The 72,089-nt window shown below is 37.1% G+C and overlaps 3 protein-coding genes and 1 long non-coding RNA gene across 4 annotated transcripts; 2 read left to right on the top strand and 2 right to left on the bottom strand.

The window, feature by feature from the left end:
* Positions 1–12,206: 12,206 nt before the first annotated feature.
* LOC113328419 (omega-amidase, chloroplastic-like) lies at positions 12,207–15,784 on the bottom strand. Its single transcript, XM_026575529.1, has 10 exons — positions 15,379–15,784; positions 14,721–14,837; positions 14,053–14,277; positions 13,842–13,935; positions 13,489–13,563; positions 13,275–13,353; positions 12,920–12,935; positions 12,747–12,827; positions 12,513–12,595; positions 12,207–12,433 (listed from the first exon to the last, which is right to left on the bottom strand). The coding sequence occupies exons 1-10, from the start codon at positions 15,667–15,669 to the stop codon at positions 12,349–12,351; spliced, it is 1,146 nt and encodes a 381-aa protein (XP_026431314.1). The 5' UTR covers positions 15,670–15,784; the 3' UTR covers positions 12,207–12,348.
* An 18,384-nt stretch (positions 15,785–34,168) lies between these two features.
* On the bottom strand, positions 34,169–35,828 carry LOC113327724. The gene is made up of 2 exons (XM_026574861.1): positions 35,648–35,828; positions 34,169–35,077 (listed from the first exon to the last, which is right to left on the bottom strand). The coding sequence occupies exon 2, from the start codon at positions 35,075–35,077 to the stop codon at positions 34,589–34,591; it is 489 nt and encodes a 162-aa protein (XP_026430646.1). The 5' UTR covers positions 35,648–35,828; the 3' UTR covers positions 34,169–34,588.
* Positions 35,829–52,249: 16,421 nt separating this feature from the next.
* LOC113328049 (7-deoxyloganetic acid glucosyltransferase-like) lies at positions 52,250–52,882 on the top strand. Its single transcript, XM_026575143.1, has one exon. It carries the CDS (start codon positions 52,250–52,252, stop codon positions 52,880–52,882), a length of 633 nt encoding a protein of 210 aa, XP_026430928.1.
* Positions 52,883–55,893: 3,011 nt separating this feature from the next.
* On the top strand, positions 55,894–57,569 carry LOC113327810. Its single transcript, XR_003349227.1, has 3 exons — positions 55,894–56,067; positions 57,246–57,340; positions 57,423–57,569. It is a non-coding gene; the product is annotated as an uncharacterized LOC113327810 (long non-coding RNA).
* The last annotated feature ends 14,520 nt before the right edge of the window (positions 57,570–72,089 follow it).

Below are 72,089 nucleotides of genomic sequence, written 5' to 3'. Positions count from 1 at the left end.
CGAGCTTATATTTATAAACCGAGTTTTAAAATTTGTTTTAGTTATCAAGGAAAAATAGGAGAAATTGTTTTAAAAGAAATCCAATTCCTTTTAAATCCTAAGCTCCTTAGGCTCCACGTTGAACGGTGACCGTCACCCTCTCACAGAATTGCTCCATTTCACTTTTCCTCAAAAAAGAGAAAAACAAGGTTTTTTTTTGCTAAAAAAATAAATTTTTATATTTTTCATACCGGTGACAAAAAAAAACCTAATCTAATCTCTTCTCTCTTACGAAACCTTACACGGCCTAGGGAATTCTTCTTCTTCATATTTCCTACGGGCTACGACAAGAAAACCCTAATCACTAATTAATGGCAGTTTTTTTTTGTTCCTTTCACTATTTCTCTCTGTTTACTTTTCTAAGTGATGTATAATCAATAAACTTTAATCCATGTTTTATTTTACAGGTACAATCTTGGTAAACCGTAACCCTTTTCTTTCCGTCTTTTCGTTTCTCTTAATCAACATGTTTTGTTTTGTATGTATAATCAATAAACCCTAACCCATGTTTTATTTTGCAGGTACGATCTTTGCTCATAAGGGTTTTTGCTAAATCCAGGTTTATATCCTTCTTGGTAACCCGTTTTTTTGCATTACCAGTTCGTGAGCATCTGTTTTCCATTAGGTACAGATATATTTAGAAAATACTGAACTCTATGAATAGTTATCTTTCATGAAATTTCTTGAGATGTACTCTTTGAATTGTTATCTACGGGAAATCCTCTTCCTTCGTTGGTCGGTTCCGGGACACTTTCAAACTCGCTTTAAAAGAATTAGTGAGGTAAGTTAAAAGAATTGAACTCCACCCAGGATTGTTTATAAAAATGCTATAAAGAACAATGCGCCCTCTAGGATGAGCATCAGATTTTCTGAATTAGATGTAAATATCTTATTTGCTTAAAAAATTTGAGTACCTACAAATTGTGTTGCAGTTGTGGTTCCTAATGCTTGTGAGGACGATAAGGTCATGCCTGTTTGCTCATTTCCAAAGGTTTACACTATGTGTCATCAATACCAATTCCCCTGTACTCTTTCTTCTCTGGTTTTCTTACGGTGATTGCTCTTTGTGCTTTAGGTTTCTTTATGTAATTAAATTGTATTGTTTGCTGCAGGAAATTTAAGAGGCATGGTTGAGTTGGGAGGAAGTGAAAAAGAAGGTAAAACATGTAAAAACCTAGAATTTTTTACCTGCAATTCTTTTTTTTTAATGATTGTTGTAGGTTGATCTTTTTAGTACATTAAAAATCAATTTTGATAGGTTGCATTAGTTGAACATAAAGAATAAAGAAGATAGGTTGCATTAATTTTTTTTTTCTTCAGGCTTTAATTATACATGCGGTTTGCGTTTGGTTTGTTTTGATGGTTCAATTATAAGGCTTGCTGACGATGGATTTGGAGTTAAGTTGTCAATAATGCTACCGAATTCCTCATAGACGTAAAGATACTGCATTCTTTTAGTGGTTCATCCACTAGATGTTTACAAGAGTTTAGTTTTGAAGAGAACATGGACAGGGAAGAAAAAGATGATGATACCATCCATTGTGGCTGGTTACAGCATTCTATGTTGAGAGTTGTCTTTTTGGACCCTAGATGGATTTGGAGTTTAAGTTGTCAATAATGCTACCAAATTCCTCATAGACGTAAAGACACTGCATTCTTTTAGTGGTTCATCCACTGGATTTTTACAAGAGTTTAGTTTTGAAGAGAATATGGACAGGGAAGAAAAAGATGATGATGCCATCCATTATGGCTTGATTTGAGTGGTCTAGACGAATTCCGTTAAGACTAGGAGATTAAAGAAGTGGGAACCTTGGGTTTGAGTCGAATCTGAAGTTGGCAGTAAGATGGTGCTGTTTTGGAGATTTAAGTCGTATTTCATCACAAGAAAACGTGGAATGATGAAGATTTTGTGCCATTGAGTGTGTTGCTGAAGGAGAAGATTGACGGTGATTACGAGCTTTAAGAAGATGGAGTTAAAGGTTATTATTATTCTCAAAAAAAATAATTAATAAGGTTATTATCATTCTCGAATTTGCAGGAATTGGTGTGCTACGAAAAGGGTTTCTCATCAACAGCAACACCTTCAGGTTGCAAATAAAAAGGGATAAGAGAGAATAGGTTGCTCTCCGCTTGGTTTTGGTGTCGGACACTGGGTCTAATGGTTTGGTCACTTCTTATTATTTGTAATTCTAATTTTGAATTTAGAGCAATAAAAGCAATGGAAGATAGAGTATAGTCAGCCATATATATTTTTCGTTGTAGTTTAATATGGATACTCTTCGTTGCTAATATGCTAGAGACATCTCCATGAGCTTTTCGTTGCCAGACAATGAAGGCGTGGATAAAAATAAAAATAATTTATGCTAATGATAGTATTGAGAAACTAAAGGAGTGGCCCGTACATGTTGCTGCCTCGGATTCCAAGTTTGTCACTAGATTCCCGTGCAGCTTTGCAATGTGTAGCTTGAGCAGTATTAGGATATGCTACTTTTTAGTTCAGCATTACTTCGTTCATGCTAAAAAAATAAAATTGCGGAGGAAGGTGAGACCTTCTGTAGATGCAAGTGATTGTATTTAGATGAAAATTTTAGTTGCATATCTAATACTTAACCAATTAGTTGAGTGTTTTTCCTTTTTACTTTGGTATTTTCTTAGTATGTATTATCAGGAACAACATGAGTGAGATCTTATGTGGGATATATTTTTGCAGTGTTGCGACTATTTGCATTTTATGGATTCTTCTTTTGCAGAAAGTGCTCACGAATGGTCTGGCAGAAGCTAAGTATTTGAATGTTGGAATGAAATAAAGCGGCCAGCTACAGATACATTATAAGATCCTTTCGGAGACAAAAAAATCAAGTCTTAAGAGTAGTAATCATTTGTCAAGTACATGATTTACGAAAAATAATTATTAAGAGTAGCGAATTATTAATTTTCCCTTCGTGCTACCATTATTCTTATGTCCACTGCATTTCAGTAATAACTACACTACTTATTAACCTGGCGCAGATTGTGTAATTTTGTTATTTATCTACCCAAAATCCAGATGGTTGGTTGCTGAGCACACATTTTGCATTCCATATTGTCATCGCAATTGTACGACTGAATTCATCATGGGTCTAATATCGAACCTTCTTTCCCTCATTGTTAAGAAAGACCAAACTGTATTTTAGCTTTACAGCTACTTAAAATTATTTTTTTCATTCAATGGATTTTGTGTTTTTGCTTAGGGAAAATATCCAGTTATCACTGTTTGTTATCATGCTGATTTGGGTCAAAAAAAGCTATAAAGAACAAATTCAATTATGATACATAAGCTACCCTATATATTTAACTTTCTCGACTCAATCATGCTGCTCTTATTTGTGTCTTTGGATTTCAATAAAGAGCTTAAGGGATTTGGATTTGGGTATACTGTCCGAATTCCAGGACTGTTTTGGTGAAAGCAATTTCCATCTCCTTTCCTTTCATAGTCACAGCTTTATGTTATACATATACGTTAGGTAGTTCTGTACCGACAACAAATGTACAAGCCAATCTTGAATAAGCAAAAATTCCCCAATGTCTTTCGTGATTTTCTTGATAACAGGAAGCAAATTAAGAACTGTTTTGTCACTAGATATTCTTTTTATATTTTCTATGCCTTTCGAATTTTTCGGTTGAATATGTTTAAGACGTTGTTTCAAAATCACCGTGTGTAACAAATGACTGTCATAAGGTGACATGAAAGACCTTTGACCTTTTATAACACTAAAGGACCAATAGCCTACAAGTTGCAGTCAAGTAGCGTACTAAGCAATGATTTCACAGCCATTTAATAAGTTACAACCAATAAATTGGGCATTTTTCAGCTGTTGACATCCATTACTACTAAGCAGTAAAACTATCATATTTCCAAGTAAGAATAGGCGAATACGGCAAAAGAAAAACTATATTGTTCATGATAAGACATGACTGAATTTCTTCTTTTATTCCCCTATGGGGGCACGAGATTAAGTTTGTATTTTTGTTGAGATTGCAATGGAAATGCAAAGTCTTAACAATTGTAATTTTTTCTAAGTTATGTGTGCTTTGCAGATAAGGAAGTAAAACTTGAAGCTTTAGGCTTGCTCGGTTGCTTGCTAAGACGTTTTATGTCCTGTTGAGATCTAAAAATCTTCAACACAACAAACAAACTTTGCGACCTTTAGTTCACGGAAAAGAGAAAACTGAAAAACAAACTTTGGAACAAAGATGCAGAACCAACAGGAAAAGGTTGCTAAGAAGATTGCGGAGTACAAACAAGCGAAAAGGTTCTCAAAACAAGCGAAAAGGTACAAAAACATCCATAAATCATGTTTTTTTTACTGAAAATTTTGCATATTCTGAAAGAAAGTTTACATGTACTTTTTGCTTACATATACGGTTTCTTATCAGCAGCACCCCAAGACATATCTGAAAGAGCTATGAAACAAGCAAAAACATTCGCTGCCAGTTACATGAATGGTGACAATCTTAATTGCATAGGGAAAGCACATCTCTAATGTGAAGCGAAAATATTCTCTAATTTCCATGTTTTGTTCATGAAGCACTTATTTCACATAGGTAGATTTACCTGCTCTTACTTAGGTTGCAATGGGTGATTTGAGCAACTTCTGATAAGGTGAGATTTATCCATCTCTTGAGAACTATATATAACTATCTATCCTTTCATATTTTTTATTTCGAAACAGAGGCCAATTCACTTGCACTACTGGATTACAGGTTGGGGAAATCAAGGAGAAGGTAGCATATATCGAACATGTTTAACAATGGTCGACCACACTGAGTTAGAGTTGAAGGTGAGTTTTTAGTGATACGTATTATGAAATTTAATTTCATCCAATGTAATAAACGTATAACTAAGTAATCAAAGTCATTTCAGGTGATACGTCTTTGAGTAATGAAGTCGTCTCTTACACTAAAGGTATGTTTCGATTGCTTAGAACTCTTGGGTCTCCACAATAATAAATGATCATTGTTTACTTTGGCAAGTTCCGTATTTCATTTTTATATATTGCTTTGTAGTGTTTGGATTGTTTAGCACAGTTATATGAAAAAGGACTCCTGGAGATAATCAGAAACTCGATAATTTATTCATAGAGAGGTAAATATTTTCAAAATTTTATGTAAGCGTATATTAGGTTGTGAAAGGCATCAGATGCTCGCTCAAGTAAAGAGTCAGAAGATTCCTAGGGCTATTACCTGTTAAAGTAATTGGCATGTTGTAAGTCATAATTTTGAAAGCGTAAACCACGAAAGGCCTTATATGTTGTCTTCGGGTAGAAGAAATGCGGGTTTTTATTTACTTATTAGTCTGCGAAGGAAGCAACATGGAATGCAAGATTTGGAGCAGTTGAGAGATGGATTGTTTGATATTGTCTTGGTAATTCAGTTTTCTTTTTTTTTAATTGTTGCATATCTGTAATTTACAACATTTAACTTTAATTCAGTTGCTAAGCTTTCAGGAAGAACTGTTGTGATAAAAAAGTTGTGCAGTGGACATAATATGTAACTAATCATTGCTTTACAATATCCTAGCAATTTATCAAGTTTTGCTAATCAGTTATTGGGTGCGTGCACAATATAATAACTACATCGTCTACCACATTGCATATGAAGATGATGGTGCCGCTCTAAATCGCAATCAAATCAGGACTGGGCCGAAGCGAAGCCGTTCTTTACCAAATCAAATCGGGACTAGGGCGAGGCGAAGCCGAGCTTTACCAAATGGAGCGAGGCGAATCCGAGCTTAACCAAATCAAATGGGGACTTGGGCGGAGCCGAGCTTTACCAAATCATATCGGGACCGGAGAGGTGAAGCCGAGCTTTACCAAATCAAATGGGGACTTGGGCGAAGCCGAGCTTTACCAAATCATAGTGGGACTGGGGCGAGGCGAAGCCGAGCTTTACCAAATTAAATCGGGACTAGGGCGTGGCGAATCCGAGCTTTACCAAATTAAATGTGGACTTGGAAGAAGCCAAACTTCATCAAATGAAAAATATGGTTCAAAGAAAGAGACATTGATGTATTGTATTTGTACTTTGTAGTTATAGATTGAATTGGGGAACCAAGTTTTACGCCCGGACACAAAATCTAGTATCATTTAAATTCCCTAACCAGATTCTTAAACAAAAAAGCTTGTTTTTTGAATGTAGATTTTAACTAATGAATACAAAAAGGAAAATAGTATATGTATTTTTTAAATATTTTCAAGTCTAATTGAGAATACACATGGGAATACACGTCCACAATCCAAACAAGCTAGGGTATAGAAACCTTATCAAAAGAGTGGAAAAGAAAAAACATTCTTCAATAATCAAATTCTAGGCAGCCAGCCCGCCACCTCTCTATAGTCTATACTGCAAGCAAGGGGGTATGCTCTGCAGCAGTTGTAATGTGTTCTGATCAAAAAGGGATAAAAACAGAAGATAAAGAGTGACTTTTGCTTTATAAAATGTCAGTCTTTGTTCATCAAATAGTTTTCTGACTGAGCTTGTGTTTTGAGCAACACCTTCATTAATTCATTCAACTGCTCCTCCTATTGGGATCACCAAAACATAAACACACATCTCTTTTCTTTTTCTTTCTTTATGTGAGAATTAGGACCAGAGACACGATCACCTATGAATATTGTTGCATAAACAGACAGATCTATGGTCTTTCTTGTTGTGATTATATGATAAAGCTGCTATGCTGTTGTTATTGTTGTTGGTTTCTCTATACTTGATATATTTCTTTGTCTGTCGACATTAGTTTTCAAGAAATATTGTGTAATCACTTTTTAAACAATATCTATCTTGTAATTAACCAACTGCTTTTGCTGTTAATTTTGTTCCTTTTTAGCATTTCTTTTGCATTATTTATACATGTTCAATTACAAAAATACACAGATTATCATGTCTTCACGGATTATTATTTTTCTTTACACGGATTACTTGTAGACAGTAGATATTATGATTTGAACACTCTCAACATTTTTTTTTTTGTGGAGTAGAGTTTTGATTATTATGACAAAACTTAAATATCACTAAAATCATTAGCATGATATTTTTCTTTGTATTTGCCAGATAATACAAATTAATTTTTGATTCCATCTTCTTTTCTTGAAATTTAGATTTTTCCTTGACCAAATAGATGGGCATATTTTACTTTTCAAGGAAAATACCAAAAGAATCCGATATTAGATATCCTGGCACCGATTTTATCTGTTTTATAAGTGAGTAACTCACATAAAATGCTTAAACCACAACCAAGATACTTAAACCAAAACCAAGACCCATTAAAGATCTAAAGCTAATTAACTAATAAGTAAAAGCTAATCAAATGTTTGATCAACAAGTGTCAAGCAGGGGTCAAATCCAGTCCATATCAGAAATGGAAAAACAAAGGTGTGACAGGCACGTGCCAGTACTCCTAGTGATATCATGAGAAAAACATAGGGTATAGGACCCTACATTAAGGACCTACAGTACGACACAATTAGTCAGAATTTATGGACATAAAAGGACAAACAAACATTACTGGGCCTGGATTTTTCTTATCAAAATAATTATTTTGTTCGTCTGCCCCCACTGTCCCTTCACTCATCTAATTGCGCCTGCCCCTAAGACCCTACCCTGCGTGTGCATAGAGTAATAAGATCTTTTTTTATGAGAAGAAGAAGATATTCTCATGTTTGTCTCTCTCTTCTTGTCTTAGGGCCCTTGTCTATTTTTATTTTGGCAACCTAGTTGGTATTTTGGATGGATGGATTTCACTTACTGTCAGGTGTTTAGGGGTTTTGAGATTGGACACTAGTTTATCTTGTTTGTCTATTTGAAGACCATTTTGAAGAACCCTGATTTTGGGCGTACCAAAATCTTTTTAGGCATACAAAGCATTAGTCCTAACTTGGATGATCTTATAAGGGGTATTCTATGGGATGGTTCAATTACCTATATGCCCTTAAATTCTTTAAATTACTAATAATCTATCCCTAATCCTAATACAAAACCTATAATCAACTACACCTAAAATCAGTTTCATTCACCTTCTTCTTCTTCCTCTCCACAGCCGAACTCATTCACCCTTCCCTTTCTTTTTTTTTCATCGCGGAAATTTAATCGTCGATTCGTGAAAATTTAGTTGACGATTAAACTCATCTATATAATGGATCGTCGTAAGCCAGTATCTCGTTCAAATCGATCGACTCAACAACCCATTGAAGAAGAAGAAGATTTAGAGAGTGAAGAACAAACTCAAAATCAACCACGAAATCAACCGGAAGAAGAGATTGAAGAAGAACCAACTTCAGAAATGAGAATAAGAAGGTTAGTTCTACAAACCCATCTCGTATTTGATGTTTTAGATTGGTTTGGTCGATTTAATTCGTCAAAATCATGTTTTTGCGGCGGTTACAGGGTATGGTTCGGCGCAAAACAAATCTTAGATGTGCGCCGAGCTGTTCTTGAAACTGAACCCTGAAAGTGCATATGAACCGCTCGGCGTATATCTGAAATCCGTTTTGAGCCGAACTTAGTGACACAGAGACTTATATTTAGGATCGGCTTATTCGATGGTGTTAGTTTTGTGCCGAATATGTTTTGTGAATTTCAGAAATTTTGCATGTGCGTAGGATCGGCTTGTATGGTAGTATTAGTTTTGTGCCGAATAAATGTTGTTTGAATTTCAGAATTTTTGCATGTGCTTAGGATCGGCTTGTATGGTTGTATTCGTTTTGTGCCGAATAAATGTTGTTTGAATTTCAGAATTTTTGCATGTGCTTAGGATCGGCTTGTATGGTTGTATTAGTTTTGCGCCGAATAAATGTTTCAATTCATAAGTCTAGATTCGGCTTATTTGATAGTATTAGGGTTGCGCCGAATATCATTGTTAAATTTCATAAATTTTACAAGTGTATAGGATCGGCTTATTTATATGATATCATGTTGCGCCGAATACATGTTTGAGTTCATAATCATAGATTCGGCTTATTCGACGGTATCGGTTGTGAGCCGAATATATAGAATCGGCTTATAATTGTTTCGAATGCAACGTACTCCACTGCCACCCCTGCATCTTTTCTTGGACCTGTTCTCATCATTGTCTTATAGAATTCTTTGTTTTTACGTAGGGTTTGTAACAATCGTTGCCGAATATAGTTCACTTCATTTTCAGGGGGCACCGGATTATTCCCTTCCACAAAAGGACCAAGTTGTTCCGCGGTGACGTAATAACCACAATTTCCATCGCCTTGCACGTCGTCCATTGCTATAATATTCTTATGAATTATTGGCGATAGATCTTCCAAGTAGTTATCGTATATAAAATTGATAGGCCTCATATACCTACCGGACTTATCTCTTTTGGGTCCTCTCATCCTACCAATTTCATGTACGGTCCTTTTCTCCTTTATCTTAGTTTGTGAAGGATACATATTAGCCTTCCCCTTGACATCATCTTTACTATCCTTAGCTTGTGACGGACAATCATTATCATTCACCCCTTTGTTACTTGTTTCCGATTTTTGAATACTCGGGCGACCTCGTTTTTTTGGAACTTTGACTTCTTCTTCCTTCATCAACTTCTCAATTTCTTTCTTTGCCTTTTCAAACCTTGCATCATGGTACTCAACGCCGGATGGATTCCTTTTATTAGCCAATAGTTCCTTGTTGGCTTGTCTAGTTTGAAAATTATTCATTTTCTTACTCTTCCTACCTTTCGGGTCACTCTTCTCCGGTTCCAAAATATTTTCTTGGGTGAAAGGATACATGACCGGCATCATGTTGTCCCATAGGAATTTCTTTTGAGGTCGGGACATATTCCTATACATTTCCGCCAATTTTTTCCCATTTGTCGTGTCCCATATCTCTAGATCATCCTCATCGTCTTCGGCTGGGAGAGGATCGAAGCTTAATTGTTTCCAAAAATGATCAATATCCTCAAATGGTATGATACCATCCTTGTACCGAAGTAGGTCATGGTGGCATGGAAGTCCCATAGATTTCTTCATTGTACAAACACACTCTTCCTCCAAGGTGGCGCCTAATGTCTTAATCAAATCCACTTCTTTCATCAACAAGTCGATGCATAGATGGGAGACTCTATAAGTTAATTCCCGTAGCCAATTAGTACCATAATTCTTGTGTCTAAACATAAGGTCATGCTCGAACGCGGTTTTAATTCTCACAACATCATTTTTGAAATATTCATCAATTGCATCAAAAACCGTGACAAAAGTGTCAACACAACCAAAAAGGTTCTTCTTCAACCGATAATGAGCCGACTCTACCATACTTGTGGCTTGGTTTCCGAAGTGTTTGTGCCGATTTGTGAAACAACTCACGAACCTTTCTTTATTAGGTTCCAACACATCTTTGACCAAGTAAGTAATGACATCGGGGTAGGCAGTCTTCCAATGCTTAATAAGCATTTTAAAATTTTCTTCATAGACATCCTCGGTGATCGACCATATCAAAGCTTCCCATTCGCCTTGGAAAGCTGCCCACAACATCTCATTATGTTCATATGCTTTCAAGAATTCCTTTTTAAAACTAAACAAAATATTTAATCACTAATCAAGGTTATTAACACTAATACGTAAAGGGCAGATTTGCCATTAAAAAAAATTTGGGTTAAGGGGTTATCTGATTTTGCTATTTCACAACCTTTTTTGTTTTCATTCAGTATGCCTTGGAAGATTTTGGTATGCCCAAAATTATAGTTCATTTTGAATGGCAAGAAAATTTGAGAGTTGGAAATTTGGATCATGGGTCCGTTCATGTAAGAGGGTGTTCTGGCTTCCCAGGAGCAGAAATTGATCCAAAAATTCTAAAGCGAAAACATTTGGATTCATGAAAAGTAAACTTTTATGTTTTTAAAAGTCATTCTAAAATGGTATCCAAACAGAATATAAATGTCTAACAACTTAGTTGAGCAGGTACTTATGGTTGCTTCGAGAGATTCGGGGTTGAATTTGTGCACCTAAATGAATTATTCGGATAGTCCTATTGTGACGTCTGATGTCAAAATGTTGTGATCTAGCTGTTCATATATCATTTTTAATGAAATATTCGCCTTTTTATATGTAAATATTTTGCGAACGTAATTAGCAGCATGAATCTATTTGTGTGTGCAATATATAAACAAGTGGGCAAAGTGACCATGAAAATGGTGGAGACTGGAGTTGAAATATTTTGTGGTTATAGTTCCTTGATGTAAGCTTACAACTAAAAAAAAACATCAAACAATAGAAGAGACATTTAGCACTAGGAAGACCGGATTTGATTTGGCACCTTATAAGCCACTGAGAATTGCTAAACATCACATATTGATATGCACTCAAAATCCAACTACAATCAGCACTTGCATAGTTGCATGTGTGAATGGGATCCTTATGGTGGGTGGGGGAGAACCACTTACAATAGCCATTAGAGTCGAAATGGGTCCAGTAGTGATGGGAAATTGTACAAAAGATTTGACATTGAGCTTACTGTTTTGTTATCATTTGGCATTATTGTTATACGAGTTAAGAATCTATGTGAGCATGCTTCCAAAGTCTTGTGGGTTAGAGATAAGAAGAAGAATCATAACACATTATGGTTTCTACTTAACTACCACACACAACTATCAATCCTATTTGCTGTCTAGCATGTAAATTGGTAGGTTGGTAAGATCATTGGTGTGTTTGCTTACCGATTTCGTATACGCCTTACCTGTGGCGGAACCAGGATTTGGCAGAAAAAAGAAAGAAAGATATTGATCCCACTTGTCCTTACCTGGCTATGAAATATATGGCCAACTCGACAACTAAACACTTGATGGCTTGCTACACCTTGGGTATTCTTAGATTGGTAGATTCCTTGCAAGACAGTCATAGTACTTGATGGCACATCACTGCATTGGAGGACAGTGTACTTGGTCCATGTGCTAACCTGTTTCTGGATCTAAAATGGCTCAAGGTTATGGGCCTGGTCTGCCGGGTTTGTGGATCTAAACGGAATTTCTCTCTTCATTCCCTCTAGATATGCAGATCGCTGCACCTTTTCCTTTAAAGAGCTCTCCCATTGCTTTGTCATGAATGGGATGGAGGATTCTAATGTTAGTCTCAAATAGAGGGTTTTAAACTAATGGCAGTTGAGCATAATTCATGCGGTTGAAACAGATGAAAAACATAAAGAAGATAAATTTTCGATTTTTTGATTACTTCAGTTCTTATTCAACGAATAGTTCTAACCACGCTGCATTTTGCAACTCAGACGAATAGAACAACCAGAAATTTCACAGCTCTCTCTCTCTCTCTCTGCTCTCTATGCTGTTGGTGAATTCAGCCTCTGGACGTCTACCAACTGGTATAGATCCCCACGTCTTTGCTTCTCTAAAGGAAGGTTTGTTCTGCATTGAAAATGGATAGAAGTTGAAGTGAGAAACAATGAATTAATGAAAACCCTATTAAAGTGCCCTGCTTTGTTACCTCCTGAGGTCCATTACTGAATAGTCGATCTCTGATATAACTATTGCCTCATCATGTTCAGTAGTCGCGAGTACTTCTCCGAACTGCAAAAGTTCCAGTTTCATTCAGAACTTCCTTATACTAGTTTTGCATTAAAGACTTAACAGAAGTCGACAGTGTAGAACGTTAAATATTCATTATACAAACTTGTAAGAGACTGGTTTTTTCATAAGTTTGGGTTTTGGTTTCACTTACAGGACCAACAAGGGTAGAGTGGCCCCAAGCGGTATAACCAGCACCAGCATCTCTAGCAGGTGAACATGTTGCTACATATAACTGTTGATCACGTGGCAAATATAAGTTCACAACTAAAATTTGGATTTACTTATATCTAAACTTGGTGAGAATAGATGATTATTTGTTAATACCTGATTATCCACTGCCCTGGCATACAGAAAAAGGGAAAAAGCATCAGAACAGAAAGCATATCGAAAGAATAATGACGCAAAATCCTAAGGAGATTGCTAAGATGGCACGGGTCAGCTCTGATTGCAACTTTGGTTTATTTAAGTCTTGGAGATAATGCGATAAGCAAGATGTGGCCATCTTTGTTTCCTCAATAAAGATAGTATGGCATGGTACTAATGTTCGACTTTCAACAATAGTTTGATATTGCAAACTTTAACCTAATCATGACGGCATCTATGTGCAAGTACACAAACATGATAACAAGAAAATACTCCATAAGAATGATAACCAGAAACGATGCCAAAATATCATTACCTAGCTCTCTGCAGCAATTCCCAGTGTAAAGGACCAGTAGTCATGTTAAAGGCCCCAGGGTAGCACAATAGGTGGGCACCTGATGATCACATAATCTTCATGGTCATTTCATTGCGTATAGAAGACAAAAAAAAACTTAGTGGAACATACACATAAATTTATCTGCGAAGCTAACAACTTCATGTGAACAAATGAGTGTAAGAAAGAAAAGGACCTCTTGATGCATAAATAGTTGCTAGCTCTTGAAACCGAATGTCATAACAAATACCAATACCGATACGGCCAACATCTGCAAACACAAACTAGTGATCAATTTGCAATACATTGTATAGGAATTTAGGGACCAACACAGCCAACATCTGCAACATCTATACAGTCATTGAAGGGTAGTCAAATCAAAATTTCAAATGATTTATCACTACAAAAGGATAGATAATTCTTTCTATTTTAGTGTAACCAATCCCATAGTGCAAAGAAAACAGAATTATCAATATGAACTTCCAAAGAATCCAATAAATAAGTAAAAATACTGTTGAATCAACAACAAAGAAACTATTACCACAATACCTGTATCTACTATGGTAGGGGTCTCCCCAGGAGTGAGAGTCTTTGATTCCATAAAGGTGATTTTTCCAGGAATGTCAATATCGAAAAGATGAATCTGTTATCCCATTAGATCATTAATTCAACCAACACCAGAAGATCATCATGACAAGATATAAACTTTCGCAAAACTAGCTAGAGATTATGAATGACTATACTAAATTCAAAACTACACCTTTCTGTGTTTCGCCTTCAGTATTCCATCTTTGCCATAGACACAACATGCATTGTACAGACGGTCACCACAACGTTCAGGGATAGACCCACCAACTATGGTAATCTTGAGACTACGAGCAACTTCAGAAAGCATAGCAGTTGATGGAGATGCATCACCACCAGCATCAATATCTTCTGCGTACACTGGGAAGCTGTCATTTGAATATGGACTGTTCCATATTTCCTGAGAAAAAAGAGGGTAACAAAACATAAGAAACATAAATTCCAGCACCATTTAAATTACTACTCTTGCTATATGAAACCCAAAGAAAAATGTCTTTTCCTGGTGGAGTCTCATTTTGCAGCAGCTAATGTTTGTAAATAACCTGGATTTATAGCGTAATCAATTGTGCGCAAGACTCCGGTGCTAGAAGAGTGTACCAGCTAGATTTAGGTACTAGAGATGTCTGCTAAGGTGACCCTAAGTTTAAACTGGTTATTACGGAGTCTCTTAGATAATACTACGGATTTTGTAATGGCTAATACAGATCTAGTTACTCACTGATGTCCCTATGCGGATTTAAACACCGATAAATTTTTCACCTGGTGTACTAATGCAATAAGTTTTCTAACAGCTTAAGCGAAACCACTCTGCAATGCCACGGGGGTTTTGTTGTAAGAACCTACCGGCAAAAGAACAAGCTCAGCACCCTTTTCCGCAGCTTCTTGAATAGCTTTACGAGCATGAGCAATATTCCTTTTCTTGTCCTCAGTTACAGACAATTGACAAAGAGCAATCTTGAACTGTAATTTAAAGACATAATCAGAAATTGGCAAGCACAGGTATAAATTGACAACATAATAAGATTATAGTATTATACTTATAAATGAAATACATTCAAAAGCCTAAATTTCAATGCTGGTGGGTGTTGTTAGCTGGGCATGCTTTGACCACCACCATCTAGACCACCACCCAACACCCAAAACTCAAACAACATAAGAGATATAAAACACATTCAAAAGCCTAAATTTCAATGGTGTTTGTGATAGCTGGGGTTGCCTGGATCACAACCGTCTAGATTCAAGATCGCCACCCACCACCACCACCACTCAAACACCCACCATCACAGACCACTCACCAACACCCACCAGTTACCACCATCGCCCCCGCCCCCAAATACAAATTTGGCCTCCAATTACGATTTCTTAATAACTTTTACCACTCAAAAATACTCTAAAAACCTAAACGTTGATAATAAAAGTCTAATCTTCACAAGTAAAACTCATTAAAATAGAATCAAAAAATTGAAAATTGGGGCAAATTTGAGGGAGAGGTGGATTTTACCTTGGTGATGGGAGGAGAAGGTACAGGAATAGCCGGAGGAACTCTAGCTTGTTCAGGTTTATAACTAGAAGAACCCATTGCTGAAACAACAGTGTGAATTTGATTGGATCTGATATTAATTCCTCTTTTGCGCAAAATTGAAGAAGAAGAGGGAGTAAAGAAAAGGGTTTTAGAAGAAAGGGTTTTTGATGAATTGAAGAAATTGGGGTTTGGATTTGAATACCAAGTAGAAGAAAAAGATGCGTTGAGGATTTTTTGGAATCCAGCTTTCATTTTCCTACAGTGGTTCATTTCATGACCAACATTTTATTTTGACACTATGATGCCATATCCATCACAGATTTGGCTTTGAGGTAACAAAATGTGCCCGGATGTTGCCACATTCATTCTAAATAGAAAACCGGAATTAGACTCGAAATAAGCATGAATACCAGTTTTACTAGGTGTTGATACCATTTCATATAAAACAAAAAGATATTTTTATAGCTACTAGGGCTGATACCATTTCATAGGTCAGGATCGTTTAATATTTTTTTGTTTTATATGAAATGGTATCAGCCCCTAATAGGACTGGTACTCCCCTTTATACGTCGTTTTATTCGAGATTTGAAACGACCCAGATATCTGGGTCGGAGGTAATTAAAGGCAAGTATTATATCATTTTTCGGATTCAAAAGTATGTTACAGGCTTATTATTCAATAATTTTTGAGTTAGACGTAATGTGCGCGATTCAGACGAGTGAAAATTACCATGTGGTCCATAAAAATAAATTCCAAACCTCTTGGCACAATCACCAAGTGACCGACAATTCATCCTTTATTTTTTACTCAGTCAATAAATTAAGTAAAAAAGCGGAAACTGTACAGGGACTAGGACAGACTAGTGGCTAGCCATGAGGTCATCCACCATTCTAGCCTATTTGCAACGAAAATAAACCTCTCCAGGCCATTCTACAGATGGAATAAAACCTGACCTACCCTCATAAAACTCAAACATATATTCGACCAACAAACATGCTTGCTTGGCCAAAGCATCAGCTGAAAAATTAACTCCCGTATAGCTATGAACATAGCGGATATTGTTGTAGAAATTCTTCGCAAGTCTCCACTTTTGCATTAGCTTCGACGGCAGTTCACCTTTTTGAAAAGCTTGAATGCAAATCATCGAATCTGAACAAATGCATATATTTTTAACATTCCACCTCTTGGCTAGCATCACACCATAAATAACAGCACACACTTCCGCATAATAATTGGTTTGCCAGCCTAAGCCAATACTAAGAACTCTAAGTACCGCCGAATTTGCATTACGAAAAGTAACACCAGCACCAGCCTGGCCTGGATTACCACGTGAAGCGCCATCACATCAAATTAAGATTTCATCAGGGTTGGGAGGAGACCAACTAACCTCTTTTGGAGTAGAAATTCTGCACGATCTATGATGTACCTTGAAATAATTCAAAATATGTAACTCTTCAACATTGTTATACATATGACCCTTCATTCTAAATAAGTTATCGCGTATAACCTGATAAACTCTAACTTTAAACCCAAGCCATTGCACCTTCATATCTTCAAAATAGGATTTATTACGCATCCTTCATAATTTTGTGACTATTGCAAGATTAGCAACCAACCACAAATCTTTGATCATCCTACTTCGCCCTTTAGCAGCCTTGTATGAGGCCACCAAGTCCTCATTAGGATGCAGATTAAAAATATTGGACGCCCAAGCCCAAATTCTCCTAGCAACTCTGCAATGCCAGGTGATATGGCTAATAGTATCGCAACTCTTTCTACACAGGCGACACATAGTAGGCAATGCTCCTACCAGTCTTCTTAATAATATTATCTTCACTTGCACAACATTGTTTGTCCCAAATCTTCCAATATTGTACACTCAATGTACGATGCACAACTGACCTAGTAAACAAAGCGGCACTAGGCTGAACTTCAGAGGGAGTTCTTATAGCAGCCTTTGCAGACTTAACTGAGAAAACACCTTTACTATCAAGGTCCCAAAATTTATAATCTTTATCACCAGCAATAAGAGGCAAGTTATCAACATCAATGTCACACCGTAACATCAGATTTCTCGTTCTTTGAGGAATGGCCCAAGCGCTATCAACAATATATCACTAATCTTAGCCAAGAAATCATAAGGGCCTTTGGAAGTAATTCCAAGTCTCTTCGCAATCGAAAAATCACCACAACAATTATCAAAGAATAAGGAAGTATTAGTGCCATTACCTATAATTGATCGAGTATGTTTTTGCACAAAATTGTAAACCAATCTGATTACCGGAAAAAACTGAAGAACCCAGTTTATGATCAATCAAATTGCCATTAATTTTGAAGTATTTCACCCTCAAAAACCTGGACCAAGTCTTGTCCGAGTCTCGAATAGAAACCCACAATTTCATAAGCATGGCCCTGTTAACATCCAACAATTTCTTAATTCCTAGGACACCTTCACGTTTCGAGCAACACAGGTCATCATAAAGAACCGTAAAATATTTACGTTTCTCAGCATCACCATACCATAGAAAATTTCTAATGGCCCTCTCCACCTTCTTAATAACCATACATAGCTACTTGTACACAGCCATGGAATGAATAACATAGATAGAAATCACCGATCTAATCAACACAAGTCTAGCCTGAAAAGATAGAAGCTTACCCTTCCAGCCAGCCAACTTGTCCATAATCTTTTCCACCACTTGAAGAACATGAATGTGGCGAAAAATACCAGGCTTCAATTGAATTACCAAATATCTATCCGGAAATAAGGATCTTCCCATGCCCAAATAATTTGAGATAGAAATAGCTCGAGGCCTGTATAACCTCCATAATAAAATTTTCTCTTGGCACGATTTACGCACTGGCCAGAGGCCCTCTAGTACATACCCAGCATATTAACAAAATTTTGCAGACTATGAAGATTACCTTTGCAGAAAATTAGAATATCATGCGCAAAAAGAAGATGCATAGGCGCAACACCTTTCTTACTAACCATAGTATGCATGCTTCGTCTTGCAAACAGCTTGGAGAGATTTCGGCTTAAAACATCTTCAATAAGAACACTAATCAAAGGTGAAAGAGGATCACCTTGACGCAAACCTCTCGTAATACTAAGAAACCTTCATGGTTACCATTAACCATAATAGAAATACGAGCTGAATTAAGAATAATAAGTATCCATGAACATCAGTTCTCAGAAAAACCACCTTGACGAAAAACTTCAACAATGAACTCCCAACTAATCGTATCAAAAGCTTGGGCAATATCCAGCTTTAGGCCAACATTTCCATGCTTCCTTTCCGTGTTGATCTCATTGATTCATTCAGACGCCAAAGCTATATTCTCATGAATGTTCTTTCCCTTCATAAACGCCACTTGCTTTTCAGAATTCAACTTGTTAAACACCGTACCAAGCCTGGTAGCCATAATTTTTGTAATGATTTTGAAGAAAAAATTACTCAATCCAATTGGCCTATAATCCTTGATAACATCAGATTTGTTATTCTCAGGAATGAGTACAATAAAACTAAAGTTAATGTCATTTGGAACTTTTCGCACAGCCCAATAGTTTGCAACGGAATTAAAAATATCACCAGAAATAATATTCCAGCATTGTCTATAAAAAGAACCTGTAAAGCCATCTGGGCCAGGCGCAGAATCGGCTCCCAAGTCAAAAACAACTTTTTTAATCTCCTCCAAAGATGACATAGAATCCATAAAAGCACTTTCAGTGTCTGTTATGCTTTCATGCTCAATTTCGAACAACCTTGGATCAATATCATCACCACCATTGAATTTGTCTCGATAATGATTAACAATGTAATCCTTAATTTCATCCTGCAAAAACAAAGTAGTGTTAGTAGAAATCTTAATCTGAAATTGTATTCTGGTTCCTCCTCATACAAATGCTATTGTAAAAAAATCGAGTGTTTTTATCACCATCCTTCAACCATGTTACTCTCGACTTCATCTTAAGCATAATTGCTAACTCTGTACTCACATCATCAACAACTTTCTTAGCATCCGCCACCTTCAAGAATTGAAACTCATCCGCCGGATCATAATCAAGAAGATCATTCTCAGTTTCAAGTTCTAATTTAGCTTGCTTCTAACGAAATTTCACATCACCATAAACAGTTCTATTCCATATTTTCAACACCTCCTTCAACCTTTTTAGCTTAAAAAGAAAAACAAAAGGAGGCGCGCTATCAAGCCTCAGTTTCCAATTGTCTTCCACCAGCTGCATAAAACTTGGATGGGACAACCATATCTTTTGAATTCTAAAAAGCGCTCTAGCCGGCCTAGGATTCTCAAATGCAACCAAAAAAGAGGGGAATGATCCGAGCAATTCCTAGGCAAAGCCTTACACCTCCAATTCAAATATTTATAGAGCCATGCATCATTTACAACCGCACTATCATGTTTTGAAACAATTCTTCGAATTCCACTCTGCCAATTAGACCAACTATATTTTTTCCCAATAGCATCAGCTTCCACCAGCCCATTGTCCGAGATCCGGCTTCTAAACTCATTCATATAGACTTCTTTAATTGGCCTACCACCCTTATTTTCCTCCAATCGTAAAACGCAATTAAAATCACTCAACACCAACCAAGGAATAAATATAAAACCTAGCCCCAACTGATGCCAAAGCCTTTTCCTTGCAACCGGATCAAAAGAAGCACGAACAACCGTAACAAAATCACCATCAAAATTCAAAGTAATTGCTTGCTTAGAAGAAGAAAAAACAACCGGCCTTGCCAAAGAATTTCTCCACAAAACCAAAATATTACCCTTTTCACCACCGGACTCATCTGTAATAACATCTTCACAAAAGTCTTCCAATCTCAAATTCCTAACAAAACGTGCAGTGCAAAAGACTTTCGGCTATGCAATACAAATTATGTCCGGATTGTGCAACTGATATAGCTCCTTCAACTTTGCCCTTGCACCATCTTTAGCCAAGCCTTGAGCATTCTAGTAAAAGACACGCATTAATTAACCCTTTCTTTTGGAGGGCTTGCCGAACCCCGTCTATAACTACTTTTACCTCTAGTTGTCACTTGGCTAACCTCAGGTAGCTTAACCGTTGTGTCGGGCTTCTTTTTATGAACTTTTGGATTTGTCTTATTTGCCAAAGCCTCTTGCTTCTTGAGCTCAGCCTTCTCCTTATTCTCACACTCTTCTTGATCTTTCATAGCACTCCATTCCAGATTTTTAGTTTCATCTTATTAGAAGTATTAACTGATTGCGTCTGATCCTGAGGTAAATCAACCTCAAAAATTTTATCCTCAATTAATCACTTCAGTCTTGGTTTCAAACCTATTAGAAAGTGTTACTTCTTCCACATATTTAATCGGATATGATCTTCTTGACGTTTTGGTGGTCGAACTAAAACCCGCCTCATCTATAGGCTCCATAATATTGGTTTTTGGAGAACCTAAATCTATCACTTATTCAGTCTCAGTTCTAGTAACTTGAACTGTTTGAATTTCATCTTGTTTCTTCTTTTCCATAACTCTTTTCCTCAAATTCTCAAGCTTTGTTTTAGCCATATCTTGTTCAATCTTAGCCACATCAGCACCTACTTCCAACTCTCTAGCTCTCTTTTTCTTTGCCTCAGGCTGCATAAAAGCTTCCATCTCCTCAACATCCTCTTCTGTTGCACCATCATTGTGTGTATCATCTGCACCCACATTGCGCAGAACAAACATAACTTTATTAGGATAGCCAGGTGAAACGCAATCATTGCGTTGAGTAGGATCGCAATCATTGCGCTGTGTAGAGGAATCATTACGCTGTAACGGTATCTCACCATCATTGCGCAAAGATTCCACTTCAATAATCGCAGCACTACTCTCAGGGCTCTCCAAATATTTTTGCGTACCAACAAAAATCTCAGTAATTGGTGGCTTCTCTTTAGGTAGTGGATCAATAGTTGGCTGAACAAAAACCACACGACGTGATTTTGTTACTCTCACACTATCTTGAAAGAGGAGGGATCCCCTCACATTATTACTCTCACACTATCTTACATGTTAGACGTGATTTTTGCGAATACAAAATCATCGGATTTGAAGCTAGTATTTTGAAATATGTTTTCTCTTATAAAGCTCGACCTTCCTACCGAAAGTGAGCATATTCAGAGACATATAACACCATCGTCTACTACTTTGAAAATGAGTCGTTGATAATCAACTGATTTTTATCTATTGAAATTAAGATCTGTAGATTGTGAGGTTTTATATTTCGGAATGTGCTCATATTTGATAGGTATGTATAACTTGGTAAGAAGGACATGAGCCCATGAAATTAACTTCAAATATGTTACGGTGTGGTTTTTATTCACAAAAATTACGTCCAACGTGTGGGATAGTGTGAGCATAAAAGTGAGAAGAGATCCTTCCTCTTTTAGAAAAGGTTTCCAGCAAATGTACTTGGTCCTCCTTACATATCTCATGACTCATGAAATTGTAGTTCGCCTTCCCGCTGCCTTATATAAATCAGATAACAAAAATACATCTTTTCATTTGTACCAACCTACAAAGTTCCTCGATTTCTTACCAAATACTCAATTTTGTTTACACCAATCCTGTTTACAACAGCTCCAGTTTGACACGACCATTTTTTTCAAAGAAAAAAAATAATGGAAAAACAAATAGCGGTAATATTTTGAGAGATTGGAGAAAACTAAGCTTGAGTTGTATATTAAAGGTTGCATTTCTGCCTACGGGTAACAAACTAAATAATGCAACTTAGTGGGAGTTACTGAATTCTATACGAATTAAACAGAAAAATCACAAAAAATGGCTCTGCAAATCGGTCGTTCGACTCAGTTATGCGTAAAAATTTCTTGAGAAAAATCTGATCATCTCTAAAGTTTAGTTTTGCTGCAAAGTCTGTGTTCTTGCTCTTTGAGCAATACATTTTTGTTACCATACTCATTCAGTGAGTTCTCTCTTCTAGAGTCTGTAAGTTAGTGTTCTCTTCTATAGAATTCATAAGTTAGTGTTTTCAAAGTTTAAGCCCCTTTTGTTCTAACCTTTTCTCTCTTTCTCTGGGTTTTAATTTTTCCTTTTTTCTTCATTCTTATCTGTTTTCTTTTCTTAGTCTCTTATCCTCTTTTTTCTTTTATATTTTCTTGCTCTTCTCTGGTATTTGCTCACTCGGTTTGTAACACATTGTTATCTGGTTTCCTCCCTGATTTGTTTTTCTCGCCTGTCTCTTGTTTAGTTTTTCTACGATTCGCTTTAAAGTTCAGTAACTTAAAATGATCAACTAAGTACACTAGTGGAAAACAGCCGATTTAAGATAGTCAGGTAGTGTCGTTTTAACGAGTTAAACGACACTTTCTGAGTGCTGCTGAAAGTGCCGTAGATTCAGTGTCTTTTTTTGGAATGACACTTTCTGAGTGCCATGAATTACGATGCTTTCTGAGTGCCGCTACGCACGACACCTGGATTTCGTCGTAGATTTGATTTTTTTAATATAAAAAAATTAGTCAATCTGGCTAGCTGACTCCAGCTATTCTTACTGGGCTGAAATGAATCTGATTCAAATTTAAATTGTATTAAAATGGAACTCAAATTAAACTAAAATTAAATGATAATTCAAATTCAAATGACAATTCACATGACAATTCAAATTCAAATTCAAATGACAATTACTCAAGTTCTCAAATTCAAGTGAAATTCAAATTCTCAAATTCAAGTGAAATTCAAATTCTAAAATTCAAATTCAAGTTCTATATAGAATCTCATTCTTCTAATGCCAAATGACAGCTCGATTACATTGAACTGTACTCATAAATTTAGTCCAAAATCATTATAAAAAACTTCAAATTATTAAGGTTTCTTAAGTGATACAAATCCTGAGAACTTCAACAACAATTTCAGTCATTAGGATCTTGGCACTAGCTTGCGTGAGAGCAGAACTGTAGAGACACAAATCTTTCAACCATTTCTACATCCAGCAGGAGCAACGATCTTATCAACCATGACATCAGTTAGCCTCACGAGACCACCGGGAACAGAGTGCTGGCATCCATGAAGGTATCAAACTACATTCAGAAGAAGAGTAAGTCAGTCCTTATATGCTAGGTTTACATGACTTCAAACATAATATACAAGGAGGTGGTCTAATATACTCATCATCAAGACAACAACAACAAATTGTTACTCCTACAATAAAATAATTTCAATTGAAAAACATAATCACGTATATTCATGGAGATGTTTTCTCCAAATATGACATTCATGGAGATGGACCAAACCAAACATAGAGAGTAGAAGTTTTGCCAAAGTTTATAGAATATAACTGGACAATCTAACTATATCTTTAAACAGTAGATGTGTTTATTTTCTGATATGCAGGATTCACTGATCAATCATGCATAAGCGAAAACAATATATTCATATTTATGGCTTGACCTTGTAGATCCATAAACGACAAAGAGAATTATACAAGGATTGAACGAGCGTTATTACCTAAGCATCCCCATCTGAATATTCATCATCTGTGCATTTAGCTAGTGCTAGTTCCTGAAAGTATCAAGAAGGGAATGAATATACATGTACATAAAGAAGATAAAAATAATTTAAAACCACTTCCTCATCAACCAACTCATGGTTTTGTTCCGAATCAGTGTACACTGTAATGTGAATTCTATTCTAAATACATTTTATCTGCACAAGGTGCAGAAACATGAGAAAATTATACTGATTGATGAATCGGTGCCACAGCCATAACCATAAACATGTGCAACATATAAACTACTGTTGTGCTGAACTATTCTAGTGCATACTCGCTCAAATGACCGTAATCTGTAAAGTTAAGGAAAAGTCTCAGCTGGTTTACGAGTAGAATCTCACCCATCAGCTTCATCAAGTAAAAGAGGCATATAATTGACATGGATAATGAGGGCTTCACTAGCTAAAAATGTCTAAAACATCAATTTCTTCTTTGCTAATAACTACATTCTCGAGCACAGAAATTATGATCAACACGAACATTTTAGCATACCTAGAAAATTGAACTGTAAAAAAGAAGCAGACGGCAACACTAGTTGAGATAAATATACAGGACAACATAGTGTGATTATCTAACCCCAGAGAGTATCTTAATTGCAAAGTCTTTATAAAGTTTTCATTACTGTTCAGTAATTTACGCATGTATGGTAAGAAGAAAATAAACTTTCATTGAAAGGGACAAACATTCTATTGAAACGAGCATTATTACCTGATCATCTATATCCGAATACTCATCATCTCCCTGAAAGCATCAAGAAGTGAATGAATATTCAAATCTATTTTCACATAAAGAAGATTAAAAAATAAACAAATAAATAAACAAGTTCTGAAACAACGCATTATTACCTGAGCAATTCCACTCCAATAATCATCATCTCCAACCGTTTCTGAAATCAATGGAGCATCACTAGAGGTTGCAGTGAAGACATATGGATCTTCAAAAGCATTCATATGGGGGTCTGATCTTATAGGAGATTCTAAAACCAGATTCCAATGCTTTCTTGTCAAATCGCTGCAGTAAAAAACTTGGCTAGCTTGAGAAGCATGGATGAACGACTCGTCTTCTTCTTTTGAGCTTCTCGCAAACTTTTCAAAATCGACAAACCTCAACTTTGTCTCTCGATCCACATATGATCCATGTACTTTGTCTTAGACTCGCGCCCAATCACAATAAAAGACAACTTCTGTGAAAACTCCGTAGTCTAGTTCAAGTATCTTTTTCAGAATGCCGTAGTATGTAGTATCGTCATCGACAAGGTTAGTATCCCTGGAACTTTCTCTAAAGTTGGTGCAAGCATTCATTTTGACTCCACTATTTTGTGTAGTCAAATGCTTTTCTGCATCTGATGTGTAGAAAAGATAGCCATTAATACAATATGAATTATACGAAACTGTACGGAACATCGTCCCAACGAAAATATGTCATTGGAGTGCCTTCAAGTTGTCCTCTTAACCATGGAATGTACTCCATAGTTTCCGTCCTTCCCCTACGAGTTTGCTTAAGATTAGAAACATACGCATTATATTTTCTGTCAAATGACAAAGACATTGGTAAGTGTATTGTATTTCCTATCAACTGACAAGTGAATGTTTCTTTTTATAGTGCAATTGATTCAAACAGAAACCAACTTATTATTTACTTACGCTTCCCATTCAGTATTTTCATCCGAATGTCTCAATATCCATAGACGAACTTGATCATACTCCAATGTGGTTAGCTCATATGGTTTTCCCTGTGAATCACATGGGTATGGACCTTCGTAAACATCATCGGGCATTAATATCTTTCCACGACACTTATAAGACTTTTTCTTTCCCTTATGAACGAACTCCATGCATTGGCGTGCTCCTTCAATGACCTCATACTGTTTTTGAATAGACGCTTCTATATAATTTTTGTTGTGGCCATAAACCTTGTAGGTTCTCATCATCCTGCACATGTGATAGTAACCAAGTATATGTAAGTTTTCTGATTTCATAAAATACAAAAAGGGTATTAGTAACTAAACGATTGTACCTCTCAAAAGGTTACATCCACCTAAACTGAACATGCCCCAATAAATGTGCCTCTTCTGCTAAGTGTACGACAACATGAGTCATACTAACAAAAAAAAGCAGGCGGAAAGTATATTTCAAACACACATAATGACTCCACTACACGTTCATGCATTAGACGAAGCTCAGCACGATCAATAACCTTAGAAAAAAGGACTTTGAAAAACAATGATAAGTGTCGAACTGCCTCACGTAAAGGCTTATGTTTTTTAAAACCATGCATTAGAAAAATAGGCATCAGACCCTGCATAAGAATGTGATAGTCGTGGGATTTGAGACCCTTCAATTGAAACTCTTTCAAACATACTTTCTTTCTCCAGTTCCCACTGTAACCAATTGGTACTTTCAAGTGCTAAGAGTTTTGCAGATAACTTTCCTTTCAGAATCAGACAAGCGATAAGGTGCATGGGGGGCCACTAATTTTCCATTATTTTCCTTCAACCACAATCTAGGCTTCAACTTCAGCAGTTTTAAATCTTTGCACGCGGGAACCCCATCCTTCAACTTATCCTTATGTTTCATAAAAGTTCCAAACAAATTCTCTGCAAAGTTCTTTTCCACATGCATGACATCCACATTGTGTCGAACATGCAGAAACTAATGAATACATTAAGTTAGAAAATATTAGAAACAGTAATAACATATTTTCAACTAACTACAAGATACATACAATAGGTCAGGATAACAATACCTTCCAATATGGGAGACAAAATAAGATCGATATTGGAAGGTAGTTGTCTTCTCGAACAAATCGACGCCACCCAAACGGCTTGGTGCACGCCCGTAATCCTGCTTTCCGTTGAACTGAGACTTCTGTCGTCTATAAGGGTGATTCCTATCTCTTAGAAACCTTATATGACCCATATAAGCTTACTTTTTGCCCCATTTTAACCTTAATGCCTTTGTATTTTCTCCACGCACAGGACAACCAAATTTTCCATAAGTTCGAAGACCCGAAACATGGGCATATCCCGGAAAATCATGTATGTACCACAATAAGATTGCTTTCATTGTGAAGTAAGTATTTGTATGCCCATCATATCTTACCTTTCCGTCTGACCATAACTCAAGAAACTCGTGAATCAAGGGTTGTAAATAAACATCTATGTTATGGTTAGGACCAGTTGAAGCAGGAATCAGCATTGTTAACATGGTAAAATCTTTGGACGTGCATAATTCAGGTGAAAGATTATAAGGAACAATCATGACGGCCCAGGTACTGTGCGTGCTCATCAACCCGAAAGGGTTAAAACCATCAGTTGCTAGTCCCAGACGCATGTTTCGCTTCTCTTCAAAAAACTCAGGCCACTTTCGATCTATGGCCTTCCACTGAGAAGAATATACAAGATGCCTGATGAGTGCCAAATATTGTATATATTTGCACCCTTTTTATTGGCATTTAACTCATCTTTTGTGCATTAATTCTACATTTTATCCCATATTCTGTATTTTCATTGTTTTCAAGAATAAATATTTTTATTAATTAATTTTGTATTTTTAGGTATTAAATAAATATTGGATGAGTTGCGGAGCAAAAAGAACAAAGGAACGACAAAGAATCCGGCAGAAAGATAGCGCAGATTGTGGTATGAAAGACTCAAAGGCAAGCAATGGGCTTAACAAGGAAAAAATTGTTCTTAAAGAAGAAATGGGCTCAGAATTATCCCAAGCCCAACTTATATCCCAAGCCAAATCTCAAACCCAAAGCCCATTCTCATGTAGCAGTCAGATTGGATCCACAGCTGAATCCAACGGTCGCTTCATCGCCGATACATCAAATTTGCTACAACCGCTTCACACCACAACACCTAACTCTAATCTGAGCCGTCAGTTTTGATGTATCACACATCCAACGGTCGCTCCACGCCTGTTTCCCTCGTGCCGTTCGATTCAATCCAGATGTGATAATCCAACACTCATCCTCGCTGTTCATCAAACCCTGCTGCTCCGCCCAACACCATAGCACCTAAACCTATTTCACCCAAAACAGAACCTAATCCCTAATTCCCATCGACTTCATCTCCTTCTTCTCTCCCTCTCCTCTTCAACTGCTCTCTGCAGAGAGCTCCATCATCACCACCACTCCCTGTCGCCACCAAATCATCTTACAAACGCAACCCATCTTTACCACCAACTATCCATGATATATGTCAACTAATTTCAGCAACGTCACATCTCATCAGTGACGTGTGAGTTGAAGAAATTGGTTGGAAGATATCAATGATGGAAGAGATAAAAGCTAGGGCATGGAGATGGACCAGGAGAGGCAGACGAAACATGGGTCGAAGAGCAATTGTCCCATCTAATTAGGTACATTCGAAACCCTAGTTTACTGTTGAATTTGGGGAAGAACACAAAACCCTAATTTTGTAAATTAGGTATTTTGGGGAAAGTACTTGTAACTATAAATATGGGTTGTGGGTGTTGTGTTGAGGGTATGCCTTGGCTAACCAGAGCTTCACCCAAAAGGACTGGACTAGCCAGTTCCTCAACTGTGTTATTTTCAATTGTTTTGCACTGTCAATTATGTTCATGATGTTTTAACTCCATCTGCTAGGTTTTAGATGAAGCTCTAGTTTGTTACTTATTATTCATGCTAATGGCATTAATCTTGTTGTGCTTAAATGTTTAAATTGAAACTCAGTCTTAGGGCTTCAACACTAACCTTTCACAGTGAATGTCATGCATCCATTGTAGTTAGAACACTCCAGTGTTGTAGAACTGCAACTCATGATTCATTACACATCTTGACCCTTTGATCAGCTGTGCCTTAAACATACAGTTGATGCTTTGGAGAAGATACCTTAGCTGTTGTGATTGATTTATTCATATAGGAGTTACCTTAGATACACAGAAGACTTGCATCTCCCCTGTTATCAACTATAAGGACAAGGTTAGGATCACTAGTAGAATAACTAGTATAAGCTAGTGGTGGATTCACTTCCCTAGTACCTTCATTCTTAGTGTTTACACTCTGTGTTCTTTGGCTCACTGCCTTTGTTTCTTTATCACTTCCTTTGGCTCACTGCCACTGAAGTTCACATTCTTGTTTACTGTCACTGCTTAGTTTAGAATAGTTTAGGAAACTTCAACTTACACACACAAGTCTCTGAGGATCGACTCGCACTTGCACACACTACATCACGACACCGTGCACTTGCGGTTATAACATGTAGGCTTCTTATTCTCTTATTTTACACACATTCCAAAGCCTACCAAGTTTTTGGCGCCGCTGCCGGAGACTTGCTGCTGTGTAGTGAAGTTGTTCCTTTTACTTTGCTATTTTATGTTTTAGTGTAACTTAGTGTAGATTAGCTGTAACTTTAGCTGCAATATCTTAGTACCACCTGTAACTTAGTGTAGATATAGTAGTATAACTGTTTTAACGTAACTTAGCAGTTTTAGCTGTAATTTAGTTTAGTTTAGTATAACTTTTTGTAGCTTAGTGTAACTGTTTTAGTTGTAACTTAACTTAGCTATATTAGTGTAACTGTCTTTACCTGTAACTTAGATGTAACTTTAGCATGTAACTATAGTTCTGCATCTCCTGCATCTGCATACCTGCATCATCTGCATCTTAGCTGTAACTTAGTTCTGCATTCATCTTGCATTTGCATCTGTGTCTGCCATCATAACTTGCATTCCTGCATCCTTGCTCTGCAGCCTTGCTGCATCTGTAGCATTGCCCTGTGTCTTTGCTCATAGCACCTATAGCCTAGCACATGTAGCTTCATAAACCATGCATCTACAGCTGCAAACTGCACTGCTTTATGCAGTTTTCCATTTTTCCCTTCCTTTTCTGTGTACTGATCACACACAATGAGTTTCAGGTAGTTGGTTCTCCTGCTGCCTGTCTGCTGTGTTGATGTGCTAAGCTGAGTTTGTGCTGCTGTGGTAGTTGGTGCTTCTGCTGTTGCCTGTTGCTGTTGTTGCTCTCTGCTACTGCTGCTGCTGCCTGTCTGCTCGGGTACTGCTGCTGTTGTGTTACTGTTACCTGCTGAACTTTTGCTACAGCCAGCCTCTGGTGCTGCTGCTGGTGCTGCTATGCTGCTGCTGCTCTGTGCTGCTGGAAAAGAACCAAGCCCAACGGGGCTGTGCAACTAAAAGCCATCTGGGCTTCCCTTTAGAGTGTAAGCCTAAACCCAATTTGTGGGCTTGTTCCAATTATTTTTATGCTTGCTTTAGACTGTTTTTAGGCTTGTAAATTTTAAACATCTGAACTGTGGGCTTAAACCCAGTTCACTAGGTTTGTGTTTCTTCTCCCACTAAAACTCTCTGGCCTTTGAAAACTTGTTTTGAAAACTTTGTAACCCAACTGCAAATTTAAAATTTTGGAATTGTGGGATTGAAACCCAAGATAAGACTTGTTTTTAAACTGAGGGATTAAGCCCATTTGAAAGTTAAATCTGCATTGTGGGCTTAACCCAAAGTCAATTTTTAAGCCCAAGTGGGCCTAGTCTTTTCGGCTAACTGAGAGCCCAAAAATCAAAAAAAAACTCGCAGTGGGCCTCGTCTCACTGATTTTAACTCGTTAGCTGGGCTTCGTCCAAACTTCTCGGCTGGGCCGTGCATCCTCCACCAATGTGGGCTTTGCTCCCTTTAAAGTTTCTTTCTCCCTAAAAACCAAAAAGTTTCTTTCTCCCATAAAAACCAAAGTTTTCCAAATGTTTCCCTAAAAGCCAAAAATTTTCTTTTTCCCATAAAAACCAAATATTTTTCATTCCCGACAAAACCAAATATTTTTCATTCCCGACAAAACCAAATGTTTCCCATCAAAACCAAATGTACGGTAGAATTTTCTTGTATATACTCCAGTAGATAAAATTTTTAAATCCTATGCTTCTTTTGTACATATTTCGCTAATCCAATATGATCTCGGCTGAAATATGTTGGATTTTTGCCTTGAATAACGGAGTACGGTTCTTTCTTTCGTCAAATCGGGTATTCTCTTTCCTTTTTCTCTACTCAGCATAATCCTCTTCGTATGTTGTATTATAATTCTTTTCATCTTTTGAAACATTGAGGACAATGTTTAGTTTAGGTTTGGGGGTGAAAAGTAGATACTTTGATAACATGCTATAATTGAAAACTGAACTCTTTCTTTTTGAAAAAAAAATGAAAAATGAAAATAAAAAAATAGAAAATGATAAAAACATAAAAATGGAGCTCATTTACCTTGAAATGTTGACTCTTGTGCAAATATGTAATTTTTAGGATTCTTAGTCTAGATATGTAGGCACCCTGATTCTAGCACAATTCACATAGTGATAAGAAACTTGCACGCGCACGATCTACCAATACATGTATAGCCTCATCCTTGAGGTGTTCTATCGGAAGTCACGATTGCCAATCACTTTAGAATACTGAACGAAACTTGACTAGCTTGTTCTTTGGTTGGTTTGGATAGAAGGTGGAGGTTACATTAAGAAAGACAACCATCAAATTTAACTGGGTGCATCAAAAAGGGCTACCTCTTGCAAAGTGTCATGTAATTTTTTTGTTTCTTTTTGCCTATGTATCAAAAACGTTACCATGTTGTAAATTTAAAAAAAAATAAAAAAAAATGATGTATATATTCAGAAAAATTTCAGAAAAAAAATCAAAAAAATAATAAAAAAAAATCAAGTATTTATCAATTCCATCCTCTCTTGTTCCAAAAATAAAAGAGAGTAGTCAATGTAAATAAGAGTCATGTAAAGAGTCATCTTTTGTGTTTTTGTGTTATAAGCAAGGAAGGGTGTATGCCATTGATGTACAACGCGAGTAATTGTGAAATACCTCCAACTCATTCACAATTATCGTAAAGTCCGGACAGCTAGCTAGATTTCGACCTCGGTTCTTAGCCTGAGAAACTATCTCTTGGTGGTTAGTAGTCATAACATCCGATCTTTCTTTACAGATGTGTAGATACACTTTACACTCTTATCACATGTCTTTATTTGTTATCAGTGCTAGGATTGTGCCTTTGATAGCTAGATTGACATCTCCATTTTGATGTGAGCTTCTACTGTCTTGCACATGTCACATTTGATGGAATCTGAGCTTATATTTTGTCCTAGAACTTTGTAGGTACGTTCTAAGCAAACCTTCACGAGACTTCAACTCGTCCACTAGGGACACTTAGTGGTTTAAAAGGCTTATTGCATCCGCTAAATGCAATCGAGAGACCAGCGACAGTGGTATAGTTAGGATTTCCTTAGTTTTGTTTTACTTGAGGACAACTAAAATTCAGATTTGGGGGTATTTAATGAGTGCCAAATATTGTATATATTTGCACCCTTTTTATCGGCATTTAACTCATCTTTTGTGCATTAATTCTACATTTTATCCCATATTCTGTATTTTCATTGTTTTCAAGAATAAATATTTTTATTAATTAATTTTGTATTTTTAGTTACTAAATAAAGATTGGATGAGTTGCGGAGCAAAAAGAACAAAGGAACGACAAAGAATCCGACAGAAAGATAGCGCAGATTGTGGTATGGAAGACTCAAAGGCAAGCAACGGGCTTAACAAGGAAGAAATTGTTCTTAAAGAAGAAATGGGCTCAGAATTATCCCAAGCCCAACTTATATCCCAAGCCAAATCTCAAACCCAAAGCCCATTCTCATGTAGCCGTCAGATTGGATCCACAGCTGAATCCAACGGTCGCTTCATCGCCGATACATCAAATTTGCTACAACCGCTTCACACCACAGCACCTAACTCTAATCTGAGCCGTCAGTTTTGATGTAGCACACATCCAACGGTCGCTCCATGCCTGTTTCCCTCGTGCCGTTCGATTCAATCCAGATGTGATAATCCAACACTCATCCTCGCTGTTCATCAAACCCTGCTGCTCCGCCCAACACCATAGCACCTAAACCTATTTCACCCAAAACAGAACCTAATCCCTAATTCCGATCGACTTCTTCACCTTCTTCTCTCCCTCTCCTCTTCAACTGCTCTCTGCAGAGATCTCCATCATCACCACCACTCCCTGTCGCCACCAAATCATCTTACAAACGCAACCCATCTTTACCACCAACTATCCATGATATATGTCAACTAATTTCAGCAACGTCACATCTCATCAGTGACGTGTGAGTTGAAGAAATTAGTTGGAAGATATCAATGATGGAAGAGATAAAAGCTAGGGCATGGAGATGGACCAGGAGAGGCAGACGAAACATGGGTCGAAGAGCAATTGTCCCATCTAATTAGGTACATTCGGAACACTAGTTTACTGTTGAATTTGGGGAAGAACACAAAACCCTAATTTTGTAAATTAGGTATTTTGGGGAAAGTACTTGTAACTATAAATATGGGTTGTGGGTGTTGTGTTGAGGGTATGCCTGGGCTAGCCAGAGCTTCACCCAAGAGGACTGGACTAGCCAGTTCCTCAACTGTGTTATTTTCAATTGTTTTGCACTGTCAATTATGTTCATGATGTTTTAATTCCATCTGCTAGGGATAAGATGAAGCTCTAGTTTGTTACTTATTATTCATGCTAATGGCATTAATCTTGTTGTGCTTAAATGTTTAAATTGAAACTCAGTCTTAGGGATTCAACACTAACCTTTCACAGTGAATGTCATGCATCCATTGTAGTTAGAACACTCCAGTGTTGTAGAACTGCAGCCCATGATTCATTACACATCTTGACCCTTTGATCAGCTGTGCCTTAAACAGACAGTTGATGCTTTGGAGAAGATACCTTAGCTGTTGTGATTGATTTATTCATATAGGAGTTACCTTAGATACACAGAAGACTTGCATCTCCCCTGTTATCAACTATAAGGACAAGGTTAGGATCACTAGTAGAATAACTAGTATAAGTTAGTGGTGGATTCACTGCCCTAGTACCTTCATTCTTCGTGTTTACACTCTGTGTTCTTTGGCTCACTGCCTTTGTTTCTTTATCACTGGCTTTGGCTCACTGCCACTGAAGTTCACATTCTTGTTTACTGTCACTGCTTAGTTTAGAATAGTTTAGGAAACTTCAACTTACACACACAAGTCTCTGAGGATCGATTCGCACTTGCACACACTACATCACGACACCGTGCACTTGCGGTTATAACATGTAGGCTTCTTATTCTCTTATTTTACACACATTCCCAAGACTACCAATGCCGCATGTGTGCAACACTTTTCACAACCTTGGAATACCAAATCATCAGCTCAGCTATCCAAGATACACTATACATTCGTTGTAACCTCTCTGTAACTGGAAAATATCTAAGTATCTTTATTGCACCTTTCTTGTAGTTGGAATACTCTCTTCTGGCGGCTTTTTCCATCTACTTTCCTTACATTTAGGACACTCCTCTAAATCAGCATAATCCTTCCGATATAGAATGCAATCATTAATGCAAGCATGGATAATTAATTTGGACCGGAAACTGAAACGGTTTAATCATATCCTTAACTTTCCTTCAATTATGAGGCAACGTATTCTCAGCCGGTAAAATGGTTTTCAAATATCCCAATAACTCAGTCATGAAAACATCAGAACATAGATATCTTGCTTTCATACTAAGCAACTCCACTGTTGCCGACAATTTTGTATGTTCAGGACTACAACCTGGATATAAGGGTTGTGCAGCATCTTGTACCCTTTTGCTTTAATTGACACCATCTCTATCTTGGTTATTACCACTATTATCATCTTCAACATCAGCACCTGGGGGACAATCAGAATTATTATGCCAATTTTCAAAGTTATTGAAACCAACTGCACGTCCTAATGTCTCATTGAACAAGTTCTGAATTCTCGAAACAGGAACATCTTCATTCACAACATAATTAGCGGGTAAAGGAGGATCTTCAACATCGAAGACATGATCACTAGGTTTCTCTCCGTGATGGATCCATGTTTGGTATGTCATATCGAATCCATTCTCAAGAATATCCCCATGTACATCTTCTAGAGATTTTGGTAAACTATTGTAGTTCTTACATTTCATGCAAAGACATCGAACTTTATTGCTAGCTTCACCAAGACCGTCTCTTGTAAATTTGATGAAAGATTGAACACCGGCAACCCATGGAGGTGAATACTTAGGTGCATAAATCCATTCTTTTCTTGGGGGAACAACACGACATTGATACATCTTCATAACAAAAGAAATACATAAATCAGAAGCGACATTTTGCGAGATACAACAACAATTTGTGAGAAACACATGAATTAAAAAAAAAGTATTTGAAAGTGGGTACAAAGTAAATTAGGACATCTGTGATTCTATTTGGGTTGTATATGAATGAATGATTTATGTAATACTGATAAGTGAAGAGTTCGCCTAGATGTGGTTGTGTATTATTAGGTCAAGCAAACAAAATCACAATACTAAACTGAATCCAAATCTAGACTCACCATACTAAAAAAGTAACTCAATGAACAACTAATGCTTATACTTGCTGCAATAATACACTACTGTGCGAAAATCATCACCTAAGAAAACTAGCAGTTTCACTTTATTTACAATATTCTAAATATCTACCAAAATGATAGACCCTAATTCGAAAATTCTAGTCAGATTGTATCACTAGATTACTTATTTTCACCTAATTTAACAGAACCCCTAAAAAAATTACAAATTTATTTACCCTAATAAATTGAAAATCAGAATTTAAATCAAGAGTTGAAACTCAGAAATTGAAACTCAAAATAAAGTACATACCCTAATAAGTTGGTGAGTTGAAGGTCTAATGAAACCAGAAATCAAAGGTGAGATAGCCTTAATAAATCTTCTGAAAGTTGATGAACCTTGATAAATGAGTGAATGATTAGAACCCTAACTAGTAAATACACAACCATCATAAACTTGTATGAGATGAGTAATAAATTTGCTTGAGAGTGAGTGAAATATTAGATCTGTCTGAGAGAAAGGAGCAGCTTTTCATAAGAGAACTAGAGAGAGAGACGAGAATATTGTTTTTTCCTTTTTCTCGATGGATAACTAATTAGTATAAACCTAGACGAGTCAGATTATGACCCGAGTCCGCAAAAGCTGAATGGTCTAAATCGTCTCTCTTTGAGAAAGATAATATGAAAGTTTTCTTTTAACTTCATAGAAAGGATAAGAAGTTCGACGACAACTTCTAAAAAAGACTAGAGTGTTTCTGATGGCATTAGATGGAATAAGAAAAACAGTCCAATTTCTTTGAGTTTTGATTTTAACTACATAATTGAAGTTTTGTACCATCCAACATCTTTTGTGATTGTTAAAATTGAAAGTTATATGCAAGACTTGTAGAGTAGAAAATAGAAAAAGAAGTTTATAAAATTGAACAAGATTGAAAAAGATGAAAATAACAAGATTGAAAGTTAATGAAATCAAAACTAAGCTGAACGCTGAACAAGATTGGTGATAGAAAAATATTTCATTAGATAAGAGCAGGGCTCATAAACCTGCTAAAGCTACATATAATTAGATAAAGAAGGGCTCCTAAACCTGCTATAGTTACATATAATTAGATAGATATCCGTCAGAGAACTTGTATTAGGAAATAATATGGGAAAGTCCATATTTAGGAGATATACATATTTAAGTTGTGAGAGTTATATTAGGAATGAATTATCTTGAGAACCAAGTCTTGTGCCTTGAGAGCCAAGTCTTGTGATTATATAAATAGCTAGAGAATTAATGAGAAAGATACACCGAATTATTATCAATGTAGATGTTTAATGCTTCCGCGTTTATACTCTCCTCTCTCTTGGTCGATCCTTAACATGGTATCAGAGCAAGGTGAGAGCGAGAGAGGAGAGGTAGAAAGAGTTAAAGAATCTTCGTAAGTTTTGGTAGAGAAATCGAAAAAAAAATAATAATAAAAAAAAAATATATATATATATATATAAAAAAAAAAAATCGAGCAAGAGAGTTCCATTCATTCGATCGAGAAAGAGTTAGAAGTTTTTCGGTGATAAAAGAAGTTGTTTTAGTTTTTTTGCTGCGTTGGTGTTTTTAGGGTTTCAAAAGTACAAAAGTACAAAAAAAAAAAAAAAAAAAAAAAAAGTTTGAAGACTTGCCGTGTTGCTGTGAAAGCAAAGTCTTTCAAACTGAAGCTGTTCCTGCTGAGAAGAAGACGTATAGGGAAAGTTGCTGCTGCTGTTGTTGACTAGTGAGCAAGGTGAAGATGGAGCTGTTGCTATTCTAGTTGCTACTTCAAAATCTGATGCAAGCTGTGTCTGTGTGATCAAGGATCGAGACAAGAGTAAGTTTTATTAAAAAAAAAAAAATTAGGGTTAGGTTTTGTGACCAAGATATAGCTGCGAGAAGACAAGAGTTATTGTTGCTGTTGAGGGTTGCGATTAGAATTAAGCACTAAGTGTTCGAAAAGATTCTGGTGTCGACGATGATTGATGGACAAGTTGCTGTTGAAGATCAATGATGGTGGTAAGACTTCCGGTGTTAGAGGAGGTTGGAAAGAAATCATGGGTGCTTAGTCATGATCGTTGATGTGAGTATATGTTCGATGGCATGAACAAAGTTTTTGGGCTGTTGGTTTAAGTCCATGAACAAAAGGTTGGAAGGACTTGTTTTTACACAGGAGAAAATCAGTTGAAAACTGATTTTTTGCTGTTGTTTCGTCACAAGGTCCGTTAAAAAAAAAAAAAGTACGTGTTATTTAGGGTTTGTGAGGAAGTGTTATGTGAGATGTTACAAAGAGCAATCACAATTACAGAGATGTTACAAAAGAATTGTTATAGAAGTTACTGAAGAATTGTTACAGAAGCGTAACAGAGAAAAAAAACGTGACAATGGTGATATAACAGTAAGGAAGTGTGATAGTTTCTGTTAGAGGTGTTGCAGAAAGCTGTTCAACATGTTGGAAGAAGTGAAGTGTGGTTGAAGAGTTTGTGGCAGAAACTTAGAGATCCTACAAAGTGTGGCAGACTTTGTAAAGACGACAAGATTGTGAGAGAATCTTGAAGAACAAAGAAGTGTGAAGGTTTCGCAAAAATAGCGTGACTGGAATAAGAGAAGAAGAAACAACATTCATGTTGTAAAGAAAGAAAAAAAAAAAAAAAGAGAAGAAAACAATCACCAAGAGGTGATGAGAAAAAGAACAACAATAATAGGTTGAAATCCTATGAGTTGTCGAGAGAGTACAAAAAGTATTCTATCGAAGAAACCAAGAAACCAAGAGTACAAGAAGTATTCTACGAAGGGAACCGAAATGTTCTAAAACTACGAAGATGGGACCGCAATGTCCTTAAACTACGAAGAGAGGACCGAAACGTCCTTAAACTACGAAGATGGAACCGAAATGTTCTAAACTACGAAGATGGGACCGCAATGTCCTTAAACTTGCATTGGGACCGAAATGTCCTTAAACTACGAAGAGGACCGAAATGTCCTTAAACTACGAAGATGGGACCATAATGTCCTTAAACTACGAAGGGGACCGAAATGTCCTTAAACTACGAAGAGGACCGAAACGTCCTTAAACTATGATCTGAAGATTTTTTTTTCCGCAAAAGCGTTGGAAAAAAAACAAAAAAAAAACCGAAGTTAAATTTCTTTGGTCCAAGATGGGCATTCGTGATCTACATGCTCCATCTTGAGGGAGGGTATTAGGAAATAATATGGGAAAGTCCATATTTAGGAGATATACATATTTAAGTTGTGAGAGTTATATTAGGAATGAATTATCTTGAGAACCAAGTCTTGTGCCTTGAGAGCCAAGTCTTGTGATTATATAAATAGCTAGAGAATTAATGAGAAAGATACACCGAATTATTATCAATGTAGATGTTTAATGCTTCCGCGTTTATACTCTCCTCTCTCTTGCTCGATCCTTAACAACTTGCAAGTTCTGTAAAACACTTAACATGTTTTGAGTGTCTTCTTCTTTACATAAAAAGAGATGAGACTCAAAACCACAATAGACTTCAACTGTACCCAAAAAACTTTCCCCCAAAATAGTTACATCTATAATCCCAGATCGAGACACCACCTCCCATACCTCTAATGAAGCCCCTACGATCACGCTCAAATACCTACAAACAAGTAAACAAAATGAGTTAGTAACTAAAAGATTTTATTTTCATAAGAAAAAATAACAATCTGAAATTCATATGCACCCACCTTCGCGACTGCATCCCTGTCCACATGGGTCTCTTTACTATGCTGCTCAGTTTATAGAAGCTCTTTTACCTCTCCCTGCAATACAAAAGAAATTATAAGCAAGTCGAAATCAAACTAAAAAAAAAAGCATACTTGTGAACCTAAAATCAATATGCAAAACATCCAAAAATTACCACATATTTCATGCATCTTACTTCATAATCATCAGGGTCAAATTGTTCAAGATCTTCTTCTGGAAATTCTTGGTACACATGTGTAGAAACAAAGACTACAGATCTGCTAACAGTCTCAGTTGGACTTTGTTGTTCAATTATATGGCGACGCCGCGCAATACCATCTCTTCCAGTACTATGTAGAGCTTTAACTGCTTTCCTTTCCCTTCTCCCTCTCACTCTGGCTACTTTATCGCTATCTTTATTAACCACGTCCACAAAAGCCTCCCAATCTTCCTTCTTCTGATTTCTTGGCCTCTTGGCTTTTTTTTCAGCAACAGTAGCACCAGCTGAATCACACACTCTCCTTAGAGGAGTCTTTCCATTCCTCCAAGCTTTGTTTTCCATTTTTATAGCTTAGTCCCTGACAAATTCAGGCACGTTGTACACATTCTTGATTGCTCTCCACACTTCTTCCTTGAGTTCCGGAGGAACTTTCCTCCAGGATTCGTAAGATGGTGACACATTACTCTTAAAAATCACTCCAACTTTGGTGGAATACGCCTTTGAATCTCCAATGGGTTGTCCAAGTTCATTGAGTTCAACTGGAAGTAGGTGATTAACTGCATAAAACCAATATACTTAATTAGTAATTATAACTCAACTGTATAGTTATCACTCATCATTTAACGAGTTAATCCATGACCAAAACAGAATTCATTTATTACTAAAGAGAAATTCATATAAAAGGGTCCTGAGTCTTAGTGACCAAGATTATTGAAACTACACTCCAGGGTACAAAATGAAAAAAAAAACAAATGGATGCACCAGGTCCGAGAAATAGTTTCTATACAGTACCCAGCTAAGAGTTTTGGACTATCTAGCCATACAATAAACAACACATTTGAACCTTACGATCACTTCAAGAATAATAACATTAGCTTGAAATTCGATCTAGTTACAATCAGTAGAAATTCTTAATTTATACGCAGCAAAGTTTAACCAAAACGTTAGCATTCCCAGATTTATAGGAAATGAAAAACGTATCCGTGGCATTAAAAACAAAATAAGGGAATTAACCTTTCTTCTCAACTTATATGAAAGTTTAATATCCATTTTCCTTAAACGCCACAACTAATTCCAGATGGAAGCTATGTTAATGACTTAAAAATACTACCTTTAATCATTAGTTCAAGCATTTAAGAAAAAAAAAACCATGTGCACTTGATTACAAGAGACTGTGAAGCATATGAAAATGCAATCTTTGCAATGCAACGGTCTATAAAGATGAGATACGGTGACAACAGTCTAAATGCTTACAAGAATCAGGTCTTGAAAAAATCTACGAAATTTGCTAGGGAATCATACAGTCCAAAACTCCAGACAAAATCCACAATTAAAGATGGCTACTAGCTTTTGGTGCTAATTACTGCCAACTATGATTCCCAACAAAACGAAAACCTTCTAGGTAGAGCTTCCTTCACTTACTGAGCCCTATTGCAAGACATTTAAAGCAAATGCAAATATTTTTGCACTGCGCTCCTACTAGAATTACTAGTACTTAGAATCAACAAATGAATATCTAGTTGACGATAAATAGATGCACTGCTTTCCGTATGGTACACAACATGTACACAGTACTTGGTTGTCAACTAATTCAGCACAACACATAATTCATATCACACCAGATAAACACGATAATATGAATAACTAATACTACAACTACCACTTTCCAACAATATATCTATGTTATTACCATCACTACAAAAGAAGGAAATTGAAAGACATGACTATGTTATTACCATTCCTGCTTTGTTGAGAACTTTGAGTTTCATTGACAGACTGTTGGAATGCCTCATGCCACTGATCCTCAGTATGTACACTTCCCACTGGTTCATTACTGTGACCATCAGTTGGAGAGTGCTCACCATCAGATGAAGACAAATGTTCACTCCTAGAACATGAACTTGTAGAAGCATTGAGCAAGGGAGTAGGCCAGTCACTTGCAGTTGACCTACTAGTTGTAGGATGAGAACGGCTGCGACTTCCGCTACTAAGTCTCACCATAGTCATCTAAAATCAAAAAGAAATCATACGATTTTAGTAAAAAGTTCAGATTTTTCATCATTAAGATCATCTGAAAACATATTTGGATATTAATCATACAAATCATGATATAAATTGCATAAAAAACCACCCTAAACATGATAAATCAAATGGAAATCATAAACCAGAACATATAAATCCATGTAATTTTTGAAAATTTCAGATTATACTTCATTAAGAATATCTGAAATCATATCGAGATGTTAATCATACAAATAACGATATAAATTGAATAATAAAAACCCTAAACATGTTATTGATCATACAATACAAAACAATATCAAATCCTAGAGTTATTTAACATGCTCTTCATACCCAATCACACAAAACAAGTAGAAACTACAAAATATATGATTTTCATAATAAAGTGATTTTACCTCAAGATCTTGCAGAAATCAAATAAAACCCTGTCAACAAGCACAAACAAACGATAATTGAAACCAACAATTAAACCACAGGAACAAGAAAAGAGAACAGAAAAGGGGATTAATATTTTGCAAACCCTAACTTTAAAATTACAAACCCTAACTTTACCTTGGACAAAATCAAGATTGAATCTGGTTTTGATAATGGCTGGTATCAAAGAAAATGGTTCAATAGTGTGATTTTTTATCTGATTTGGGGTTTGGCATGAGAGCTGGAGTGGGGGTTTGGGCGAGAGAGTACTAAGGGAAACCACGACTGATAAGAATATGAAGAAAACATAAAAATTACATATTACTCGATACTAACGAGGGAGACTTGTTTCATCTCAGCCGTTCCAACAAACAAGTTATATCTAACCACACAAAGTGGGGGAATCTTCGCGGCAAAAATGTATCTAGCAGTGGAAATAAACTAACACTGCTTCGTTGTAAAAGTCAATAAAGTCAAACCACTATCATGACTTTGACTTTATTCCGCAACAATACCATCTGTGTCGTTCTATAAGTCAACGAAAGTCAAACTATAACGACGACTTGACTTTAGACAACGTCGCGTTCTGAGTATGGTGGTTTTGAGACATTAGGTTTTTGTGTCGTTACATTATGTCTAAAAATGCCTCTTTTCCACTAGTGGTACCGCTTATATTTCCTGGATGGTCGGAATTCCTGCTCCTCTCTTGTACGGTCATCTTTGGTTTTTGCAGTTTATTAACCCATGTATGAGCTTTTATTTCTGCAGGTACATCTCCCTCATTGACTCTCCCCCAACCGCTTCTCCAACCTATCTCCCCAGTCCATGTCCCCATCTTTAATTCCAGTTCACTTATGAAGAGCACTATTTCAGCAATACTCAACACCAACTTTCAGTCTTCGGCTCTCTTGACAATGCTGCTTCCATGATGTGATGTAGATGACTCAAAAATAAGTAAAGAAGCCAATTACATCTCGAATTTCCCTCACCATCCATTACACTATTTGGTGGCAGTCTTCTCTATAGACTTGAAGAATTATCAGACAATTTTACTATTTTTACTCAATGTCCTCTGCTTACCGTGTTTAGTGGGTGGTATTCTTGAATTCTGGTTGAGAAAAAGACTTCTCATTCAGAAACTCATGGTTTGGTACTCTAGATTCATTGAAACATGTCTGAAATCCATTTTGAATAACTTGAGCAGTTCAAGTCCTTTTCATCCTAAAATGGAAAAACCACAACTCATTGTCGACCAAGTTATGGCAGAAAACATGCAATCAAAGCTTTCATTACAAACCCCTCTAGTCATCACCTCAGATGATCGGAAACTAAGCAAAGAAAACAACAACTGCATGTTAATAGGAAAGATTTATGCCAAAAAATTCTTCCGAGTTGAAGTGATAAAAAAAGAACTCAAAATCTACTGGCAACTCAACTATGAACCCGATACTCTCATCATAGGGAGACCATCTGAAGAAAATTGTGTCATATTGGGTTTCAAGTCACAAAGTGATGCAAAAAGAACAAAGGAGTCTTCACCAGCCAAAGTTAGGAAGTTCCTGCTACTCCTCAGGTTGTACTAACCAAACATTGATCCCTGTCTAGTGGATATATCAAAGCAAGCCTGGTGGGTCTGCATCCTCAATATACCACCAGACAAATGGTATGATAAAATTCTTCTCCTGATCGCTGAGATACTAAAAGGAACTGTCTTTGATATTCAATACCCAAAGGATACAAACTTTTCACAGAAGAACCCAAGAGTGAAACTGGTGTTAAGTGTGAACCAACCCTTTATTGCTGATCTCCCACTCGACCTGCAAGAAGATGGAAAACTCACTGTCAAGTTCTTTATGTTGGTTTACCCCACATATGTGAAGTCTGCAGGATAATCAATCACCCTGCAATCCCCTGCTATTTGGATGATACGAAAAAGCGCCTCAACATCTTCGTCATCAGCCTCTGATTCGAGTAGATGTACCATATCCTACACTCCTATACTGTCTCCTGCAGGGTCTCCAGAAAACAACTACACCCCAAGAAACAGCCTTGATCAAGATACTCCACCACCTAACACAAATGCAACTCTTTTGCATGGATCTTCCTCAACAACCCCAGCACAAAGAGACCTGGATACCAATATTGTCTTGTACAATCCCAACACTCTCAAAAGATCTGTTAGCCCTACCAGCTCAGATGGTCCAGACCCAAAGCATAACAGACCTTCCACAGATATATGGTCCCAACCACCCATCAACCAAACCCCCTCTTTCTATTTCAGATCCCAATCCCGTACACCTAAAAAATCCTACCCCACTGATGGTTTTGCTTTCTCAAATAATTTCGTCATAGAAGATTTTCCCCTACCAAAATCAATCATCAGAGATGGACCTGCTCAACCTCAAAATTTCAGCTTCATCCCAACCCCCACCCTACCCAAAAGTTCTTCGATGACCCATTAAAGAACCACAAACCCAAGAAAACCTCTTCTCCACCGCCAAAATTCAAAAACTCTGAAGTCCCTAACCAAAAACCCATGATTTTGTCTGGTAAAGCATTAGAAACTTTGAACAATCTCATACTAGTCCCAACACAAGTTACCCCACCTCCCCCAACCTTCAAGAGTATAAACAAAATCTTTGTTGCTGGTGGATCGTCGAAAGGAATTACCAAGAAGAAGAAAACCATCATACCACCTGGAGCATCTGAACCAAGTGAAAGAAGAAGAGGTAGAGGAGCTTCAAAATTACAGTGAAGGATAACTAGGCGTTGTACATACCCACAAAAACACCATTAGGAAACGGAAATACTGGTCACGCAGAGAGCTAGATATCTAGTGGTCAAAAGCTCAGCAGCAGACAAAGGAAAAGCAAAGATGCAAGAGGAGATAAAAAAAAATTACATTGTAAGGAAGACACAAGGAAGCACTGCAATTAGGATCGATAGCACAAAAAATCTTCTAAGAAAAAATGGAGCTGAACCCACCAATGAAAACCCTTCCTCATACCGCTTACCCCACCAAATGATGCTAACACCACCAATACCCCATAAAAATCACCCCACACCATCCAGCGAGTATCAAAGAGTCACTAAGGAAGGTGTACATCTGCGGAGGAAAAGCTTAACTCTCGCCAACACAATATATAAACTACAACAAGAATCCAAAAGCTGTGACAATGGTGAGCAGCAAGAATAACCAATTCAGATCAGCCAGGTAAAAACTCTTTCTAGCATTTTGTCGAACACCCTGACTTACACACTTCTCAATTTTTTATAAAACTGTTTGTTATAGCTGTGAATTTTTCCGCCTGATTGGTAGAAAACTAGTCATAGTTAGGATTTTATATTGCACTCAAAAGAATACTCTGCATACCTTGTGCTTTGGCTAATATATTGGCAGCTTTCTAGTATCGAAAAAACCCACCCACCCTGAAGAAGTTTCATCTCTGAGCTCCCCTGCCACTGAATATACTCATCACACCCTCATTTGCTCCCACATAAATTACCCAACAAACAGAATCTCTTCGCACTGCTCAAACCACCTGCAAGTTTATCCATCTTTGCTTAAACAACCTCTCTCATAAAAACCAAACCTCCTCAGTTCACATAAACCTCAACAATCCAATTTCATGGCTCTCAATATCTTAGCCTGGAATTGCCAGGGACTGGGAAAACCAGCCACTCAAAATCATCTCAAACAGCTAATAAATGAGCATACCCCTGACATACTATTCCTCCAAGAAACCAAGAACAAACATCCCTTCATAAAATCTTTTCTCCTCCAAGTAAAATACCAAAATATGGAGATTGTTAACCCCACTGGTGTTATAGGAACCACAAGAGGATTGGCTTTAGCCTTGTCTAGCAAAGTATCCGTCTCAGTTGTGAATAACACATATAGTCAATTGGATGTTATACTCACCTGTAAAGTAAGCAGAAATGTCTGGATGTTATCCGGAACCTATGGGTGCCCCTATCTATTAAGAAAACACACTAGTTGGGAGTATTTCAAAAAGTTGGCAAGTAATGTTGAAGTACCTTGGCTTGTACTAGGAGACTTGAAATTTTACTCTTACAACCGAAGAAAAAAGGCGAGGAGCAGTGGTGGACCAAACTGAGAGTCTCTTTTTCAATAATCTTATAAATGAAGCTGACCTAATGGACCTAGGTTTTGTGGGATACCCTTTTACCAGGTCAAACAAAAGGGAAAAACAGGAATTTGTGGAAGCCAGACTAGACAGATCCCTAGCTAACCCTAGATGTTTAAATCTCTACCCAAGAGCGCTAGTGTACCACCTAACTCCGTTAGGATCAGACCACAACCCCATTCTGATTAGAACTACTCCCTGCTGAAAAGATGGAGCGAAACCCTTATAGTTTTTTGGAATCTATATGGAAGAACCATCCTGTTTTTATGTTATAGAGGAATCTTGGGACATAAACCGAGGAGGCTCAACAACTTTTCAATTCATGTCCAAACTCAAAAATGTGAAACAAAAAATAAAAATCTAAAATAGATAATGCTTTGGAAATATCCAACAAAATGTCAAAAAGCTCAACCAAAATCTTATCCATGCAAAAAACAACCTCAATTTTCAAGACAATAACCCAAGAGTAGTGAATATCCAACAAGACCTGGAAAACTGGTACAACTATGAAGAAAGATTTTGGAAAACCAAAGCCACAGACAACAACCTACATCTAGGAGACCAAAATACTAGGTATTTCCATTCAACGGCTACTTTTCGTGCTAAAAAAGTTAGAATTGAGACGATCAAAAAGAGTGATGGATCTTGGTGAAACGATAAACAATGCATATAGGATTCTTTCCACAAACATTTTTCCTCCATGCCTTCAACCTCAAATCCCAACATTAGTGACCAAATTCTCCAACTTGTCCCAAAATGCCTAAATGATCTATACAATGCTAAGCTGATGACTCCCCTCTCTGAACTTGAAATTAAACTCATAGTTTTTGATATGCACCCAAATAAATCCCCCAGTACGGACGGATTCCCAGTTGTTTTCTTCCAGAAGAACTGGTTCCTGCTTAAAGATGAAGTTGTAAAAATAGTTCAAGAATTTTTCACCACAAAACACATCCTAAAGGAATTCAACTCCACTTTTATCACCCTCATCCCCAAGATAGAATCTCCCACCACCCCAATGGACTTCGTACCAATACCTCTTTGCAACACTATCTACAAAATTATCTCAAAACTGCTGGCAGTAAGAATCAAACCTTTCCTTGATAAAATTATCTCCCCCTACCAATCGGCTTTTGTCCCAGGACGACAAATCTCAGACAACATCATTATAGCCCATGAGATAATCCACACGATGAGATCAGAGAGGAAAAAACAAAAGAAGAAAGGATACATGGGCCTTAAAATAGACATGTCAAAAGCTTTCGATAGGGTTGAATGAAACTTCTTCATCAGAATTATGGAGCAAATGGGATTCTGCAAAAACTGATCGACCTCATCCTTCAATGTATAGGTACCTCCACCAGTGTTGTCCTTGTTAATGGGTCTACAACAGGTTTTTTTTAAACCTACTCGAGGTCTTAGACAAGGAGACCCACTCTCTCCCTACCTGTTCATTATTTGTATGGAAGCCTTTTCAAGGGTACTGCAAGAAGCGGAAAATCAAAAATTAATTACTGGAGTAAAATTCGGCTCGTCTTCCCCCGCCATCTCTCACCTCCTATTTGCGGATGATTGTCTTATTTTTGCTAAAGTAGGGAAGAAAGAGTGCAAAAACCTTGTCCATATCCTTGATGTTTTTAGCATGGGTCTGGCCAACAAATCAACTATGATAAATCCGGTGTTTTTTTCAGTAACTCTGTCTTAAATGGAGAAATTTGAGAAATTTTAGATATCCCCGAATGAAGAAGTATAAAACTGGATTAAAAGTATTTAGGAGTCCTGTTCTTTACCCATCAATCCAAGATTAAATGCTTCATACCAATCCTAGAAAAATTAAAGGCTCGTCTTAAAGGTTGGAGTAGCAAACTCCTCTCCCCTGCTGGTAGGAGAGTTTGTATCAAACATATGGCCGATATCATGGCAACATACCAAATATATTGTTTTTCCATACCAAAGGAGAAAACCAAGAAAATGGATACTTTAAATAGAACTTTCTGGTGGGGCCACTCAACAGACAACGATAGGGGTTGGTGCCCCAAAGCTTGGGATTCGATTTGCACCCCCATCGAAAATGGGAGGTTAAGGCTCAAACAATCAGACAATTAAACCTACCACGATATCCAAAACTTCCTGGCGGATGATACATAACCCAGATTCTCTTACCTCGAGAGTGCTAAAAGAAAAATATTTTAGAAACGGTACCCCACTACAGTTGAACACAAGGAAACAAAATAGTTTTTGGTTTTGGAAAGGCTTACGGAAGGGTATTCAACTCATGAAAGAAGAAGCTATTTGGAAAATTGGAGATGAAAAGGATATTCACCTTTGTATTGATAATTGGATCCCCGCACCCACCTCAAAACCATATCCAGAAATGAAATCAAACCAACGATAAAAAACACCCTAACCAAGGTAAGTGATATCCTGTCCAAAGATGCCAAAAACTGGAATAAGAAGTCCTACCCCGAAATGTCGTGGAGAACATTCTTGAAATTGATTTGAGCCGAAATACAACCACCAAAGACACTCTAATCTGGCCGCGCTCTAGCAAAAGGAACACTGACAGTAAAAACAATGTATGAGCACCTGATAAGAGACAAATCCATTCAGAACGTCCATCCACCTCTCCCACCACCAAACCCAATATGGAAGAGAATTTGGTCTCTTGATGTCCTTCCCCGTATCCGTGTATTTGTATGGAAATGCTATAGTGGCATCTTGCAAGTAAGCAGTAAAATAGGAAGATGAGTCACCACAATAGACACCACCTGTACCATGTGTAGCTTCCCATCCGAAACTGATACCCATACCCTTCTTAGATGCCCGTTTAGTCGCGCTGTCTGGTTTGGAGTACAATGTAGAGTATATACAAATACTGCCAATGTTCAAGAATGGGTTGAATCTTGGATTACCAACAATCAACCCAGTCCATTCTTAGGAGTTCAATGAAATCAGTTGTATGCTCTTACATCCTGGTATATCCGGAAAGCTAGGTGATAGACGCATTAATGTGTCTATTTTGTTCTCAATGTTCTGTATTGTTAGACTCGATTAAATACTTATTGTGTTATTTTATGTTTTTGTAGATGTTTTTGGAAAAATAAGCTCTTGCGGCGAAATTGGCTCGAAAGTGGTGTTTTACACCCCAGGATAGAGACTAAAAACACCCCAGAAATGCGCCGGAGGAACCCAAAAAAAATGCTGGAAACACCCCAGAAAAATTACTTAAGGCACCCCAAAGGACATGTGTTATTCGGACTCCATCAACGGATAAGGGGCGACCACTTGATAAGGGGTGACCTTCTTCACAAATTCAAAAAAATATTTTGGCGAGAAAATATTTCTTTTCACAGGAAGATTTTTCGATCGGATTTTGGAGGAGTTTTTGTGCGATTCAATCGCTGAAACTTCATGGGTAGATGTGATATGTCATAGAAAAGATGGTATGGGTGTTTGTTTCGATAAAATTTGGCTGGATAACTTTTGGTTTAATCCAAATAGTGAGTTGGAGGATAAACACAAACTTACACGAGTTTAAACGTGTATTGCTTGTGATTGGAAGACTTAATCAATATTCTGGAGCGTGAAGAAGGTGTAAAAGGAAAGAAACACAGATGAGAACGCGTTAAAATCATAAAACAGGGAAGAAAATCTTCCCGAAAATATTTTTTTATCACCCGAGTAAAGAGAGGATTATCTCGAGTTATGGAGGAGATTTCTTGTGTTGTAGGTGTATAAAAAGGGTCTTGAGTTATCATAGAAGGGGTGTCGAGAGTTTGGGGGCTGAGGAGAGCCAGAGAAGAAGAAAAAAATCATGTTACAGAGCTGCCATTTTTCTGCTGCTGCTGAAGAACGCGAAGAACATAAGACCCACACTGAGCAGTCTTATTTTGCTACAGCTTCAAAGACTGTCATGGGACAGTCTTATTTTGCTACAGTTTCAGCGACTGTCGCCGGACAGTCTTATTTGTTACAGTGACAGCTGAGGGTCGTAGTTCTCTGGTTTGTAACAAATATAATTGCTACAAACCCGGTTTTGAATTATTTGTCACTTTTCATCATTTGTAAACACATCTTTGAGCATAAATGAAATCAACTTTTGAACGTGTTTCCAACATGATGAGAGGCTAATTTCTCCCACAATCAAGGCAGTGAGGAAGTTATTTACGCATGAATAATTGGTAGTCATTTATTCTCTCTAATTTATAATTTATAATTCACTCAATCATTGCTTTTGCAGAGTTTTTAATTGTTTGCAAAAATTTTCTTCATTAGTTGTGATTCAATTAGATAGGTTATGTTTTGTTAAGATAATCTATGCTTAGGGGATACAATTAATTTTTGAGAATTTTCCAGATTATTTGTGAATTAAGAAATAAGAGTCTTAAAAGATAATTAGAGTTTTCAAATATGTATCATTCAATTTTGCGTCATAGTGGAATCTAGTGTCTTGGTTACCTCTCTCCCACTTTGTTAATATTTTTGTATATAATTTTATTAAATCTTTAAATTTAATCTTCACAAATCCGAGAGTTTGAACCTCATTACTACAACATCATTCAAAAATATTATCATTTTGGCGCCGCCAACGCGGATTTGTGCTTAGGTAGAATTTTTAGGTTTTTTATTTTTCTTATTTTCATTTGTTCTTTTTACGTTTCTTTGGGTGTGTCTTTGTATTACAGGTTTGAAGTTGGATACTAAAGACTTGGAATCAAAGCTTAAAGCCAAAAGAGAAGGAAAAAGACAAAGCAAAAAAAAAAAGCGAAAGAAAAATTAAAAGAAAAAAGAGAGAATTTTTTTTAGAGACCTTCCATTTTTTGTAATTTCTTTTTTATTATTTGTTTTCTTTTGCACTATTTTTGGACTTTGGACTTGGAGAATTATTTTTTTTAAACCCTAAGGAAGGGTACATTAAATATAAAACTGTTTGCAGGGAAGGACGACGATTACAATATCGTCTCGGCCCCTCGGGTTCGCACATGACATAGGAGTCGTGGCCCGAGTCGACTTCAGCGGTTCTGCGCCCGTCTGGTACGGGAGGTAAGCTTTCGAAACACCCGTGAATCCCCTGTCAGCGGGTTTATTGTATGCCTTAAGGTGAATATATGCTGAGGATTTGAATATGGTTGTTTTAATTTCCTAGTAAAGGGCAAGGCCTGGCCAAATTAAGATAAGGACTCGGATTTCATCACCGTTCTTGCCCGCCTTAGGAAAACGAAACCAAACGCGAACCTAAGCTTAAAATTTTGACTAGAACGAGACCTATAAGGTAACGAGCTTAATAGGAAAGTCGTTCGAAAAATATTGGTTACTCTTTTGAGCATACTTTGAATTTCATGATGGTTTCTGCGAGTTGAATGCGTGACTGCGCCGCCTTATAATACCGGTGAGACCTTGGGTATCAAAGCTCCATCTTTTCCTCTCTCATCTTTCCCTCTTTTTTTTCTCTCTCTCTATTTCTCCCCCTTTTTTTCTTCTCTCTCCATCTTTTCCTCTCTCCTCTTTTTCTCCTTTTTTTTTCTCTCTCTCTATTTCTTCCTTTTTCCCCACGTTCTCCTTCACTTTATTTCTTTCTTTTTTTTTTCTCTCTCTATCACTTTCTCTCGTTCTACGAAAAATAATATATAGCGCCGAACCATTCGGCGTTGGGACCACTTTTTGAGCGCCGAACGATTCAGCGTTTCAATCTCGCTGATAGTTGGATGGCGAACAGCTGCTAGGAGAGAGAACTATCCACAATCACTGTTAACTTTTTCCCAACACTTATTTTTTGATTTGCAACACTTTTTGGCCAATCTAGCACTCAAATCTAGCACATAGGGGTTAGCCTCAAATTAGCCGAGTTCTCTGTCTATCGGGGTTTAACGTGACGTTCGCCAATACCCAACAGAATCACTCACGTCAACTTAGTTTTGGCAATCTCCAATCTCGTTTCTGCCGATTTCCAGGATTCTGTTTCGAAACTGTTCCTGACGGTCTTTCTGAAGATCAACATGACTCTTCTGGTTCCCATAGTACTGAAGACTTGGTTAATGATGCGTTTAATTGGATACAGAACGTTATCAAACCAGGTTTTCGAGAATTACTTACTTCAAATCGCTTCAAAAATGATGCTCGGGGTCTCGTTTCTTGTATCATAGCAGATGGTATGTTTGGTTTTGCAAATGATGTTGCTGAAGTGCTGGGGCTTCCATCCATTCCTTTCCATACCGTCAGTGCTTGTTGCATCGGGACTAATTTTTGCTTCCCAAAACTTGTAGAAAAGGGTGATATACCATTTAGAGGTTTGTATTTTTATTTATTTTTTTCTTAATAAATAGTTCACATTTTATCATTGTAGTACATGCCTTGACCACAATTTGTTATCGGTTTCTGCAAACGAAGATATGGATCAGCGAATAAGGAGTGTCCCGGAGATGGAAAGCTTTCTCAGGTGTAGAGATCTACCTAGTTACTATAGGGATAAAGAAGTCAACCGTCGGAATCTAGATTTTATCAATACTCAAACATCATATTCAATTAGAGCCACGGCTCACATACTTAATACATTCGAGGATATTGAAGCTCCAATTCTCTCGCATTTGAGAACTTACTGGCCAAGGCTATACGCATTTGGACCTCTTAATGCCCTGTTGAACACCCTTAGAAGTAGTACTACTGCTCACTTTTCTTCTTCATTGCCAGTTTCCTCAAATGCTAGTTTGTATGCGGAAGATCGAAGTTGCATGACTTGGCTTGATAAACAGCCGCAGAAATCTGTGGTTTATGTAAGCTTTGGTAGCATCGCGACGGTAAGTCAGGAGCAGTGGTTGGAGATTTGGTATGGACTAGTCAATAGTAGTCACAGATTCTTGTGGGTTAGATGTCCAAATTCGCTTTTTAGCAAAGATGAAGAGGAGAGTCAGTTACAGGCAGAGCTGGTTAAAGCAACAAAAGAGAGAGGTTACATGGTGGATTGGTCACCACAGGAGGAGGTGTTGAATCATCCAGCTGTTGGTGGCTTTTTTACTCACGGCTGATGCAATTCCACTCTGGAAAGTATGATTGCTGGAGTACCCATGGTTTGCTGGCCACATTTTGGAGATCAACAGATTAACAGTAGGTATGTCTGTGAGGTATGGAAAATTGGAATGGAAATGAAAGATGATTTTAATAGAGTTACAGTGGAGAAGTTGATTAGGGAAATGATGGTTGATAAGAGAGCGGAGTCGATGAAATCAACCGTCAAGGTAGCAAAGATGGCCCAAAAGAGTGTTAATTCTGATGGATCATCTTACCACAACTATGAAGCTTTGCTTGAATTCATAAGAAAGTCGTGTTAGAACTGTTTGATATCAATCAAACTGTAGGATAGCTTAGTTGATAATCTTAAAGGCCATTTTAGATATTGAGTCGACTCATGAAACTGTAGCCTTCAATCATGCCATAATAAAACTGAAACATCTTTTTTAGTGTAATCAATCTGTATAAAGTTGCCTGATTTAATTCTTACTACTTTGATATTAGATTTATTTTTAGAAGAACAATGAAAAATGTAGTGAGAGGTTGGCAAAAACCATACTTGGGTCGTGTTTTAAAGGTTACATATGTTTTCACACATACTGAAATGTATCGCGTGACTTGATATGTCAATCTGTAATTTATTGATGGGTTAGATACATTCATATCCAGAGCTTGAAAAATGTTTTAAGCAGTAAGTGTAGCATTTCAACACGGTTGCAGAAACACCATGGCGGCCTCTAGGATGTTTTGATTTTTATGACTCATGAATCCGTAGCCTTTCTCTATGCCATATGAAATAGGTGCGACTATTTTTTCCTTTGTACCAGGTCTATAAAGTAGATTCTCAACATTCTTACCCATTTGTGTTTTAACTTTTAAAACGGGCTTGTTTACATGCAATAGATTTATGCTTGAATATGAGATTTAATTTTGAAAAAAGAGAAAGAAAGAAGATATCCAAAAACTCATTTTGGGGCAGTATATAATCGGGAGTCTGTTTAACTGAAATTACTACCGATTGTTATAATTTCAAAATTCAAAAAAGTAAGTTTTTTTTTCAAAAACTCATTTTTAGGCCAGCATATATTCGGAAGTTGAAATTAACAAAATTTACTACCGATACTAAAATTTGAAAATTGAAGGATTTTGGAAAAATCTCATTTTAGGACACTATATATTCGGAAGTTAAATTAACACAATGTTTCTACTTTCTACAAATTATGGTAGTACCAAGATTCGAAAATTATATAAAAGATAAAATAAAAATAAGTAAATAAGTGATAACTCAAATAATTCTCCTAGAAATAGCTAAATATACACTAACTACCCGTTATCCTACTTATCTACCGATTCTTGAAGGGAAAATTAGACGTTACGAAAAACAAAAGATAAGGAGTGGCTTAAATTTAGGTTTCGATGACCCTTTTTTATCTTATTAGTGACTCCTAATTCATTTCAAGTGGCCCCTAAAAATACTAGGTTAAATTAGGTGGGGAATAAAGAATTTGAGTTTTCAAATTAAATAATACGTAAACAAAAGAAAAAACTATAAAAAAAAAGGAAAAATATGGTTTGGTCCTTTTTTAGGTGGGTCCATGTCTGTTTGGTCCTTTAGGAAAACGCCTTTACTGTTTGGTCCATAATTATTTAAAAATATTAAACTGACAAAAGTACCCTTCCGTATTAATTTTTAATTATTTTCTTGTAGCAGTTCATTCCAGAAATGAAGTCCATATAAAAACCTAAAAAAACAGAACTCATTCCAGAAATGAAGTCCATATAACAGAAATGAAGTTCATATAAAAACCTAAAAAACCAGACTTCATTCCGAGAAACGAAGTCCATATAAAAACCTAAAAGAAAAACAGACTTCATTCCAGAAATGAAGTCCATATAAAACCTAAAAAAAACAGACTTCATTCCAGAAATGAACTCCATATAAAAACAGAGTGCATTCCAGAGATGAAGTCCATATAAAAACCTAAAAAACAGACTTCATTCCAGAAATGAAGTCCATATAAAAACCTAAAAACAGAGTTCATTCCAGAAATGAAGTCCATATAAAAACTTAAAAAACAGAGTTCATTCCAGAAATGAAGTCCATATAAAAACCTAAAAAAACAGAGTTCATTCCAGAAATGAACTCCATATAAAAACCTAAAAAAACAGACTTTATTCCAGAAATAAACTCCGTATAAAACATATACAAACCAGACTTCATTTCTGGAATGAACTCCATATAAAAACTTCAGCATCATCATCTTCATCTTCTTCGACGTCTTCAACAGCAGCAGCAAACATCACCATCACGAAAAACATCAACAAATCATCATCAACACGAAAAACAACAACAAAATCGAGATCACGAGAAACAAACATAAATCATCATCAACACGAAAAAAAATCAACAAATAGAGATCTTCAACACGGACAACAAACAAAAAGATCATCATATTCGTCTTCAATACCAGCAGAAACATCAAAAACGCATCTCCATCTTCGTTTTCATCTTCAACAGTAGCAAAGTAATCAAAAACGCATCTTCATATTCGTCGTTTTCATAATCTTTATATGATTCTTCGTCATCTTCATCTTCATCAAAATCAAACACCAGCAGTAAAAACAGAGAAAGAAATCAAGAATAGAGAAAAACTAGATCTGAAAAAATTAGGAGAGAGAAAACAAATCTAAAAATAAAGAGGAGAGAGAATGTAAATCTAAAAATGAGATATTTGTTAGTAATTTTGTCTATATATGTGGCACAAAAGGGTATTTCTGCCACCACACAATGACATTTACATCATTCATGACATCAGCACAGGACCAAACAATAATTTCTATGACCAAACTATCATATATTTTATCAAAAAGGATCAAACAGATAGTTGACTGAGTCAACTGGACTAGACTCTCTCTCTACTATATTATTCCTAGGACCCAATGGTATATCCTACAAAAAAAAAGGTGATGTAAACGAGGGGTAAGTAAAAGCTTAAATAAGTGAAAGGAGTGTTCCTTGAAATCCTAGGTTTCTTCATCTCTGCTAGTCACACAATAAAGCTAGAGAAAATTAGTTTCCAAGATTTTTTTTCTTGGTAAGTTCGTGAAACAAGCCGTACTGGTAGCAAGTAGAGAATTTGGATTCAAATCAAAGCTTCCAGAAATTAAGTTTTTCGGATTCAGCAGAGACAATCTTGCTAAGGTATTTCTTCTAATTTTGTTTTCAAATTTGTTTTTGACAAATTAATAATTTTGTGATTTATTAAGTTATAGTGTGTTTTAACGCTCTTTAAGAAATCGAAACCCAATTAAGTTCTTCATTAGAAAAATGTAAGCTGCTAGTGATTTTGGGGGTTTTTCTTTCTGTTAATTTTTGCTCATGAATGCTACAGAAAATCAAACCTAGAAATTTTCCTCATTTTGTTACTACTTCAACAGCTTGAAGATATGTTCTGAATTCTCAATTGTGAATCCCTTTATTGCCATCTGTTTTTTTTTTTTTTTATTTATTTGTACACAGAATTTGAGATATCATGGATTTCAATAATCAAAATTTACAGTTATAGAACAACATTGGTGAGGCAGAAGAAGATAGGATTAGTGAATTACCTGACTCAATTCTTCATTATATCCTTTCATTCCTTGATATCAAACATGTTGCTTGTACTTGTGTGCTATCTAAAAGATGGAAGCACATATGGACCTCTATCCCTACTCTTGATTTCCAATTCTGGGATCTGTACGATCCCCCTTCGTTACCCGAGATTGATAAATTCATGGATTTTGTGGATAGAACACTGCTTCTTCATCACCCATCAAATATTCAAAAATTTAAGCTCAACTTGTGCGATAACATGAATGCATAGAAAATTTAACAAGTCGGCATGTCGAAGAACTCAGTCTCAATATAGATTTTATCATGACACACCTTTCTGTATTCCTGTATCTCTTTTTACTTGTGAATCATTGACTAAATTGGAGCTAAGTGATGGTTCTTGTATACATTTCCCTAAAAATATCCACTTTCCGAAGCTCAAGAGCCTTAAACTTTCGAGAATCCAGTTCGGTAGTAATAATGGTTGCTGGAATGAGCAACCCTTTTCCAATTGCCTTGTCCTTGAAAAATTGGTTTTGAAAGACTGTGCTTGGTTTGGTATGAGGAAATTCCACATTTTAACTCCGGTACAAAAATTCTTGGAAATGTACAATGGGATTGATGATGAGGATGGGGGTTTAGAAGAATGTGATCTCAAAATTCATGCACCAAGTCTAGTATCTCTTAGGTGGAAGGGTTGGGTGGCAAAGGATTATGACATGTCCAGCACTCTAAAACTAGATAATGCAGAAGTTGTTTTTTTTTCATTTTTGATGATGAATCAGGAAGTAGGGAGGAGAAGATCCTTCAGGCTATAAGAAACTTTCTTCAAGCACTTTCACATGTCAGGTGTCTATCATTATATCTTGACACCAGCCAGGTATCCTTCTGTCTTTCTAGTAGTTCTTCAATTAGACTGCTCGAAACTGATATATCTGTTGGCACTGCCTTTTGATGGATAGGTTCTCTCCCTAGCACACGACTATGTAAGCAACCTTCCTACATTTCATAATTTGACCGAGTTGAAGCTGCTGCACGAAGCAATTAAACATAAACTAGTATTTGCATTGCTCAAGGCAGCACCTAATCTGAAGAGTCTTCAATTCGACAAGGCAAGTGCGCAGAACTTTTGATTTTGAATACCTGTCTTAAATGATTCAGCAAGTCTTGGGTTTGCATTTGTTAACCTTTTATGCCTTCTAAAAAAAACAATCTGATAGTGTTTGTCTGTCTACTCTAATTCCAGCGCAGTTTGATCTTTCACCTGTCGATGATGAAATAGAAAATTCTGAAACTGAAGACTTGTTTGGACACCTCCAGTCAGTTGTGTTTCTGAGATTTGGTGGGGAGCTGCGAGAGTTGAAATGGGCCGAGTTAATCCTGAAGAAAGCAAAATCTTTGCAGACAATGACTATCAAATATAGCACTCATTCTTCTAATCCGAAAAACAAAGAAGTAATTATGGCGGAGTTACTAAGTTATCCAAGAAGCTCCTGGAGATGTGTGGTTAAATTCATCACAAACTTGTGATAAAGGTATAGAACATTTAGAATCTGTATATTTTGTTCAATTTCTTTTGACCGTTAAACTGAGTATTTCTATGTATTTAAACTTGGTCCCAAGCAATGAGGAATCTTGAGTTTGCGAAACAAAAAATGGGAAACAATAGATTCCTGCAGAGAACATCATCTCTGATTCTCCGCTCAACCATCTCTCATATTGCAACTCGGAACTCAATTCTTATGTATTTTTCTAGTATTTACAGTAACTGAGAATTCTTTTTTTCCCTTTCTACTGTATGCATAATTAACACAATGTGTTTTTTTTTTAATCTAGTCTTTACACTAACAGTAGAACTGGGTGTAGGCTTTATTGACCTTTTAGCTTAGTAGTATCGGGGTTGATGTGGGGTTGTTGCAGTTTCCTGAATTGGTAGGACTTGTATTAAACCTTTTAAGTGTTTTCACCGTTTCATTAGTGAAAATTACCAGAGAAGTCGATATGTTGCTTGCCAGAGTTGTTTTTCGAGAATGCAAGGTGAAGTATTATTACAGACCGAAGAAGAGGCTTAATATAATACTGAGAATTTGAGGTCTATAAGAGAAAAAACAGTATGCCATCAAATGATGGTTCTTCTTGCAATGACGACAAAGAATATGATGTAAGTGAAGACTTGTTTCGACACATCCAGTAGTTCGGTTCATTGGAGTGCAAAGTCTTTGCAGACAATGACTATTGTCACTCCCTATTCAGTGGGAAGACACAAATCTTAGACTGAGCATATTTTGTTCAGTATTATTTTTGCATTCAAGCTTGGTCCTCAGCAGTGGATTTTGAATCTTGGTCCTCAGCAGTGGATTTTGGAATGAAGAGAACTGCCATAAGCTTGATCGACTCTCTCTCTCTCTCTTTGAGAAGGAGAATTAATTTCCCTTCTTTATTTATTTTTAATATGCAAGTTGTGTTTATGACCGACTTTTTTACCTATGTATTTGTAGAGAGACTCCTAAAAGGACAAGTAAGGAAACTCAGATGAATGTAGAAGGAGCCATATATAGAATTCCTTATAACAGTAAGTTTAGCTAAGTTTAGTCTTCCTTAACCAACATGGATTGGGTTCAATTCCGGCCGCTGAATGATTAAAAAAGAAAAAAAAACAAAGAAGAAAGAAAAAGTTTAGTCTGCCTTGAAACTGATAAAGTTGATATTCCTGGAGGCTACTACAGAAAGGCTTTGGTTGCTTAAAGAAAAAAAAAGACTTTCGGCAACTGTACTCCCTGCATATTTCGTGACTCATAAATTGTAGCCTTTCATGCTTGGTAAAACTGAAACATCTTTTTCATTGTAATCAACCTACAAAATTGCACATTTTTTTTACTAATTTGCTTTTAGATTTAAAATAAAATGGTCTGTTTACAACAGTTCTATACATTCACATGAGATTAATTTTTTAAAGACGATTCCCATGTTGTGACTTGAGAGAGGTTTGAGAAAACTAAACTTGAGGTGTGTATTAGAGGTTAGACGTGGTTTTACACATACCAGAATATAGTGTATTATGTGACTAGAAATGTGAAGCTGTAATTTGTCGCTGGCATCAACCTACCCCAGCTTAAAAATTCTTCTAAAACAACTAATTTAAATGCAACCAAAAATCACCATTAAGATAAGCAAAGAGGGAATTGATGCCTAAAGGGGATTGATTTTTTATTTTGTTGGATTTAGAAAGAAATTTTGGGTTCGCTTTTGTAGAAATTGAGAACATGACATACCAAAACTAACACGTAAACACAAAACAACTATTATTTTTCCCATGTTATAGTTTTTGTGAAGTTTTTGTTTTTCTTGGTGTTTAATTTTATAATTTTTACCGCTAGTATCTCAGAAATTCATAAGGCTTGCCGGTGCAAATTTGTTTTACTTCAAGCATAGTGTTCCGACAACTTGGATAGGAAACTTCTTTTATCGATGAATTTGCGTTTTATGATCTGGGTATGTATATTGTGTAATCTCTATATGCAACGTTTTGCCCCAAACGGGGTGGACATTTCCTTTCTTCTCATTCGCTAAAGTTTTCCAAGAACCCGCAATCATCTTGTGGTCTACCAAAATCTTGTGCATTGTTACCTTAGGTCGTTCATATCTTGAATCTCCATCACGACGACTTAAAATCTGGGCCATTTTTCAACAAAAAAAGAATTCTGAACCACGATTTCGTACTGGCCAGTACGAAGTTGGGTAACGATGGAGTCTTTTCGGTTAAAACATTATATGCAAAATTGGCGGAAACTGAAGGTGTCGAAGAGTTTCCATAAAGTTTTATTTGAAATCCTATCATATATACCACCCAAGGTAACTTGTCTAATCCGGTGTGCTACGTATGGTAAATACAATTGATTTGCTTAGCTGTATTATGTGTGGTAATGCACTTGAGACAGCTGATCATCTTCTTTTACATCGCAAAGTTGCATTTAGAGTTTGTGCGATGCTGACACCTTCTTCTTTGGCATGGACCTTCCCTGTATCATTGTATCACTTAGCCAATTGTTGGTGCGACTATGTTTATGCAAGATGTGGAGTAATTTGGAATTTAATCCCTGCTGCAGTGGTTTGTGTGATTTGGAAAGTCAGGAATACGATTCGACAAGAGACATTCTTTTAAAACTGATGATACGGGTTTTGGGATATTTGAAGCTTCGGCCGGGGATTTTTTCTTTCTTCTACCACTTGTAGCTTCTATGCATCCGTTTCTTTTAATATTTTTGATCAAAGAAAGTGACCACATAAATTTATTTTAAGATGGTCAAACCGTGTGATTCTCTCAAAACACGACTCTTATATTTTTTTGGATGAAATATCTAATTCCGGGAGGCCTTTTTAAAACAGTTTTCAGGCGCATTACATGTTACATGACTCATGAGATAGTAGTCTCTGGTCATGCCTTTAAACAAAAAAAAATATCTTTTTCATTCTGATCAATTCGCCAAGTTGCTTGATTTCTTTTAAGAGGGTCCATTTACACGACCAGTTTTATATTGTGATATGAGATTTGTTCAAAAAAAAAAAAACAGAACAACAATAACATTTTGAGATACTGGAGAAAACAAAACTTGGATAATGCGTTAGAGGTTTTGTATCTTTCTATGGATAAGAGAAACCGAAACCTCTGTGGGTGAGAGGATATATATAAGAAAGTTTTTATTAAAACCTTTTTTAATGCAGTTTGTATCCAAGCCATATAAAGTTATAAGTCTCATTGTTGTTTGTGAGAGAATAACTTTAGTTGCTAATTCTTCTAAATAACATGCATAGATATGTGATATGTTTTAGTAGGGAGAAGACATTGATTAAAGACCAGCCGTTCATTTGATTACGAAAATTTTAGGTCCTATCAATTTTCTAGTTGTCGTTAACAAGATTAAATTTAAAGTATTTCAGTTTTTTTTTGGTTCTATTTTGAACTCTTGATCTCATGGTTTTCTTGTTCTTTTAATTATGTTGGGATATTGCAACAGTTAACAACTCGTTAGATGTGAAAGACTTGGACGAAAAGTAACTTGACGAGGGTCGAATCACAAGTTCAACAAGTTGTCCTTAACACATTAGTTCGCAGGTGTACTCGAGATGAGTAATGATAAACCCCTCACAGCGAAGATGTGTCCAGGATAAGATTGCCCGATATATCTTGTGTTAGCACAACGCAAGTTACCCAAACTTGAACTTAGCAACAGGGATGTAAGTAAAACGTATGGAGAAACCCTAGAGTGAAAGAAGACTTTTCGGTGTATTTTAAAACAGAATTACGAGTTGTATTTATAGGAGAAGATACTTGCAAATTAAGTTAGGTTTTGATTTTCCTCAAAAACAAGTAAAACTCGAAAAAGGAATTTCCCACGAGTAAAACTCTTAAAAAAATAAATTTGGAATTAATTTCCTAAAGAAAAATTCACCAAAAATAAATACGAGTAGAAGAGGAACTTGATGCATGGTATACGCGCATGGGCATGGGTCGAAACATGTATTTTTTTCGCCCCACCCGCTCCACCCACATTGTTTTACAACATATCCATGAGCACATGGTTATATAGTAGAGCACCTCTGTATTTTTCCACAATGTGGACTAAAGGTTCCATTTCATTCACTCAAAAATAAGTGAGTATCCTCAGACTCTTAGGTCAGGAGATCAAACCACACCAAGACCAAAGAACCATTTATTAAATAACTCATTTTCTCCAACAATCCCCCACATGGATGAAATCTCAGTAAATAACGAAAAATCAGAGTACGGAAAATACCATTTAGGTAAAGGTGTCCATTAGGTCTTGAACCTTGCTTAGTGAGAAGTTACCAGAACTACTGGCTAGACAGTGAACGATGTCTTGAACTGCTAGCGTTTGGTGTAATCCAAGCATGATATCCTCCAAGTGTTGCTAAATTCGTGTTGTTTTGTCCAATTTGGCCCTGGACATATCATGTTTCTCAGAATGCTCTAGATAATCGGCTCAATTCTCAAAGGAAGCCGCCCCACTTCCACATTCAGATAGGTGAGTTCCATCAAGAGTGTTTACTGCTACATCCCACTTCAATCTTAAGTTGAAACTCTAGAACTCATTAAGACTTATTTAAAAGTCATCCTCCACATGCAGTCACACTATCACATCAACACCATAAGGAAGGGACAGAGAATGAAATTCTCTGATAATGTTTACCTTTACCTACCATGAATTAGTTGTCTCATTCGAAACCTTGATCTTGGAATCACCAATCAGCAAGGTTGAGTATCCTTCATGGAAAGTTTAATTATTGAGCCTAAGCCCCATCCCCCTCGATGCTTTACTAACTATCTCCTTGGAAAAACCTTTCATCAAAGGGTCCACGATATTCTCCTTGGACCTTGTCCAATCTATGGAAATAACGTCTGTTGAGGTTAGTAGTTTCAAAGAATCATGTCTTCTACGCATATGTATAGACTTTACATTGTAGAAGCTATTCTTAGCTCTACCAATTGCAGATTTGCTGTCACAATGTATAGATATAACTGGCACAGGCCTATGCCAGAGAGGAATATCTTCTAAAAAGTTTCTTAGCCATTTGGCCTTCTCTCCTGCTTTATCTAACGCATAAACTTCGACTCCATAGTGGAACGATCTATACATGTATGTTTGGAACTCTTCCAAGATACAGACGCACCTGCTAGAGTGAATATATATCCACTCGTAGACTTAGAATCCTCTGAGTCTGTAATCCAGTTTGCATTGCAAAATCCCTCAAGGACGGCCGGATACCCTTCACAATTCAAACGAAAAGTCATTGTGTACTTCAAGTACTTTATCACTATAATAAGTGCATCCCATTGCATCTTTCCTTGATTACAAGTATACCTGCTTAACCTACTCACAACATAAGCAATGTATGGTCTTGTTCAATTCATTAAATACATCAGACTTCCTATGACTCTCGAGTATTCAAGTTGGTTAGCTCCTACACCCTTATTCTTTTTTAGATGACAAGAAGAATCATACTGAGTACAAACAGGTTTACATCCAAACTGATTATATTTCTTAAGTATGGATTCAACATAATGAGACTGACTCAGACTATATCCATTAGAAGTTTTTCTAATCTTCATCCCTAATATGACATCAGCGGGGCCTAAGTCTTTCATGTCAAAGTTCTCATTCAACAGTTTCTTAGTGGAATTAATAACATCTATGTTTGTACCTAGTATAAGCATATCATCAACATACAAGCATACAATCACACAGGCATCCTTGACAAGTTTAGTATAAACACACTTATCAGATTCATTAATTCTAAAACCATTAGAAATCATCACATGATCAAATTTCTCATGCCACTATTTAGGTGCTTGTTTCAATCCATACAAAGATTTAACCACTTTACAAACTTTCTTTTCACAACCTTTAACTACAAATCCCTCGGGTTGTTCCATATAAATTTCTTCATCTAACTCACCATTAAGAAACACTGTCTTTACATCCATTTGATGTATCTCTAGATTATGGACAAAAGCTATAGCAATTAACATCCCAATGGAGCTAATTCTACTTACTGTTGAATAGGTGTCAAAGAAATCTATACCTTGTATTTGTATGTAGCCTTTAGCTACCAGTCTATCCTTGTATTTTTCAATAGTTCCATCTATCTTACGTTTTCTCTTGAAAATCCATTTACAACCTAAGACCTTATGATGAGTGCCAAATAATGTATATATTTATCCCTTTTTGTTGGCAATTTAACTCATCTTTTATGCATTAATTCTACATTTTACCCCATATTCTGTATTTTCATTGTTTTCAAGAATAAATATTTTTATTAATTAATTTTGCATTTTTAGGTAATAAATAAAGTTCGGATGAGTCGCGGAGCGAAAAGAGCAGAAAAGTAGTGAAAAGCCGGGAGAAATTACGCAAGGAAGCCGCGAAGAATGGTGCGCACAACCTCATTTTCTACACACAAAAGCGCCTCCGTTCTCAGCCATCAGATCATTTCTCAGAAGCATCCGACGGTCGCTCCCTCATAGAGCATCGAAATCTGATGTCTCTGCCGAGCACCACAGAGCTGAAATTCCAAGCCTTCAGATTAGATGGTAGTTGAATCCAACGGTCGCTCCCTTGCTGTGCATCGAAGATTGATATCTCCGCCTAACACTACAACACCTAACTCCATCTGGCATCGTTGATTTTGTTGTATTATATAATCTAGCGGTCGCTACAAGCTTCACTTCACATCACCGTCCGATTGATCTTTCATCTCCCAATCCCACGGCTCAGCGTCGCAGATCATCAAGACTCGATGCATTCGCCTTACACCCTAGTACCCGAGCCCATCCACCTAACCCAAACACAGTCGAGCCATACCCTCTCCACCATCTTCTCCACAGCGACGCTGTCGCCATCACCACCACCATGTCCGTCTCCATCACCACCACCTCACCCCAAATCACTCCACTATTTTCTCCCCAAATCACTCTACCTATACCCATCATCACTATCACGTTTACATCAACTAATCTCCTCAATTTCTCATCTCTGCCGACTGAAACCCTAGGTGAGAAATTGAAGATATAAGTTGATGTTAGAGCAGCAATTGGAGCGGGAGATGACTCAGGAAGAGAAATAGAAGGATGGGTCGACGAGATGGAGCGAGAATTTCATCAACAGTAGGTAATTGGCAAAACCTAATTTTACTGACTTTGGGGAAAATTGGGGGAAAACCTAATTTTGTGTAATGGGTATAAATTGGTGTTGGGGGAAGCATTAGAAGGAGACTATTTACCTCTCTGGACTAGCCAGTAGAGAATTGGCTCAAATTTTATTTTTCAGTGTTCTTCTCAGTTAACAGTGCAAGTTGCTTATGTGTTGAATTATTTGTTATGATGCTATCTGTGTTTAACTTATCTCATTTAGTGTATGCTTGTTGTCACAACATGGTTAGCATGAGCTAATCATCTTCAGGCCAAGGCTCAGTGAAGCCTTGTGCACTGTCAAGTGTGTTGGAGCTAGTTGGTTACTTCCTGTTGCTGTGTTGTGAATGTGTATTTGAGAGAGGCCAATGCTCATAGAACCTGTGATTGGCTGTACTGTCAAAAGACAGCCAATGCTAGGGGTAGACTAGTAAGCAAGTTGGTGTTCTCTCATTTCTAGTTGTATGCTTAGGAATGAACATAACCTAGAAACTTGTCACTTGATTAGGACACAAGGTGGAACTTATGCTTTGGCTTACCCACCACTTCTCTTTCAGTCAATTATCATTTCAAGTCCTGTGTGTTTGCTTCCTGTTCAGTTACTTTTCTTGCCTTTCATTTTCTTGCACTTTGTAGCTACTGTGCACTGAAGTCAGTGCACTGAACTCAACCTGCCCTTGGCTTCCAAGCCTTGGTTATTTGCTGCTTCTTTTAGCTGTTTCTTTGCTGCTTTACTTTCCAAGCTTTGGTTCATATCAGTTACATGTTTTGCTCATTGCCTTAATGCATTGCCACTCTTATTAGCCTAGGAAAACTTCTCATATGCTCCTCTCCCTGTGGACAAACCCCTACTCACCATTTTATTACAAATCTTGACCTTGTATACTTGCAAGTGTTTTGTGTGCAATCTAATCTTCACACCAAGTTTTTGGCGCCGCTGCCGGGGAGCTGGCTGCCTTATCTGTGAAGTTTTCAAGGTCTGCTGTTGGTGTGCAAGTGTTGGTGACTCTGCTGTGAAGCTGCTGTTGCCAACTTTTTGCTGCTACTGGTGCTGTTGCAGTGCTGGTGCCAAGTCTGTTGTTGCCAACTTTCTGCTGCTGCTGGTGCTGCCAACTTGCAACTGCTGCCAACTGCTGCTGCTGATCTGCTGGTGCTGTTGCTGCCAAGCTGTTGCACTTGCCAAGCTTGCTGCCAGCACTTGCCAAGCTTGCTGCCAACTGCTGCCAGGCCTGCTGCCAACCTCTGCTGCTGGGCTTGTGCAACTTCTTCTGAACTGGGCTTGTGCCAACTGAGCTGGGCTCAGTAACCTCAATTTCTGCTGGGCTTGTGCAACTTCTGCTCTTGGGCTTGCAATTTCAGCTGGGCTCCGTTGCTGCTACTGCTGGGCTCTGCTACACTTGCTGCTGCTGGGCTTGGACGTGAGCTGCTAGGACGATCCTAAAGCCCAACTGGGCCTTGCAACTAAAAGGGGACTAAAAGCCTATTTTTGGGCTTCCCTCCAAAAACAAGTAAGCCTAACCCATGAGTTAACCCACTTGGGTCTCATTTAAATTCAAATTTGGGCTTGTAATAATTTATTTAATTATTTATTTTGGGTTTGTAATAATTTTTTATTTTCTTTTTCTTTTTTTTATATTTGGGATTGTAATAATTTTTTATTTTCTTTTTTGTTTTTCTTTATTTTTCTTTTATTTTTCTTTTTTCTTTTATGGGCTTGTTTTAATTATTATTATTGTTTTTATTTTCTTTTATGAGTTGTGATAATTTATGCTAGGTTTAGTTCAAAATTTTTTTTTCCAAAGCCCAAAATTTGTAAACCAAAAAAAACAAAATCCCTTCTTTAAACCAAAACCCATTCAAAAACCAAATCTTCATAACCCTTGGGCCAAATTGTTTCCGATTGCTCTGTCTGACCAACATGTTAGTTAAGGTACCTACTAGGACATGATTGTGACCTACAGAGACCAGACAAACAGACTTGTTAGAATTAACCCAGACGAACCTATCGAAATTCTAAGTTCTGAGGGAGACAGTCCAGATCAACCAGAAACAATGGGAGAACCACGTACCCTCAAGGATTATATGTACCCAACTAGAGCCAGTCAACCGTCCTGTATTTTGCTGCCCGAGGCTAATGGCCATTATGAGCTGAAATCTAGCACAATACAGATGCTTCCTATTTTTAGAGGTGTTGAGAATGAAAACCCTACCACCACGTGAGAGAATTCGAGGAAATTTGTGGAACTCTGCGTTTCACTCAAATGACCGACGAAACCCTGAAGTTAAGGCTTTTTCCTTTTTCCCTGAAAGATAAGGCAAAGGCCTGGCTCTATGCTTTACAGCCTCAATCCATCATGACATGGGATGACCTCACAAAGGAGTTTTTCAAAAAGTTTTTCCCGAACCACAAGACTGCGACAATTCGTCAAAGTCTGAATAGCTTTGTGCAATTAGAAGGTGAGACCTTAGCTAGATACCTGGAGAGATTCAATGAATTATTGCTCCAATGTCCCCATCATGGTTTTGAAAAATGGAGACTTGTGCAAATTTTGTATGAAGGTCTAGATGTGTCCACCCGAACAACGGTTGAGTCGATGTGTAATGGTCTATTCGTAGATAAAACTGCTGACGCGTCTTGGGACTTCTTATTGAAGTAGCTGAAAAGACGCAACAGTGGGAATCCATCCGTGAAACCAGAAAGACTACATCCGAAGCAAAGGCTTTTAGGATTGAAGCGGATTTTGAGGGTAGAGCAAACATGGCATCAATAGTTAGGAGATTAGAAGAGTTAGAACTACATAAAAATTCAAAACCTTCCACCACTACTCTCCGAGAACATGTCGCTTCATCTGTTTGTGCTGCTTGTAACGACCCCAACCATCAATTCCAAAATTGTCCAGATTTGCTTGCATCCAGGAGTCTAGGCTTGAACAGGCACATGCCATGTTTCAAAACCAGAGCATAACCCTTATTCACAGACCTACAATCCAGGATGGAGAAACCACCCTAACTTTTCATGGTCAAAAGGACCCACTCAAGGAGGACCATCTCATCACTCAACCCAATCAGAGCTATCAAAACAATCAGGGATATCAGAACAATCAAGGTTATCAACACCCGAGAAACCCTCAACAACAATCAAACTCTCAACAATCATATCCTCAACACAATACGACAAGAGATTATCCACCTTAGAGGAAATGTTCCAGAGTTTGATGCAAAGTCAGAAAAATCTAGATCAAAAGATGGATCAAATATGTGAGAGAGAAAAGGGTAAACTTCCGAGCCAACCCCAACAAAATCCAAAGAGGATATTTCAAACAGGCACAACATCCTGCACTGAAACCTCACCTGATCAAATCCATGCCATTACCACCCTCCGAAGTGGTAAAGTCATCGAGAACAACGTGGCGAACCTAATGAGTCTGATACAAATTCCACGTTGTCTCCACAACCCCAGAAAACCAAAGAATCTGAGCAAGTTGGAAAATCTGACAATTCTACTGCTGTGAATGTCCCTTTGCCAACTCATCTTCCTGTTGCTCCATTTCCTCAAAGATTGATCTATCAACAGAAAAGTACCCATTACAATGAGATGTTAGATCTGTTCAAGAGAGTCAACATCAACATTCCTTTTCTTGAAGCAATCAAGCAAATCCCTGCTTATGCCAAATTCCTCAAAGACTTGTGTACTCAAAAGCGCAAGCTCAATGTGCAAAAACGTGCTTTCTTAGCTGAGCAGGTGAGTTCCATCATTCTGAACAAAACTCCACCCAAGTTTAGGGATCCAGGATGTCCAACAATTTCTTGCACTATAGGAGAACACACGGTCAATAAAGCGTTATTAGACCTAGGTGCAAGTGTTAACCTACTGCCATATTCTGTTTATGAGCAGTTAGGTCTTGGGGAGTTGAAACCAACATCTATCACTCTACAACTGGCAGACCGATCTGTCAAGATTCCTCGTGGAGTGGTGGAAGATGTTTTGATCAAGGTTGACAAATTCTATTTTCCCGTAGACTTCATTGTCTTAGACACTCAACCTGTACAAAACCCAGACTGTCACATTCCTGTCATCTTAGGACGTCCTTTCTTGGCTACGTCCAACGCGATCATCAACTGTCGGAATGGAGTGTTGAAACTGTCTTTTGGTAACATGACGGTAGAATTGAATGTGTTCGATATTAGTCAACAACCTGTGAATCTTGATGATGATGTGCATGAAGTTAATATGATTGAAGGATTAATGCAAGATTCGTTGACTAACATTCTATCCGTCGACCCCTTTCAAGCATGTATGGAGAACTTTAACCCTGATTTCTATGATGATGCATACTGTAGTGACGTCCTATCTCTGCTCGAATCTGTACCTCAAATGGACGTCACTGAAAGGAAATATGAAGTGGAACAACCCTATTCTCTGATTCCAAGCTTATTCCATCCATTGTTGAGCCACCCAAGCTTGAATTGAAAACATTGCCTAGTACGTTGAAGTACGCATTCCTAGGTTCTTCTGATACTTTACCTGTCATTATTTCATCATGTTTAGACACGGAACAGGAAAGTAAGCTTTTAGAAGTACTTAAGGAACACAAAGAGGCCTTAGGATGGACCATCTCAGATCTCAAAGGAATTAGTCCCACCATTTGCATGCACCACATTAACCTTGAAGAGAATGCCAAACCATCGAGGGAAATGCAAAGGAGACTTAATAACATGAGAGATGTAGTCAAAGGAGAGATCCTGAAACTACTTGATGCGGGTATCATATACCCAATTCCCGATAGCAAATGGGTTAGTCCCATTCAAGTTGTGCCTAAGAAGTCAGGCATTACTGTTGTTCAGAACGACAAGAATGAATTAGTCCCTACTCGTACAATCACAGGATGGCGAGTATGCATCGACTACAGGAAGTTGAACACAGTAACAAGGAAGGATCACTTCCCGCTCCCTTTCATTGACCAAATGCTAGAACGTGTGTCTGGACACAGTCACTACTGTTTTCTAGATGGCTTTTCCGGTTATAACCCCATTTTGATTGTGGAGATTTTTGATGTTTGGGGGATAGACTTCATGGGTCCATTTCCCATGTCTGACAGCAAGTTGTACATCCTAGTCGCAGTTGATTACGTTTCTAAGTGGGTAGAAGCCATAGCAACCAGAACAAATGACCACAAGGTGGTACTTTCATTTCTAAAGGAGAACATATTTTCACGTTTTGGTACCCCTAGAGCTATCATCAGTGACGGCGGTTCACATTTTCGTAACAAGTACTTTGAGTCTTTAGTACGCAAGTATGGCATAACTCACAAGGTTGCTACTCCGTACCACCCTCAGACTAGTGGACAAGTGGAAGTGTCTAATAGGGAAATTAAGCACATTCTGGAGAAGACGGTCAACCCGTCCAGGAAAGATTGGTCATTGAGATTGAATGATGCTTTGTGGGCCTATAGAACAGCTTATAAGACACCAATTGGCATGTCCCCCTATCGTCTAGTGTATGGAAAGCCGTGCCATCTACCTGTGGAATTAGAACATCGTGCCTACTGGGCAATCAAAGAGCTGAACTTTTCTCTGGACGAAGCTGGAATTCAAAGGAAACTTCAACTCAACGAGTTGGAAGATTGAGAAATGAGGCTTATGACAGTGCCAAGCTGTACAAGCAGAAGATGAAGATATTTCATGATAAGCGTATTCTGCGCAAATCCTTCACTCCTGGTCAGAAAGTCTTGCTGTATGACTCCCGATTACATCTTTTTCCAGGAAAACTGCGTTCCAGATGGAAGGGTCCGTACCTAGTACGCACAGTTTTTCCTCATGGAGCTGTAGAGCTGGAGGATGTCTCCAACAAGAACGTTTTCAAAGTCAACGGGCAGAGATTAAAGCCATTCCTTGAGCCATTTCCACCCGACATTGAAACAACCGACCTGGAGGACCCAGTCTATGTGGACTAAACTGGTCCACTCTTTCCCTAAATAACCAAAAAGTTTTCCAAATTTCCCTAAAAAAACCAAAATTTTTCGTTTTCCCATCAAAACCAAATTTCCCAACAAAACCAAATTTTTTCCAAAAAGTCCAATCCCATTAAAAACCAAATTTTCTTGTAGATAATGTGTTAGTTAAATTTCCTTTTGTATATTTTGTGCTCATCCATTGTGACTGCTAATATGATGGATTTTTGCCTTGAAATAACGGAGTTTTAATCGAGCTACCACCGTACAATCGGGTATTCTCTCTCCTTTTACTCTACTCAGCATGTTCCTTTCATTGTTTTATAATTCTTTCCATATTTTGAAACATTGAGGACAATGTTTAGTTTAGGTTTGGGGGTATAGAGTAGATACCATGATAATTTGCCATAATTGAAAACAAACTCCTTCTTCTTTTTGAAAAAAATTGAAAAATTCCAAAAAAAAAAATTGAAAAATCAAAATTCAAAAAAAAAATTAAAAAATAAAAATCATAAAAATGGAGCTCATTTACCTTGAAATGTTGACTCTTGTGCAAATATGTATTTTTATTAGGAGTCTTAGTCTAGATATTTAGGCACCCTGATTCTAGCACAATTCACATAGTGATAAGAAATTTGCACGCGCACGATCTACCAATACATGTATGGCCTCGATCTTCAAGGTGTTGGATAGGAAGTTACGATTGCCAATCACTTTAGAATACTGAACGAAACTTGACTAGCTTGTTCTTTGGTTGGTTGGGATAGAAGGTGGAGGTTACATTAAGAAAGACAACCATCGAATTTAACTGGGTGCATCAAAAAGGGCTACCTCTTGCAAAGTGTCATGTAATTTTTGTTTCTTTTTGTTATGTATCAAAAGTGTTTCCATGTTAAAAAAAAAAAAAAAAAAAAAAAAAAAAATGTATATATTCAAAAAAAAAAAAAAAAAAAAAATATCAGAAAAAAATA

This window comes from Papaver somniferum, unplaced genomic scaffold, assembly GCF_003573695.1.
Source record: "Papaver somniferum cultivar HN1 unplaced genomic scaffold, ASM357369v1 unplaced-scaffold_107, whole genome shotgun sequence".
Classification (NCBI taxonomy): Eukaryota; Viridiplantae; Streptophyta; class Magnoliopsida; order Ranunculales; family Papaveraceae; genus Papaver; species Papaver somniferum.
This window is presented reverse-complemented; position numbering and strand designations above follow the sequence as displayed.

Excerpts from the sequence above, each read along its gene's own strand:
- LOC113328049 (XM_026575143.1), top strand. The coding sequence starts at position 52,250 with ATGGATCAGCGAATAAGGAGTGTCCCGGAGATGGAAAGCTTTCTCAGG.
- LOC113328419 (XM_026575529.1), bottom strand. The coding sequence starts at position 15,669 with ATGAACCACTGTAGGAAAATGAAAGCTGGATTCCAAAAAATCCTCAAC. Across the intron at positions 14,838-15,378 it reads CTTCTCCTCCCATCACCAAG|TTCAAGATTGCTCTTTGTCA; the intron begins GTAAAATCCACC and ends TTTAAATTACAG. Across the intron at positions 12,596-12,746 it reads ACTCTACCCTTGTTGGTCCT|TTCGGAGAAGTACTCGCGAC; the intron begins GTAAGTGAAACC and ends GAACTTTTGCAG.
- LOC113327724 (XM_026574861.1), bottom strand. The coding sequence starts at position 35,077 with ATGTATCAATGTCGTGTTGTTCCCCCAAGAAAAGAATGGATTTATGCA.